This window comes from Bombina bombina, chromosome 9, assembly GCF_027579735.1.
Source record: "Bombina bombina isolate aBomBom1 chromosome 9, aBomBom1.pri, whole genome shotgun sequence".
Taxonomy (NCBI): Eukaryota; Metazoa; Chordata; class Amphibia; order Anura; family Bombinatoridae; genus Bombina; species Bombina bombina.
In genome coordinates, this window is record NC_069507.1 from 263,077,058 (window position 1) to 263,149,146 (window position 72,089).

At 38.7% G+C, this 72,089-nt stretch overlaps 2 protein-coding genes across 2 annotated transcripts in view; both read left to right on the top strand.

Annotated features, from left to right (window-relative positions):
* The window catches only part of LOC128640556 (olfactory receptor 1019-like), a 24,123-nt gene extending 16,067 nt beyond the window's left edge, over window positions 1–8,056 (top strand). Inside the window, exon 4 of the mRNA XM_053693026.1 lies at window positions 7,125–8,056. Coding sequence (XP_053549001.1) covers window positions 7,125–8,056 — 932 coding nt within the window. The remainder of the gene's footprint in view (window positions 1–7,124) is intronic.
* Window positions 8,057–31,099: 23,043 nt separating this feature from the next.
* Window positions 31,100–47,030, top strand: LOC128640557 (olfactory receptor 1019-like). Its single transcript, XM_053693027.1, has 3 exons — window positions 31,100–31,192; window positions 32,018–32,025; window positions 45,977–47,030. The coding sequence occupies exons 1-3, from the start codon at window positions 31,100–31,102 to the stop codon at window positions 47,028–47,030; spliced, it is 1,155 nt and encodes a 384-aa protein (XP_053549002.1).
* Window positions 47,031–72,089: the final 25,059 nt, after the last annotated feature.

The window sequence follows — 72,089 nt, forward strand, 5'->3', positions numbered from 1 at the left end:
AGACCCCCAAAATAAAAAAATGCCCTACCCTATTCTAAATTACTAATGTTCAAAGCTCTTTTACCTTACCAGCCTGAACAGGGCCCTTTGCGGGGCATGCCCCCAAGAAGTTCAGCTCTTTTGCCTGTAAAAAAACCCATACAATACCCCCCTCCAACATTACAACCACCACCCCACATACCCCTAATCTAACCCAAACCCCCCCTTAAATAAACCTAACACTAAGCCCCTGAAGATCTCCCTACCTTGAGTCGTCTTCACCCAGCCGAGCCAAATTCTTCATCCAAGCGGAGCAAGAAGAGGTCCTCCATCCGGTAGAAGTCTTCATCAAAGCGGGGCAGAAGAGGTCTTCCATCCGATTGAAGTCTTCATCCAAGCGGCATCTTCTATCGTCATCCATCCGGAGCGGAGCGGCAGCATCCTGAAGACCTCCGACGCGGAACATCCATCCTGGCCGACGACTGAACGACGAATGACGGTTCCTTTAAATGACGTCATCCAAGATGGCGTCCCTCGAATTCCGATTGGCTGATAGGTTCTATCAGCCAATCGGAATTAAGGTAGGAATATTCTGTTTGGCTGATGGAATCAGCCAATCAGAATCAAGTTCAATCCGATTGGCTGATCCAATCAGCCAATCGGATTGAACTTGATTCTGATTGGCTGATTCCATCAGCCAATCAGAATATTCCTACCTTAATTCCGATTGGCTGATAGAATCCTGATCAGCCAATCGGAATTCGAGGGACGCCATCTTGGATGACGTCATTTAAAGAACCGTCATTCGTCGTCTAGTCGTCGGTTGAAGAGGATGTTCCGCGTGGAGGTCTTCAAGATGGAGCCGGTCCTCATCGGATGAAGATAGAAGATGCCGCTTGGAAGATGATGGTTGCCGGTCCGGATCTATTCTTCTTCCCGGATAGGATGAAGACTTTGGAGCCTCTTCTGGACTTCTTCAGCCGTCGGATGATGGATGTCTAGCCCCCGCTTGGGCTTAGATGAAGATTTTGGAGCCAGGACCGATCGGTGATACCTGGTGAGGTGAAGATAAGGTAGGAAGATCTTCAGGGCTTAGTGTTAGGTTTATTTAAGGGGGGTTTGGGTTAGATTAGGGGTATGTGGGTGGTGGGTTGTAATGTTGGGGGGGGGGTAGTGTATGTTTTTTTTACAGGCAAAAGAGCTGAATTCTTTGGGGCATGCCCCGCAAAGGGCCCTGTTCAGGGCTGGTAAGGTAAAAGAGCTTTGAACTTTAGTAATTTAGAATAGGGTAGGGCATTTTTTTATTTTGGGGGTCTTTGTTGATTTTATTAGGGGGCTTAGAGTAGGTGTAATTAGTTTAAAATTGTTGTAATATATTTCTAATGTTTGTAAATATTTTTTTATTTTTTGTAACTTAGTTCTTTTTTATTTTTTGTACTTTAGTTAGTTTATTTCATTGTATTATTTGTAGATATTGTATTTAATTAATGTATTGATAGTGTAGTGTTAGGTTTAATTGTAGGTAATTGTAGGTATTTTATTTAATTAATTTATTGATAGTGTAGTGTTAGGTTTAATTGTAACTTAGGTTAGGATTTATTTTACAGGTAATTTTGTAATTATTTTAACTATTTTAGCTATTGTACCTGGTTAAAATAAATACAAAGTTGCCTGTAAAATAAATATAAATCCTAAAATAGCTATAATATAATTATAATTTATATTGTAGCTATATTAGGATTTATTTTACAGGTAAGTATTTAGCTTTAAATAGGAATAATTTATTTAATAAGAGTTAATTTATTTCGTTAGATTTAAATTATATTTAATTTAGGGGGATGTTAGTGTTATGGTTAGACTTAGCTTTAGGGGTTAATAAATTTATTAGAATAGTGGTGAGCTCCGGTCAGCAGATTAGGGGTTAATGTTTGAAGTTAGGTGTCGGCGATGTTAGGGAGGGCAGATTAGGGGTTAATACTATTTATTATAGGGTTAGTGAGGCGGATTAGGGGTTAATAACTTTATTATAATAGCGGTGCGGTCCGGTCGGCAGATTAGGGGTTAATAAGTGTAGGCAGGTGGAGGCGACGTTGTGGGGGGGCAGATTAGGGGATAATAAATTATAATATAGGGGTCGGCGGTTTTCGGGGCAGCAGATTAGGGGTACATAGCTATAATGTAGCTGGCGGCGGCGTGCGGACGGCAGATTAGGGGTTAATAAGTGTAGGTAGCTGGCGGCGACATTGTGGGGGGCATATTAGGGGTTAATAATATAATATAGGGGTCGGCGGTGTTTAGGGCAGCAGATTAGGGGTACATAAGGATAACGTAGGTGGCGGTCGGCAGATTAGGGGTTTAAAAAAAATTAATCGAGTGTCGGCGATGTGGGGGGGCCTCGGTTTAGGGGTACATAGGTAGTTTATGTGTGTTAGTGTACTTTAGGGCACAGTAGTTAAGAGCTTTATGAACCGGCGTTAGCCCAGAAAGCTCTTAACTCCTGACTTTTTTCTGCGGCTGGAGTTTGGTCGTTAGATTTCTAACGCTCACTTCAGCCACGACTCTAAATACCGGAGTTACAAAGATCCCATTGAAAAGATAGGATACGCAATTGACGTAAGGGGATCTGCGGTATGGAAAAGTCGCGGCTGAAAAGTGAGCGTTAGACCCTTTTTTGAATGACTCCAAATACCGGCGGTAGCCTTAAAACCAGCGTTAGGAGCCTCTAACGCTGGTTTTTCACGGCTACCGCCAAACTCCAAATCTAGGCCCAGGTATTTAATTTTAATAGGAATAATTTATTTAATTGTAGTAATTTTATTTTGTTTTATTTAAATAATATTTAAGTTAGGGGGGGTTAGGTTTAGGGTTAGACTTATGTTTAGGGGTTAATATATTTAATATAGTGTCAGCGATGTTGGGGGCGGCAGATTAGGGGTTAATAAATGTAGGTAGGTGTCAGCGATGTTAGGGACGGCAGATTAGGGGTTAATACAATTTAACTAGTGTTTGCGAGGCGGGAGTGTGGCGGTTTAGGGGTTAATATATTTATTTAAGTGGCGGCGATGTCCGGTCGGCAGATTAGGGGTTAACAATTTTATTGAAGTGTTTGCAATGTGGAGGGGCCTCGGTTTAGGGGTTAATAGGTAGTTTATGGGTGTTAGTGTACTTTTTTAGCACTTTAGTTAAGAGTTTTAGGAGTTGTTAGGTAAGAGGTAGGAGTCTGACAGGAGAGGGTGTACCCGCTCACTTTTTCCAAGACTCGTAATACCGGCGTTAGGAAAATCCTGTTGAAAAGATAGGATACGCAATTGACGTAAGGGGATTTGCGGTATGTTAAAATCGCAGAATTACTCGTAATACCAGCGGGTGTTAAAAAGCAACGTTGGGACCCCTCAACGCTGCTTTTTAAGGCTAACGCAAAACTCGTAATCTAACCGAAAGTATTTAATTAAAAAATAAAAAGAATATTTTCTTCTAAGTGAAGAACATAGGAATTAAAAAATACTTACACACCTTCGGTTTAGCGCAGTTAGTCTAGCGCAGTTCCAGGTTAGCGCACAACTGATAAAATGAAAAGACTTCTTAAGCGTGCCACATAGAAGTCTATGGAGAGAGGGAGCTAGCAGTCTCATGATATCTCATGATATCTGAAGTCCTGAAGTTAGTGTGTCTGAGTCTTTTGCTCGCTCTCTAACTTTTTACTTTTTTTTTTTTTAATACCAGCGCTAACCGAGAGCAATAATTTTTTACCTTGAGAGCAGTTAGTTCTCATGAGCAACAAAAAATTCTACACTTGTAATCTAGGCCATTGGGTCTAAACAAAAAATGCCTTTAAGGGACTGGAAACTTTTCCTAATTAATGACAAAAATAATTCACCACACAGTTTAAATATTAGTAGGTAGTAAAGCTGTTTTTTTGCCTTCAGAAAAATAGAATTGCTTCCAGGCTAGCTGCAAGGAACTAAGCAATAAAGAGGGAGAGAATGAGAGTTGGATTAAGAACTGAAACCAGAACTGAGTGCAGTTTACAAACTAAATTGACATAACTGAGATGCTGATGGATTGTGTGAAATACTTTTAAGATTGATAAAACCTTTATGCAAATTAAACTTGATCAAGGACTTTAACTGAGCAGCTGTTGACAGGAGTCTTTGCTGAAACATTTTCCACATTTTGTGATTTGATGAGATGATGCCCCATTATGTGATTACAGTGACCTGTCTTCCTGCCAGTGAATTAAATCTATAACAATTAACTACTCAAAGCTGTGACATCTAATGTATACTCATTGCTTTGATTCAGTATAAGATTTCAATAAAAAGAAATCTGATTCCAAAATATGTTAATTTAAAGCTGTTGAATTGGGTAAATTATATGTGCTCGAACAGTTATCTGATAGACTGGAATAATATGATCTCTTTCAGCTGTAAAGAGAATAAGGTTTATGTAGCGCAAATCTACTGAAAATCCATTAGGGACATGAAAAGTGTGTAAATGATGACTGTGTGGAATATATCAATGTTTAAGAGACTTTACTTAACTTGAATGTGTCCATTACTTTATAGAAACATTCGCCTAGATTACGAGTCTTGCGTTAGCCTTAAAAAGCAGCGTTGAGGGGTCCCAACGCTGCTTTTTAACGGCCGCTGGTATTACGAGTCTGACAAGTACAGGTGTACCGCTTACTTTTTTTCCGCGACTCGAGCATACCGCAAATCCCCTTATGTCAATTGCGTATCCTATCTTTTCAATTGAATTTTCCTAATGCCGGTACGAGTCTTGGAAAAAGTGAGTGGTACAGCCTCTCCTGTCAAGACTCCTACCGCATTTAAAAGTCAGTAGTTAACAGTTTTATGGGCTAACGCCGTAACATAAAACTCTTAACTAAAGTGCTAAAAAGTACACTAACACCCATAAACTACCTATTAACCCCTAAACCGAGCCCCCCCCTCACATCGCAAACACTTCAATAAAATTTTTAACCCTTAATCTGCCGACCGGACATCAGATTCTATCAGCCAATTGGAATTAAGGTAGGAAAAATCCTATTGGCTGATGCAATTAGCCAATAGGATTGAGCCCGCATTCTATCGGCTGTTCCAATCAGCCAATAGAATGCAAGCTCAATTCTATTGGCTGATTGCATCAGCCAATAGGATTTTTCCTACCTTAATTCCGATTAGCTGATAGAGGTCTGGATGGATGCTCCACGTCGGCTGGCTTGAAGATGGACCCGCTCCGCTCTGGATGGATGAAGATAGAAGATGCCGCCTGGATAAAGACTTCTGCCCGTATGGAGGTCCTCTTCTGCCTGGATAGGATGAAGACTTCGGACCGTCTGGAGGACCACTTGTGCTCGACTGGGTGAAGACATCTCAAGGTAGGGTGATCTTCAAGGGGTTAGTGTTAGGTTTTATTAAGGGGGGATTGGGTGGGTTTTAGAGTAGGGTTGGGTGTGTGGGTGGTGGGTTTTAATGTTAGGGGGGTATTGTACATTTTTTTTTACAGGTAAAAGAGCTGATTACTTTGGGGCAATGCCTCGCAAAAGGCCCTTTTAAGGGCTATTTGTAATTTAGTATAGGGTAGGGATTTTTATTATTTTGGGTGGCTTTTTTATTTTATTAGGGGGATTAGATTAGGTGTAATTAGTTTAAAATTCGTGTAATTATTTTATTTTTTTCTGTAATTTAGTGCGTTTTTTTTTTCGTACTTTAGTTTATTTAATTTAATTGTAATTAATTGTAGTTAGTTTAGGTAATTAATTTAATTATAGTGTAGTGTTAGGTGTAATTGTAACTTAGGTTAGGGTTTATTTTACAGGTAAATTTGTACTCATTTTAGCTAGGTAGTTATTAAATAGTTAATTACTATTTAATAACTATTGTACTTAGTTAAAATAAATACAAAGTTGCCTGTAAAATAAAAATAAACCCTAAGATAGATACAAATGTAACTATTAGTTATATTGTAGCTATCTTAGGGTTTATTTTATAGGTAAGTATTTAGTTTTAAATAGGAATAATTTATTTAATTGTAGTTATTTTATTTATATTATTTTAAATTATATTTAAATTAGGGGGGTGTTATGGTTAGGGTTAGACTTAGGTTTAGGGGTTAATAACTTTATTATAGTGGCGGCGACGTTGGGGGCGGCAGATTAGGGGTTAATAATTGTAGGTAGGTTGCGGCGACATTGGGGCGGCAGATTAGGGGTTATTAATGTAATGTAGGGTTCAGCGATGTTGGGGGCAGCAGATTAGGGGTTCATTAGTATAATGTATGTGGCGGTGGTGTCCGGAGTGGCAGATTAGGGGTTAATAATATAATGCAGGTGTCGGCGATGTCGGGGGCGGAAGATTAGGGGTTAATAAGTGTAATATTAGGGGTGTTTAGACTCGGGGTTCATGTTAGGGTGTTAGGTGTAGACATAAAATGTATTTCCCCATAGGAAACAATAGGGCTGCGTTAAGAGCTGAACGCTGCTTTTTTGCAGGTGTTTTTTTTTTTTCAGCCGTCTCAGCCCCATTGTTTCCTATGGGGAAATCGTGCATAAGCACGTTTAGCCAGCTTGCCGCTACTATAAGCAACGCTGGTATTGAGGTGAGATGTGGAGCTAAATTTTACTCAACGCTCGCTTTTTAAAGGCTAACGCCGGGTTGAAAAAAACCTGTAATACCAGCGTTGTTTGTAGGTGAGCGGTGAGCTGAAACTAAGCGTTAGCAATGCACGGCTTTACGACAAAATTCGTAATCTAGCCGTAAGGTACTTCATAGAAATATAAACTTTCACCTTATTTTTTTCAATATAGAAGCAGTTAATAAAAAATGTAAAATACATCTACATATTCTAAGACTAAACTTTGTTTTTAATAAGTCATTATAACTCGTGTTTATTTACTGTTTAATGTCCCCTTTAATACATTTTTAGAGAAATTATTTGTATTGTTTGTTAAATATTTAATTTAGAATTGAAAAAACAAAGACTATTTTATATGTTTGGTTGTACAATGTTCTCACTATAGACAAATCTGGATACTCTTTTGTTTTTTACTTCACAATTTGACACTTTTACAGTCATCAATTGTATATTTAATTGTTTTATTCCATTAAAATGTTATATTTAATTGTTTTATTCCATTCTTTCAGTTGCCATGAGAAAACCTTTCCTTAATGAGACCAGCATGTCTGAGTTCCTGATCTTAGGATTCTCTATCACTGATGAGCTTAGAGTTCACCTTTTCCTGTTTTTTCTGCTAATTTATCTTCTGACCATGTTGAACAACCTTTTGATCATAACCCTTGTCCTGTATGACTCTCGCTTGCAGACCCCTATGTATTTCTTCCTATGTAATTTGTCATTCCTTGATATCTTCTACACGTCTGTCACTGCTCCAAAACTTCTGTATATAACCCTCACAAGCAACAAAATTATTTCTTTTAGAGCATGCATGACTCAACTGTTTTTCTTCAACTCTTTTGGAAGCACAGAATACCTTTTACTAACATCTATGTCATATGATCGTTATGTAGCTATCTGCAAACCACTGTTCTACAATTTGCTTATGAACAGACATGTTTGCCAGATATTAGTGGGTGCTGCATGGGTCGCTGGATTGTTAGCCGCTATGCCCATTAGTGTGTTCATTTCTGATCTTCAATACTGTTCTTCAAACCATATAAATCATTTCTTTTGTGATCTCACACCTTTATTGTCACTTGCTTGTAATGACACATTTCCTGTACAGATTATAATATTTTCAGAGGGTGTATTAATCGTTATGAACTGTTTTTTACTCACAATAACATCATATATCCATATTATCTCTGCTATTCTCAAGATACCTTCCAGGGAAGGAAGACACAAAACGTTCTCCACTTGTGCTTCTCATCTCACTGTAGTGAGTCTGTTCTACATCATGATCACCTGTATGTACATGAAACCAGCATCTTCATACTCACTGAATGACGGGAAAGTCATATCAGTCCTTTATGTCAACATAATTCCTTTGTTAAACCCCCTTATATATAGTTTAAGGAACAAAGATGTGAAAGCTGCAATAAATAAACTATTTGCCTGATGACTGCACAATTTAATATATTATGTTAAAAATGATTTCATAGTTAAGTTAGTATTCTGTATTATGATGTATTTTTGCAGCATTCTTATCACTACACAAAATCATTTAAAAGAAAATCAAATGTTTTATTAATCTTGATAAACTCACCAAATTTATTATGATTTGCATTTATTTTGTTTTAGTACCTTGATTTTTGGGATCAAAAACTGAAATTGAGAGTATAACTAAATCATATACGGCTAGATTACGAGTTTTTCGTTAGAGGCTATGCGGTGCTAACGAGCAGTATTTTCTCACCTCTCACTTAAATACAGCGCTGGTATTACAGGTTTTTACAAACCCGGCGTCAAAAGACAAAAAGTGAGCGTATAGCAAAATTTTGCTCCATATCTCACTCCAATACCAGCACTGCTTAAGTCAGCGGTGAGCTGGTCGTACGTGCTTGTGCACGATTTCCCCATAGGAATTAACGGGGAGAGCCGGCTGAGAAAAAGTCTAACACCTGCAAAAAAGCAGCGTCAAACTCAGTAACGCAGCCCCATTGATTCCTATAGGGAAATAACATTTATATTTACACCTAACACCCTAACATGAACCCTGAGTCTAAACACCCCTAATCTTACACTTATTAACCCCTAATCTGCTGTCCCCGACATCGCAGACACCTACATTATATTTTTTAAACCCCAATCTGCCGCTCCGGACATCGCCGCAACTATAATAAACATATTAACCCCTAAACCGTCGCACTCCCGCCTTGCAAACATTAGTTAAATATTATTAACCCCAATCTGCCGTCCCTAACATCGCCGCCACCTACCTACATTTATTAACCCCTAATCTAACACCCCCAACGTCGCTGCCACTATACTAAATGTATTAACCCCTAAACCTAAGTCTAACCCTAACACCCCCTAACTTAAATATAATTACAATATATCTAAATAAAAATTTATATTATTACCTAAATTATTCCTATTTAAAACTAAATACTTACCTGTAAAATAAATCCTAAGCTAGCTACAATATAACTAATAGTTACATTGTAGCTAGCTTAGGGTTTATTTTTATTTTACAGGCAAGTTTGTATTTATTTAAACTAGGTAGAATAGTTATTAAATAGTTATTAACTATTTAATAACTACCTAGCTAAAATAAATACAAAAGTACCTGTAAAATAAAACCTAACCTAAGTTACAATAACACCTAACACTACACTATAATTAAATAAATTAACTAAATTAACAACAATTAAATAAATTAAATAAAATTAGCTAAAGTACAAAAAAAACACTAAATCACTAAATTACAGAAAATAATAAACAAATTACAAGATATTTAAACTAATTACACCTAATCTAATAGCCCTATCAAAATAAAAAAGCCCCCCAAAATAAAAAAACCCTAGCAAAAACTAAACTATCAATAGCCCTTAAAAGGGCCTTTTGCGGGGCATTGCCCCAAAGTAATCAGCTCTTTTACCTGTAAAAAAAAATACAAACAACCCCCCCAACAGTAAAACCCACCACCCACACAACCAACCCCCCAAATAAAAATCTATCTAAAAAAACCTAAGCTCCCCATTGCCCTGAAAATGATAGCATTCTATCAGCCAATCAGAATCTAAGGGACACCATCTTGGATGACATCGCTTAAAGGGACCGTCATTCAGTAAGAAGCCGTCGTTTGAAGAGGATGCTCCGCGCCGAATGTCTTGAAGATGGACACGCTCCGCCTCGGATGGATGAAGATGGAAGATGCCCTCTGGAAGAAGACTTCTGCCCGTATGGAGGACCACTTCACCCGGCTTGGATGAAGACTTCTCCCGGCTTCGTTAAGGATTTCGGCCCAGTTGGATGAAGACTTCTGCCGCTTCCTTGAGGATGGATGTCCGGTCTTCATAACAGTAAGACGATCTTCAGGGGTTAGTGTTAGGTTTTTTTAAGAGTGTATTGGGTGGGTTTATTTTTTAGATTAGGGTTTGGGCCGCAAAAGAGCTAACTGCCCTTTTAAGGGCAATGCCCATCCAAATGCCCTTTTCAGGGCAATGGGGAGCTTAGGTTTTTTTAGATAGTATTTTATTTGGGGGGTTGGTTGTGTGGGTGGTTGGTTTTACTGTTGGGGGGTTGTTTGTATTTTTTTTTTTACAGGTAAAAGAGCTGATTACTTTGGGGCAATGCCCCGCAAAAGGCCCTTTTAAGGGCTATTGATAGTTTAGTTTAGGCTAGGGTTTTTTTATTTTGGGGGGGCTTTTTTATTTTGATAGGGCTATTAGATTAGGTGTAATTAGTTTCAATATCTTGTAATTTGTTTATTATTTCTGTAATTTAGTGGGGGGGGGTTTTGTACTTTACCCCTAAACCTGCAAGACTCGTAATACCAGCGGTAGGGAAAAAGCAGCGTTAGGACCTGTTCACGTCGGTTTTTCAGCCTAACGCAAAACTCATAATCTAGCCAATAGTAATTATTTTGATAATGATGTTTAGCATCTTTACAGAGGGGATTTTAATCTTATATTGTGGGATAATTGACCTACTACTAGGTAAAGACTAAGCACTCTATTTATTAAGCTGCAGATGCTACTTTGTAGCTCTTGCAATGCAGACCCTCTTAGGCAATTATACATTATAAAGTAAGTTAAGACCTCTGCAAAATATCAGACCGACTAGTTGTTAAATATGGACAAGGATTCAGTTATGAATGTTTCTTAAGAAAGACACAAAGACAGTGCTATGGAGGTTCTATGTGCCCACGTTCATTCCTGTTGAAACCTCAAAACCTGAACCCCAAAAAACCCAGCTGTAATGAATCTGCAAGCTATTATGTAAAGTAGATATCAAGCGTTAAATGCATGGTACAGAGGGAGTAAAAAGAGAAAGACAGGGGGGTAAAAAATAAAATGCTAGGATTGTGTTGTAGAAAATAAGGCTCCACGTGTATACTGTCAGGCAACTTAATATTTATATTGTTTATTGATGTTTTTACTCCTACATTTTATGGAGAAGGACCACCTATAAATCTTAGTAAAGAGGAAAACAGACCAGAGAAAGGGTGCAAGGTGGATATAACTAGTCTAGGCTTTGATTCCAATCTTTCTGAAATTCTTGTTCATAATTGTAAAAAAGTAATAAACCAATTATTTTTATCAAAATGATCACAGTCTTGCTAAGTCAAGCACAGATGATCTTGAAAATTACCACAATATTCAATTTTAATTTCTCTGTAACTGCATCATTAACAACCAATAATGGCTGTTGATCCATGAAAACTGGATAGGAAGAAAATTACAACTGCAAGATCACCTATTGCCTAAGGATCTCTGGGCAAGGCTCCTGGTGCACTGCCTACACTCACAGTCACAGCCAGGTAGATGAGCTAGTAAAGCTGTGATAGCTGAGCTGATTTAGTGGTTATGCATGTGAGTGATTGGGCAGAATCTGGCAGGCAAATTTTAGTATTGGACCACATGCAGTGAGTGCCTACAGCCCTTCAACAGTTCAAAGATTAGGGCTAGTGGTTGTCAGCAAGGGCAGTGGGCAGATGATCAGGAACTAGTGAAGATGAGGGATCTCTAGCTATATATATATATATATATATATATATATATATATATATATATATATATATATATATATATACACACACACAAACACATACACACAGTACTGTGCAAGGCAGGTGTGGAAAATGCTGTAAAGCAAGAATGCATTGAAAAATGGAAATGTTAATAGTTTATTTGTATCAATTAACAAGATGCAAAGTGAACGAACAGACTTCAAATTTGCCTTCAAAATAGTATCAATTATTCTAGGTACACTTACAAACAGTTTTTTAAGGAACTTGTAAGGGTAGTTTTTTCTAAACTCCTTGGATAACCAACCACGTCTTCTGCGCATTAAGGCAGCCTCAGTTGCTTCTTTCTCTTCATGTAGTCACAGAAGACTCAAAGATGTTGAAAAGAAAGATGTGAGGACTGCAAGATTGAGAAAGATTTTAATGCAGAGTTAGATGAGGGAAATGTTGTTAGGTAAGTGAAATTAATTTATTATTGAGTTGGGTGGTAGGCTTCCCTGAACAGAAAATTCTTCAGAGAGCATTTAAAGGAAGAAAGATTAGAGCAAAGCCTGACAGCACGAGGGAGAGTGTTCAGAGGGTAGGTGCTACACGACAGAAGTCCTGCAGTCTAGCTTGAGAAGAGGTGATAGTCGCGGATGCAAGGAGCAGGTCATTGTTGGATCTTAGTGGGCAGGCTGGAGTATACTTGTTTATTAGAGAGGCTAGGTAGAGGGGAGCGGCGTTGGTGAGAGCTTTGTATGTAAGGGTGAGAATTTTGAATTGAATTCTGCTGTGAATGAGGAGCCAATGAAGGGACTCACAGAGAGGTGCAGCAGATACAGATACAGTCCTTCTCATGTTTATTTCTTTTGTTTGTATTGGTATGACACAAAAAAGTGGAGAAAAAAAAGCCAAATCTAAATTTAATATTTGGTAGCACACCCCTTGGAAAAAATAACTGAAAGCAATCACTTCCTGTAACCATCAATGAGTTTTTTACACCTCTCTATTGGAATTTTGGAACGCTTTTGGAACTCTTCTTTCGCTAACTGCTCCAGATCGCTCAGATTGGAAGGTTGCCTTTTCCCAAATGCTGTTTTGAGATATCTCCACATGGGCCCTATGGGATTGAGATCTGGACTCATTGCTGGCCAGTTCAGTGCTCTCTTTTTTTTTTTTTTTTTTTTTTTATAAATTATTTTATTGATGAAACAGCAGAATAAAAATACAAAAATAGGATACTCACATGTATCCAGTTCAATATAACAATGTTTAAATATACATTATGGGTTTCGAAAGAGCGTACGAAAAAAGAGAAAAAGAAAAAAAGAAAAGGGAGGGGAATTAATTTTACTCGACAAGGTAACATGGGTGACCGTTATTTTACTTATTAATATGGATTAATAGTTTCAAAAGAAAACCAGTTGACAAAAAAAAGGAGGGGGTTTCCATACATCTCCTCCTCTCCACCCCCCATCCACTCCGAGCTGGTGAAATCTCCCATTCAGGGCCCTTCACTATAACTGAATGTTAATAATTTGTTCTATATTTACAATAAAGTCTTTACCCTGACTTAAGACAAGATCTTTCCATTCCTTTAAATATGAATTGTCTTTCTTCCTTTCTAGCCTATAATCATGGGCTGCTATTATTGCCGTATCAATAAGAAGCTTTTTTGCTTCCTTAATCGTAGGTACCCGGGGTTTAGACCAATTGATAAAAAGAAGCTTTCTGAGATTCAGTATCGCTAATAGAATAAATCTCTTCTTATTCCCCCATAAGGGACAGGGAGACAGTAAAATTATAGAGTTTATTGAAAACGCTATTTTAATACTTGTCATTTGTGAAAGAAAATATGCTACCTTGTGCCAAAACTGATTAACCTTCGGGCAGTCCCACAATAAATGTCCCAAATCTGGATCATTTAAATGGCATTTAGTGCATAAGTTTTTAACCTTACTATTCCACTTGGCTACCCGCCGCGGGATAAGGTAATCTCTATTAAAGATCCTGAATTGCGTTTCTCTCAAATAAGTTGAGTTGGAAATGGAAAACGTTGTCCTTAGACTATTAATTAATTGCTCTGGGAGGTCCGGTAGACTTAATATTCTCGCCCAGTGGGACCTTGCTCGTTCTATATATTTATCTGTTTTTGCAGACTTTAAGATCTTGTATATGGAGGACAAAGAACTTTTATCCCGTTTTAAATAATCCATTAATGGATGATCTTGAAAGATCTGAGGAAATAAGTAAGATAGTTTACGAATATAATCTTTGGCTTGAAAAAAATAAAACATTTGTTTTTTCTGTACTGTAGGGAAAATATTTTGGAATTCTGAAAAATTATAAAGTTTTCTAGACTTGAAATCATAAAAATCTGCAACCACAAGGGTTTTAATAGGTGACCATAAACTGAAAATATTGGCTAAGTTACCTAATGGAAAGTAGCAGTTACCTTGAATAGGTAGCCATTTAGAGACTGCAGTAGAGTAACCGCATAACTTCATGGTATTTCTCCATGCTCCTAAGATATCTTTGAGTAAAGGGTGGTTGGCGATTGTCTTACCCAAGATCTTATTTGATGCATGTAGTATAAAACTCATGGAGTGGGGGGCACAAATCTGTTCTTCTAGGTACTTATCTGATAATTTGAATGAATGGAAGAGCCAGTCTACTGGAAGTTTTAATAAGGTTGATAAATTGTACCATTCCAAATTGGGTAGTGCTAACCCTCCTCCCAAATATGGTTGGTATAGTGAATCTAGTTTTATTCTTGGTTTCCTCCCACTCCACAGGAAATATCTCAATGCCTGATTAAAACGCCATAGATCTATTTTTTTTATGAGGAGAGGAAGCATTCTACATGGATACAGAATTTTAGGAATTATAAACATTTTATAAAGATTAACTTTCCCCGATATTGAGACCGGCAAGGCTGCCCAACTTCTCAATTTTATCATAGTTTCTTGAAGAACCGTGGAAATATTATCTCGGTACCAGTCGTCAGGATTGACAGACAGTTTCAAACCCAGGTATTCCAATACCTTGGATTCAATAAATTCATAAGTCTGATGTTTGTGACGTTTATTCAACCAGATTACCTTTGATTTTGCCAGGTTAGTTTTATAACCAGATACATTACCATAGCCCTTCAAAAGATCTAGGACTGAATTAATCGTATCTTTCGGATTGCTAACATACAAAGTAAATCATCAGCAAATAAAGATACCTTTAGTACTTCTTTACCAATATTAATTCCTATAGGAAGTTCCCTCAACTTAATTGCCAATGGCTCCAAGACTAGGTTAAATAACAGGGGAGAAAGTGGGCACCCCTGTCGCGTGCCTCTTGAAAGTGTGAAGGGTTGGGTTAATTCATTATTGATCATAATCGATGCCTTAGCATCCGAATAGATATTTCTGATAAAGGTACAGAACTTTTCCCCAAAACCATATCTGGCCATAACTTTAAACATAAATGGCCATTCCACTCTGTCGAAGGCCTTCTCTGCATCCAAAGATAGCAGGAAGGCCTCCGGCAGAGCAGACCCGCCACTACTGTACTGAGAGATAACATGAAGTATTTTCCTCACATTTTTCTCGGATGATCTTCCGCTCACAAATCCCACCTGATCCTCATGTATGATTTTAGGTGCGATAAGCTTCAGTCTTTCTGCCAAGGTTTTCATTAAAATCTTGTAATCAAGATTAAGCAGGGATATCGGTCTATAAGCTGTAAAATCCAAAGGATCTTTATTAGGTTTGGGGATTAATACAATATTTGCCCTTTTGAAGTCTTCCGAAATCTTGATATTTTCTTCCAAGTAACCTTTATATAGGTCTCTTAAAACTGGAGTAATTTTTTCTAACAGTATTATATAAAACTCTAAGGGTAAATTGTCTGGGCCTGGTGTCTTACCTCTAGCTAAAGATTTAATAACCCCTACTATCTCTTGATCAAGTATAGGCTTTTCCATAGCTTCCAGATCTGGTCCCGATACCTTTGGCACCTTTGAAGACTCTAAAAATCGATCAATCTCCTCAACTTGAGGTTGTTGTGATGCATAAAGGTCTGTAAAGAAATTACGAAATAGTGAAGCGATTTGCTCCTGATCAGAAGAGATACCATTATACTTTTTAATCGCCACAATAGATTTTCTTTGAGTTTGTGTCTTGAAAATAGAGGCTAAAAGCTTTCCTGCTTTATTACCATATCTTTTAAATTTAGCTGCTTTGATATGTATTGTTTCCTGGGCTTGCTCTAATAAAAAATGATCTCTTTGCTTTTTATTAGATAAATAAATTTCTCTATTTACTAAGGTCGGATTCTTTATATAAATAGCATAGGCCTCTTTAAGTCTATTTGATAAATCCTGTTGTTTAGCGATTTGTTTTTTTTTTAATCTGGCCATATATGATATTATTTCTGCTTTTAAATATACTTTAGCCGTTTCCCAAAAGATAGGAGTGTTGTCTCTGCAATGAGCATTAAAAGAACAATAATCTTCCCAGGCATTTACCAAGAAAGACCTAAATTTATCTGAGTTGACTAAGTGAACTGGAAAGAAGAAAGAATTAAACGTATATGATTTCTTAATTTGAATTTGTAATATTACGGGGGCATGATCAGAAAGAGTAATTTCCAGAATCTCACATTTGGAGACTCTAGGAGCCATGGCCTCTGATATTAAATATAAATCTAATCTAGACATGGTACTATGGGACTTAGAATGGCATGTAAACTCCCGAAGATTGGGATTAATGTTCCTCCAGATGTCTATAAGATTAAGTGATTGAGAAAGTAAGCTAAAGATTTTTTCTTCATACTTAAGTTGAGACTTTGTGTAGTTCTTTGTTTTTTTACTTAAACCCAGTCTGATTCTATCAATATTTGAATTCGGGGTTATGTTGAAATCCCCTGTTATAATTATCTTATCTTTTGCGAATTTCAAGATATTTTTGAGTAGCCGAGTCCAGAATGCTGGGCTATTAGGACCATACAGGTTGACTATTAGATAACTCTGGTTTTGAATCTTTATTCTAACCATTATGTACCTTGCCTCTCTATCTTTCACTACCTTAATAATCTCATGACCAAGATTTTTATGGATCAAAATTATAACCCCTCTAGCTGCTTTCCTATATGAGGAAAAGAAGGTTTGTGAAAACCCACGTACCTTAAATTTATTATGTTCAGCCTCGGAGAGGTGAGTCTCCTGTAGGCAGATTATGTCAAGAGCCTTTTTGCTTAAGAAATTTACCACCGCTTTCCTTTTAATGGGGGAGTGGATCCCTCCCACATTCCAAGAAATCAATTTTATCTTCTAACTATTTTTTGGAGCAAGATTCAAAATGGTCTTTACCCCTAAATATAGAAATAGTGAATAGCTCGGAAGGGGACATCGGAGGGGTGGGGAAGGGACGCGAGGAGGGAGAAGGAAAAAAAAAAAAAAAAAAAGAGAATATATACTTTTTAATTATCCGAATATCAATAAGATTCAATAGGGACCAGATATATACAATTATTAAAAAAAACACCTTTACCTATTAAAAATAAACACAAAAAATAGTGATATGAAACAGAAAAAAAATGGTGTTTGGACCTTAAGCCATTTCTATCATGAAACGTAAATCTTTTAAATTCAGAGAAATGCAGCAATGTGCCTATACTTTCATCAATTAAACCTGTGATATATATTTCAATTTCTAAATTGTAATTCTCTTCGTGCGTATAAAAATCAATTATAAATATAAACATAAAATGAAAAAATAATGTTTAAAACTTAACCCATTCCTATCAATAAAAAAAATTTGAATCAACTTCACAGAAGTGTAAGAATGCACCCATCTAACTAAAAAATACATACTCCTATCTATAATAGACACAACAATCAAGTGACAAGTACATAAAAATATTATAAAGGAAAAATAATATTCAATTTTTAAACTATTCCTGTCAGTGTGGATCCTAATTGAATCAGATTCATAAAACTGGAATAGTGCATACATATTCTTCTCCATTAAAATTATACTACAATCTTCAATTTCTAACGTATGTAGATCTTGAGGAAAAAAAATAAAAAAGAGGGGGAAGACAAAAAGAGAAGAGAGAGAAAAAAAAATTTTGTAAAACTTAGAAAAAAAAATGTCAACAAATCAAGAACTCTCATTAATCTAAACTTATTATTTTGATTCATTATCTAAGAATCGTTGTGCATCTTCAGGGGTTTCAAACACAAAAAAATTTGGCCCAGACTTAATTCTAAGTTTAGCCGGGTAAAGTAAAGAAAAAAATCTCTTTTCTTGCACTAATTGAGAGAAGATTGAAGAGAATTTTCTCCTTTTAAATGATGTCTCTGTTGAAAAGACCTGGAATATTAGGATCCTAGCTCCATTAAACTGTAGGGGTTGTTGTTTCCTGAACGCTTGAATGAGTTCATTCTTTCCTTGGTAATTGAGGAACTTAGCAATTACTGGGCGCGGTTTCTTCATACCCTGATCCGTACCTCTTGCTCTCTGCCCAATCTATGCACTCTTTCCACAGTAAACAATGCTTTTTGTTGTTGTATAGCCATAAGATTTGGAAGTTTTCCTCTACAAACTTCTTTAGTTCCTGAGATTTCACTGTTTCAGACAAACCAATTATTCGCAGGTTGTTACGCCTCGCTCTATTCTCAATTTCTTCCATTTTGTTAGTAAGTATTTTATTTTGCGAGAGTACAGCTTCCAATTTTACACTCATTATAGTTTGGGTGTCCTCTAAATCTGAGATCCTTTGCTCTAGATGATTCATTCTCTCGTTTTGAGCTCTTATCTCCCCCATGATAGTATCCAGCCGTATATTTAGTCCTTCAATCTTAGGTATAATCAATGCAGATACCTGCATAGCAATTGTTGCGGCATCCAGGACTTCAGGTATTTTCTCTTCCGCAGAAGATTTATTAGGAGAGATTATAGATTTATTAATTTTCTTATCTGCGGTTTTTAACTTGGGTGACATTTTTTGATGTAAGAGATATTTATCCATTAAATGGGATTGAGAAAGTTAAAAATGTCTCCAGCCACAGTTATACACTTTGGACCCAAGACTTTTACTTCTTTAATTTAGGCAAATTAAAGCACCTGCCTTTAGGCGTCCTGTTATTCTATCATTTGTTTTATAGCGCTTTAAAGTTAGCATATACAGCCAGTGCAAGGTATAATAAGGAAACAGTTGGCCTTATAATTCCATTTTCCCCCTCCTCCTCCTTCTTAATAAAGTCAAATAAGATCTTGTGTGAGAGAAGGATTTTATATGAAGCAGGTTTTCAAATAATACGTATGTGTTTCAACAGTTGTAAGAAACCACTATAACGTTAATACCCAATACTGGGGCCAATTACCTCACTCCTTGTGTCCATATCCTATGTAAACCTGCCATCCGGGGGTGAAAACCTCTTTGTGAGGTTAAACTGCAGTCCAGGTTCCACCTTCCACTCCGGCTCCTGGTCCCTGCACTTTAGGTCGGGGCTCCTCTTCCCAGCACACCCCTAGACCCTTTGCGTGTTTGGTGATTGCAGCTTCTCTAAGGTGTACCACCTCCACTTTCTGCCTGGTGTTCTCAGGGGCACCTTTTGCTGGACCGGGCTAGTATTCCCGGTATCTAGGCACCAGTGCGCCTTCCTAGTTCAGGACTGGAGACACGGCCTGATATCCGCCGCTATTTCGTCTCCTTACTTCTTTAGGAACCTCGCCGGCATCCTACCTCCGTGCAGCTCTGCGCTTCACTTCGCCGCGCTGCGTGCTGACGTCACCTCACACGTCTTTCCCCCGAGTAGCAGCCACTGATCAGTTCAGTGCTCTCTAGAGCTTTTTCTTAAACAGTTTCTGGGTGCTTTTTGACATGTGCTTTGGGTCATTGCCCTGCTGTAAGACCCATGACCTCTGATGGAAACCCAACTTTCTGACACTGGGCCCTACATTGCACCACAGAATTCTTTGGTAGTCTTCAGTTTTTGTAATGCCATGCACACAATCAAGACATCCAGTGCCTGAAGCAGCAAAGCAATCCAAAAATATCAGTGAACCTCCACCATGTTTGACTGTATGGACTGTATTCTTTTCTTTAAAAGCCTCATTTCTTTTTTTGAAAACAGTAGAATGATGGGCTTAACCAAAAAGTTGTTATTTTGTTTCGTCTGTCTGCACATTCTCCCAAAAGGATTTTGGCTTCCTTAGGTAAGTTTTGGCAAACTCCAATCTGGCTTTTTATGTTTCTGTGTAAGCAGTGGGTCTCCTACCAAAGAGTTCCTTTTCATTCAGATGGCGACGTATAGTGCGAGCTGACACATGTGTACCCTGTGCCTGAAGGTCAGTTGATCACCGCTCTGTGATTATATAGTGTTTAAACAGTCACGGATCATTTTATTCTCTGATCACCTCTGAATGTATAATCTGAGGTTACAATGAAACAGTATAAAGTTAACAAAAATCCGAATAATAGTCACTGGCAAACAACTAGTGCCAGTAATTAATCTTGCAATCTCGTGTTAAATATAATGGGCTCCATGTACTAAGAGGCGGGCGGACAGCTTCTTAACTCGCGAAGCTGTCCGCCCGCCTCCGCTACACACGGGCAGCGGATCTATTGATCCGCTTGCCCGTATGTATCATTACACACTCAGCGGAGTGTGTAATGCCCGCCCCTTCAGTCGCGCGACCAATCACGCGACTGAAGGGGCTGTCAATCACCGAGAGCGAGCGAGCTCTCGGTGATTTTGCTTCGCCACCTAAGAGGTGGCGTAGGGTGTAGGAAGCAGCGGTCTAATGACCGCTGCTTCTTACATTGCGGGAAGCAGGCTCGCATATGCGAACCTGCCCCGCAAAGGCTCCGGAGCAGCTTTCGCTGCTTCGTACATGGAGCCCAATGTCTTTATTATAAAAATGCGTCATGAAACGCTTAACTATGATGGAACATCTATAAGTATTATGATCTAAAGGACATGGACATTAGATCCCATATAAGATGGGCTTTACTAAAAGAATTTTCAATTCATGACAAAATAGCAACACTTTTAAAGCAAATGTGAATTTAAGAATATAACCCCATAAAGCTCACTGTGCATACGTTCTCATTTGAGAAAGACTTTTCAAAAGAAACCATATTTCATCACTCAAATGTGAGTTAATGACTAAAGTTAATATATTTTTGGTGTTGTTTATATACAATATTTTCAGTCCATGTAGGACTCATGGTTTTGTATTGTCAAAAATTAATAAAAATAATAAGTAAAAAGAAAAAAAGAAACGCTGGGGTGCCAATATGTTTGGCCATGACTGTATGTATATATATATATATATATATATATATATATATATATATACTTTTTTCTGAGTTAAGAACAATGCTATTTAAACTATTTATTAATGCACCTACAGCTTTATTGAACTTGACTGAGCACAGCTTTGGTTTAGTGCTTGAGTGAAATACAGGGTTTTGTACCATGGCCTCTAGAAGTCTATGGGGAGAAGGAGATAGCCTGGCCCCGCTATCCAAATTCCACTCAATATTGATTTAACTTTAGCAGTATATGCTTCATGGACATATTTCAGATCCAGTGTCATTTCGTTTTAAACAAAACAAGTACCGAATAGTGCAGCCAATGAATATTCTGAAAAACAATTTTTTTTAGAATATTCGTTTTGAATGATTCATCCAAAACAAATTGTTAAGTGCTGCACATGTCTAGTTTTAATATAAAATGTTTAGTTGTGCATAGTAAAACTAGTTTTCAAAATAGTTAATTACTTCCCCCTTTTCATGTAATTTAGCTCTGAAACTTGAGGGGTTTTTTAATTTTCAGAACTTAAAATGCCCACTGCAGACATATCAAGGCTAACTCTGCTTCATATGTGTCATTTATTGGCTACCTGACAACAACTGAAAAATAATTAAATTCATGCTAACATTTTGACCATGGCTAGCCCTGCTTTCTGCAGACTCAAACTCAAATTGGTTCCTCTAGATAAGGTAAAAGGTAGATGGAGATTGGCTTTTGAAAAATAATTGCACCAATCAAAGGGTTAATTTGTTTTAAAAATGTTCATGCGTGGCTGATATTTTATTTTGTAGCAACACAGTAATTCTTGTAATTACAAGGTGTTACTGTCCCTTTAAGCTTCCAAAATAATATATAAGTCAAATACATTGATTTGAGTGGAATAAAAATAATTACTACTAAGTTTTACCAGGCATCTTCTAAATTAAACTTTATTACTACAGACTGAGTGGGCTAGAAAGCAAAGAGGATACTTATAAGCTCAACTAAGTATAGGAGTGACATCAGGGTTAAGGCCTGGAAGTTAGTGAAAGGGTAAGGATATACAACATTGTTGCAGTGTGAGGTCTTACTTGAGTTTGTAGGCAAGTTTCAACAGATCCCTGGCCTCTTCTGCTCTGGTGAAGATCATTTGTCCCATCCTGCCTCCCTTTATACTATCATGATGGCGTGAGTTGAATGGCATCTTTAGGGTTGCTATTAGTTGGCTGTAGCTGGTTTTTGGTTGGTCAAACCAAAGGCAACCCACAGTAGTTAATTTATGCTCACCTCTGTCCCAGCCAGTGTGTGCAGCCTGGCAAGTTTGGGCTCTCCCTTATTGGGGATAAGTTTTTTGTATCCTCTACAGGTGGGAGGTTGCGGTCTATTATGGGCCTGATTTGAGGAAATGGCAGATTGAGGTTCCAGGCTGAAGGGGGAGAAGTTGATACTTCAGGTTGGTATCTGTGGTGCTTCTCCTCAGACAGATGGGTCAAAAGAGCTCCAAAAATCTTAGTACAATGCCAGATGCAGAGCTTGCTTTGCTGTATCCTCCAGCTGACCTCTCATGGTTTGAGTAGAATAGGCATTCATTTCCACCATGTTTCTCAGAATAAGTTTAGTTGGTTATTTATTTGTGATTATTTAATAAATTGGACCAGTGATAGCTTTTACCTCCATTTCTTATCTCTGTGAGTTATTGATAGCTATAAGGTGGCTGGACGACCTGTGAACTTTCTTGGCATTTAATTCTTTAGGGCACTGGTTTAAACCAGCTGTGAAATATCATTCCCAATGAAACTCCATCCTAGATTGAAAACAACTTCTATAAACAAAACAAATGAAGCAAATAATTATAAAACTCATATAATATTTAGCAGCTGCTCTAGAGCTAGTGAAGCCTTAGGCGAAGCAAACAATGAGGTCTATCTTGAAACACAGACAAAACTTGCCAAAAAATAACCCAATACAATTTTATGCATAGTCTACTTTAATCATGGACAAACTAAAGAAAAGTGTGCCACTGTAAAGAGAAACTTCCAATATTCACATTTCGAAGTTTCCACCAGTCAGTATAAATAGTAGGTCAAAACAAACATTGCTTGCTGTGATAAACTGCAAGTCCCTGGTAGGGAGACTTACATGTATGGATTTAGTGGAATCCCCTCTGGGGCTAACATAAAAAACTAGACCACTTTGTGGGAGGCGCAGACAAACTGTCCTTCTACCACTCCCGATACTATGCAAATGTAAAGGAATCGTCCATGTAGCAAATATCCATAACAGGACTACTTCGTTGTTGACATTTGGATAATAGGCAAGGGTCAGCAACATTCAGGTGGATAACAGACAGGGGTCAGCAACATTCAGGTGGATAACAGACAGGGGTCAGCAACGTTTAGGTGGATATCAGGCAGGGGTCAGCAACATTCAGGTGGATAACAGGAAGAGGTCAGCAATGTTCAGGCAGATCCCAGATAGGGGTCAGCAACATTCAAGTGGATAAAAGACAGAGGTCAGCAACGTTCAGGTGGATAACAGGTAGAAGTCTGCAATGTTCATGTGGATAACAGGCCGTGGTCAGCAATGTTCAGGTAGGTAATAGGCAGGTGTCAGTAACATTCAGGTGGATAACAGGTAGGGGTCAGTAATGTTCAGGGGGATAACAGGCAGGGGTCAGTAACATCCAGGTGGATAACAGGTAGGGGTCAGCAATGTTCAGGTGGATAACAGGTAGGGGTCAGCAACATTCATGTAGATAACAGGCAGGGATCAGTAAGATTCATGTAGATAACAGGCAGGGATCAGTAACATTCATCTGGATAACATGTATGGTTCAGCAACTTTCAGGTGGATAACAGGTAGGGGTCAGCAATGTTCAGGTGGATAACAGGTAGGGGTCAGCAAACCATATATCAGGCTGATAAAGACATTAGAATACCCAAGAAGTAACTCTATCAAGGGCCAAAGAGGGCAACAACTAAACAAGGAAGTTTTAATTTTGAGATTTCCAACTAGTAGCCAATAGTTTTTGCAGCCCCCAGTAAAAAGCAGAACTAAGAATGTGTGCAATAGTTTTTTGGCTCCAGAAAAAAAAGAACTATACATGTTTGCTTTGGGACTTCTTATAGAATAGTAAACAACGTGGCCATAGCTCAAAATAACCCTCCAGGGAAGAACCGAACAGTAACCTATAACCTCACCCACATTTGTTCCTGTGCTACTGGGCATATTTAACAAATATATTAATATTTGTATGTTTATGAACCATAAATATATATGTGGCCCTTAAGGCATATACATTATAAATCTGTGGCTCCAATGTGTTAGGAAGTTGGCCATCACTGGTTTAGGTGATTAGCAGAAGTTGTCCAAAGAGGGCCTTTTTTCTATGGAAATGAGCTGCTTGAGCTATAGGAGACAATTTATTATAGTGCAAGCGGACATGATACGATGTAGCGTATCATGTCTGCTGCACATCGATAAATGCAGACAGCATACGCTCTCAGCATTTATCATTGCGCCAGCAGTTATTGTAAACTGCTGGTGCAATACCGCCCCCTGCAAATTTGAGGCCAACCGGCCGCTAGCAGGGGGTGTCAATCAACTTGATCATATTCAAACCAGTTGATTTCTGTCCGCCGCTTCAGGGCAGGCGGACAGGTTATGGAGCAGCGGTCTTTAGACTGCTGCTTCATAACTTCTGTTTCCCGGAGAGCCTGAAGGCTCGCCGGAAACAAGGGGCATCAAGATCCATACGTAGCTTGATAAATATGCCCCATAATATCTTTTTTTTTTTTATCAAAGAAATTGAATGTGACATTAGGCTGCCTCTTAAGAAAAAAAGGAAAATAAAAATTCACCTCAGGCTAAAAAAATGGGGATTCAAAGTAATAGCAGACAAGCTATTAAACTACAGAGGTGGTTACTGCAGATGTATTTTGGATAGCTTTAAAGAGAGCTTAGATACATTTGTGGCTAAAACCAATGTCCATGTTCATGACAGATTAGAAAACAATGGGTAACACCAATATTTTGCTACAGTTTATTCGCTTGCTTTGTTTTTAGCGTCAGGGATCATAGAACATTTGTCACAAGGTTTTTTTTTTGTTTGTTTTTTAATCCAACGTCATCTACTATTCTTCTATTTCACACCTACTAAGAAGTAATCTGTTTACCACAGATCTACATAAAACCTCAGCCTATAACTTTGAAGCTTACTGGCTACCTTTCAGGTAGAACCCAGAGAGTTGTGCCATACATTGCAAAGATTGTTCAAACTCCTTGGAAAGATTCTGTGACGTTGATGTCAATTTAACCACATGTACAGATTGATGCATTTTCAAACTGCAGAAGATTCTTTGCCACGGGTGTTACCTTTAGAGCCAGAGTACAATTTGATGCAAGATGTCTCTGTAAGTTATGGAGGTAACATTTCCAAGGTGCTCAGTTGTGCTAATGAAAACCTTTTGGCTAGCCTTGAATTCTTTTGCCAAAATGTGTCTTTTTTCATATGAAATTGGGGATAATACGTGGAAAACTGTTTTGTCTTGTTTGTAAGATGTAGCTGAAGTTGTCCTTGCAGCAGCCAATTAAGATTAGGATTGGAGTTTTAATTGTATCTGTTTGCTTTGCAATATGTAGCCAATACCAGTAATACTTACCTGCATCCCACATGTATGTCCCTGAAAGGGTTTATTGAGTGTGGTTGAAATGAGCCCTCTCCTGCTCTTATTCCCTTGATGTGTGAAGGTGACATTATCTGATTTGGCCAAACATGGTACTAAAACCCTTTTATACATTACTTTGGTATAGAATGCACATTGTAATTATTCTCTAATTTTTCTCTCGCACTGAATGAGTCTGTTTGCCTAAAGTGTTTAGCAAATATACATTTATGCTGCTAATACCTTGTAAAGATGATATATATCTATATATTTGCAGAGTATGGGAAACAATGTCTACTACACCCCCATGTTAACAGGGCATCTGTATATATTAGTTATATGTGGCTCTAACTAGAGCACAATTATGGTGCATCACAGTCCGTCCCTTTGAATAACAATTAACACCTTCCCTAGTGTAGATTGAACAATGCATCACAATATGATTTTTTTTTATGTATGAATTATTACTGTCACAGTTATATAGATATTTAATAATTATCTGTTTATACTATTTTATTTTTCTGTTTTACCAGTAGACATAGTTCTGATTAGCGCTGCTTGGTGTATTCATTTACACTTTCCCTGTATGTCTGTTTTCGTTAATTCCTTTGGAGTAGCAGCAAATCCGGTGTAGTCATTTTAAAAAAATATTTTATCTATTATTATTATTGATTACTTTTATTACCACTATCTGACATGGAGGAAATTGCCTCAAATCATTTTTGGTACTAATACTATTCGAGCTAGTCGCCAACGATCACAAAATCTTTTAGTGGGAAACCCCAAAAGTACATCCTCTGAGGATCCTATACAAATATTTAGAGAATTAGAAAAATTACTTATGAAAGATGCCAAGGAGTGGCAGGATTTAGTGCTGTTGGACAATTATATATTACATAATGTAATACCTAGAGGTTTGAGAATCTTTAAGTTCCCTGCATTCGACTTGCAAGAGGTTGAATACAAATCAGAATGGGAGCAGATTCTATATAACTGTTCAAAAGCACTAATAAAATTACTTATTAAATATAGAGAACATAAGCTTGATTGTCTGAAAATAGAAATAGATACTATAGTTGCCAAAGTCCAACCATTTGAACATATACAACAATGGAAAGATTTAAATGTAAATATTCAAAAAAGGGTTGACATTTTTTTCGAAAGAATTGGAAACAACTAAGATTAAAAACTTCAGAGAGATTTAGAGAACAGATCAGGTCTATTCCTATAAAAAGAATACAGCACAAAAACATATATCCTTTATGGATCAAGTATCTACATCTGATCCAGTGACTGATACTGATATTGAACAGTTGAAACCTTCCTTTTGTACACAAAAGGTTAATCAATACAACGGTAAGAAGGATTCTTATATAAATATAAATAAGAATAAAAATGATAAGAGATTTTTAAATAAAAACACAAACAAAAATAAATCCTATAACCATTTCTAATGATCATAATAGATCATATGACAATATGAAACCAAGTGAATACACTAACTCCAAGGAATCTAGAACTGCCCCATATCAGGGCCTCCCTCTTGAAAATAGATTCTCTAATTTAGAACATCAACCCCAATCCCCTTGTTGGCACAAACAAGGTGCTAAACCTAAATGGGGAAATTCCAATCAGAATCCTGCACCGAAACCAATCGATAAAACTAATGGGAATAATAAAAATAAAAACAAAAAAGATAACTACTCTCCTTTTTTAGGGGTTCCTCTTTGGAGACAGCAGGGAGGGGGGAATATACAAGAATTCCCTCACTACAAACCATTAAATCAAAGAAACCCCAAAAGACCTCTAGAAGAGGAAAATATAGAGGAAGTAGAGGGGGGAGAAAACAAAGAAAAAAGAAACAGACAAAGATGGAATTAGAACAAGGAATTAAAATGATATTTAACCTATCAGATAGAACCTTTTCAAATTTTGAACTAGGATTGTTAGCAAAAGGTTTAAGTTTTGCACCTACCAGTCCACCTAATTATTTTGATCTGTACATAGACATACAACGCTTTATTAGAAACATTACACTTAAACGATACTTTTTAAAAAATCAAATATCTGAGAGTACTGCTAAGGATACAGAACTTTAACACTTTTAGAGAACTTAGATTGTAATATAGATTCCCAGATGATTACAGAATATTTGGATCTATCTGGGTTGTCCACATATGAGGAGGATGAGGACTTTCCTATCAAACATTGTACACTAAAAAGAAAATCTATCTTCTATCCCACACAAACCCAAACTGAATATATAAAAAAATTCAATAAATTAGTGTGTCAAGATATGGAATCCCTATCCAAAATCCCTTCTTCTCAACTTCCATTTGTAGAGATAATTTATCTAGAGAGGAGAGATTAGCCCTCAAAAATCTAAGCAAATGCACGGATATCGTTTTCCGTGCAGCAGATAAGGGTGGGGGCATTGTAGTCCAAAATAGGAAAGACTAATTTAATGAAGCCTACAGTTTATTGGCAGATACTAAAACTTATCAACCTCCCACCAATAAATATAAAAAAGACCTGCTTGTATTTTTGTCAGAAGCAAAATCAAATAAGATTCTAAATATGGATGAATATAATTATCTCTATGAGGCTGCCCCCAAAATAATATGTTTCTATCATCTGCCAAAAGTCCATAAGGACTCTTGTAACCCTCCGGGTAGGCCTATTGGGGCCTATCTATCAAGCTCCGAAAGGAGCTTGACGGCCCGTGTTTCTGGCGAGTCTTCAGACTCGCCAGAAACACCAGTTATGAAGCAGTGGTCACAAAGACCGCTGCTCCATAACCTGTCTGCCTGCTCTGAGCAGGCGGACAGACATCGCCGCAATTCAACCCGATCGAGTACAATCGGGTTGATTGACACCCCCTGCTGGCGGCCGATTGGCCGCGAGTCTGCAGGGGGTGGCGTTGCACCAGCAGCTCTTGTGAGCTGCTGGTGCAATGCTGAATACGGAGAGCGTATTGCTCTCCGTATTCAGCGAGGTGTGGAGGACCTGATCCGCACTGGCGGATCAGGTCCGCCAGACTTTGATAAATGGGGGCCATTGTCTCTGGGATAGGCTCCCTTTGTGACAATTTGTCTAAATACATTGACTACTATTTGCAACCTATTGTCACTATTACTAGAGCCTACCTCAGAGACACTATTGATGTTATTAACAAATTCGAGGGCACTCCATGGCTATCTAACTATGCATGGATAACTTGTGACGTATCTGCACTTTATACTAGTATACCCCATGATAAGGGTGTCTCTGCCATTAACCCCTTAAGGACAAGGCCATTTTTTAATTTCTTTCCCTTAAGGACCAGGGCTATTTTTACATATCTGCGGTGTTTGTGTTTAGCTGTAATTTTCCTTACTCATTTACTGTACCCACATATATTATATACCATTTTTCTCACCATTAAACGTACTTTCTAAATATATCATTATTTTCATCATATCTTATAATTTACAAAAAAAAATAAAAAATATGAGGAAAAAATGGAAAGAAACAAACTTTTTCTAACTTTGACCCCCAAAATCTGTTACACATCTACAACCACCAAAAAACACCCATGCTAAATAGTTTCTAAATTTTGTCCTGAGTTTCGAAATACCCAATGTTTACATGTTCCTTGCTTTTTTTGCAAGTTATAGGGCAATAAATACAAGTAGCACTTTGCTATTTCATAACCACTTTTTTCAAAATTAGCGCTAGTTACATTGGGACACTGATATCTTCCAGGAATTCCTAAATATCCCTTGACATGTATATATTTTTTTTAGAAGACATCCCAAAGTATTGATCAAGGCCCATTTTGGTATATTTCATGCCACCATTTCACCGCCAAATGCGATCAAATAAAAAAAAATGTTAAATTTTTCACGATTTTAGGTTTCTCACTGAAACTATTTACAAACAACTTGTGCAATTATGGCATAAATGGTTTTAAATGCTTCTCTGGGATCCCCTTTGTTCAGAAATAACAGAAATATATGGCTTTGGCATTGCTTTTTGGTAATTAAAAGGGCGCTAAATGCTACTGTGCATCACACGTGTATTATGCCCAGCAGTGCAGGGGTTAATTAGGTAGCTTGTAGGGAGCTTGCAGGGTTAATTTTAGCTTTAGTGTAGAGATCAGCCTCACATCTGACACATCACACCCCCTGATCCCTACCAAACAGCTTTCTTCCCTCCCCCACCCCACAATTGTCCCCACCATCTTAAGTACTGGCAGAAAGTCTGCCAGTACTAAAATAAAAAGGTATCTCTTTTTTTTAAAAAAAAAGCATATTTACATATTCTGCTGTGTAGGGTCCCCCCCTTAGCCCCCAACCTCCCTGATACCCCCCCAAACAGCTCTCTAACCCTCTCCCTCTACCTTATTTGGTGCCATATTGGGTACTGGCAGCTGTCTGCCAGTACCCAGTTTATACAAAAATATATATATTTTTGTATTTTATTTTTTATTTTCTGTAGTGTAGCTTCCCCCCCCCCAAAAGACCATCCTCCCAGATCCCTTCGCAATTTATTAACCCATTCCCTCCCCCCTTTCTCCCACTTAGAAGTTTTTTTTTTCTGTAGTGCAGCGGTTCCCACCCGCTCCCTCCCCGTGCACGCGTGCATGTCCGTGCGCACCCCCGGTGGCCATGCCCCCGATCCCGCCTCCCTCTTAATCATAAGAGCCATCGATGGCCGCCCACCCGCCTCCCACTTTGGCTCCCACCCACCAAACGATTTTCAGTCATCAATGTCCGGTGCAGAGAGGGCCACAGAGTGTCTCTCTCTGCACCGGAGGGGTAAGAAGTGTTATTGCAGGATGCCTCAATATCGAGGCATCACTGCAATAATCGGAAAGCAGCTGGAAGCGATCAGGATAGCTTCCAGCCGCTTTAAACCCCAATGTCGTACAGGGTACGTCGCTGGTCTTTAATGACCAGTTTGTGCAAGATGTACCCTGTACGACATGAGTCGTTAAGGGATTAAAGACATTCTTAACATGAGTAAATTATCTAAAGTCAAATAGACTTTATAATTGAACGCATTCAGTTTATTCTGAGCCATAATTATTTTCTTTTTGAAGGCATATATTACAAACAAAATCAAGGTACAGCGATGGGGACCACTTTCACCCCATCGTATGCGAACCTGTATATGTCCCATTTTGAAGATAATATGATTTGGAATAATAATCCTTTTACACATAATATTATCAAGTATCATTGATTCATTGATGACATTATAATCATCTGGCAGGGACCTTCAGAAAATATTCATGGTTTTTTAACTAATTTAAATAGGAATACATATAATCTAAAATTTACCCATGATAGTTCACCAACATCTATTTTCTTTCTAGATCTTACTCTGTATTATAATCTCAATTCTAACACTAAAGTGGTAAGAAATTATCATAAATCTACAGATAGAAATAGCCTTTTGAATGCCAAATGTGGCCATCTAAGACAATGGAAGCGGAGTATTCCAGTAGCACAGTATCAAAGAATCAAACAAAACTGCACGAATATGGATGACTTTAATGAGGAATCCAAAATCCTTACCAATAAATTCTTGGAAAAAGGTTATAGTGTAGATTTGTTGGAGAACAGTAAAAACAAGGTAGCCAATATGAATAGGGCATCCCTTATTAATAATCAACCCAAAAGTATTAAACAAAGGATACATCAAATTAAGAAGGAAGGTCATCCCAAATTTGTAACTAGATTCAACAATCAACACTATAAGATTAAAAATATTTTGAAGAAACATTGATATTAAAAATTACATTGCACCAACTAAATTAAGACAACAAAATCAAGTAGGTTCTCTCACTAGTTGGTGTGGCGAAGCTAATGGTCTGTATCCGTGTAAAATATCAGAATGTATTATGTGCCCCCTTATAGGAAATAATAGTGCATCATTTAGTAATTATGATGGCAGTAAAACATACACATGTAACAGTAGGTGTACTTGTCATTCTACATATGTTGTATACCAGTTAATCTGTAAATGTGGGCATATTTAGATAGGTCGCACAAAACGTAAAATTAAATATAGACAGAGAACATATTAGGAATATTGAGTCTGGTTTTGAAAACCACAGTGTATCTTACCATTTTAAATTACATCACAATTGGAATCCACAAGATTTGAGTATTAAAATTGTTGAATGGGTTGCACCAGATATCTGGGATACTAATAGGCTACTACGACTTAGGAAAAGAGAGACCTTTTGGATATAAACTCTTAACTGTATGGAACCTCATGGGTTAAATATCGAATTAGATATACAGGCTTTTCTATGACATATTTTTAAATTTATTTATTGATATATTTGTTTGTACGAGGATTTGATTCACTTTGTCTAGTTTTTTAAAAAAAACATAACTATTTGTAATGACATATTTGTAGGATTTTATAACAGTTGCTCCTTATTGTTTTTAGGATTTTCAGTAAGAACATACACTGTAGTAATTTGTTTTTAACAATTCATATTTTATGCTGGCAGAAACACTGTATCACCTTGAATATTTATTTGTATATCCAATGTGACTTTTTCAAGTGATATAGATTATTAATTGTATTTTATTTATCAATATGCCCCTTATGAATGTTTGTAATTGTTCCCGGTTATGATCTGATGGCATTGGTCTAATATGTGGGAGTGTGCTTGCCACACCATTCATATGGAGCACACACTACCTTGACGCTTCACTCTTGAGAAAGTTCAGCTGTGTCGGGACGAAACGCGTAGAGAACCGCCACTTATTGTCTAGTTTTGACCCTGTGAGGCCACCGTAGTTTCCAATCTGCAGTTAGGAAACTACTAGCTTGTGGGCCGAGGGTTTTTGTGAAATTCTCCCACTACGTCTGGCATTTGTTAGCTGAAAGAGATATCATCAGCTCAAACAGTTCTTCTAATGGAATCCAAACGGACTTTGTGGCTACAGCTCATCTGTCTTAATCGGGTTATTTTGACAACTACCCAGGACTGCTGGAGTATGTTAATGAGTTGGAAACCGCTGACCGCTGAACCACTGCTGTTAGGATAAGTTTTAACAACACTTTTAACACATTGTGTGCTGTGCTGATTTTTACTGTTGTTCTTGTGAGTTGCCTTATTCCCTGTGTGCGCAAGTATTAAAGAACTTATTACCCTACACTTGAGTCTGCACTCTTCTCCTCTCTTTCAGAAATGCATAACAATAACAATAACAAATCATTTTTGCTGACTTACAGTTGTGAGTCCATAGTGTACACTTATGTCCTTGCTGTCAGTACCGCCCCTTCCAAGTGAACCTTTGTTATCCCAGTAGTCGGGGAAGAGCTCCCAGACACTCACCTCAGTGTAGCCGCTGTTCACACACTGTAATCCCTTGGTTGCATATCTCTCCAGAGATCGACAGACTGCACGCTTAATCCCCTGCAGGTCTTTATATGTACCCGTGCTCACTGTGGCCAATAGAATGCAAGGAGAGAAAGTTCCAGGAGCACCGGGTTTCAATAAAAAATCACCTTTATTTGAATTTTATAAAATAATGAGGTATAACATGACCCCCAGGGTAAAACTGAGATAGTTAACAGTAGAGAAATTAGTGGGCTAACGCGTTTCAGCTTAACACCGTATTCTTAGCCTCCTAATAAAAAAGTGATATCAAACATACTTTAAAAGCAATCACCTTCGACACAGACTGACCAATTACAAGGACCATTGCCCTTACATGCCCCATTCCTGAATAACCTAACAGCTGTCTCTATACTCAGGGTGGTTAATAAAATCACTAACCGTAGTGCACAATAATCTTCTCCTAAACTGAAGAGGGTTTCAAAAAACTTTCACAAAAAATGCCTTGCTCGAAAGGACCTCCCTCTAACAAAAGTGGTACTGAAAGTGTGCACAAATATAAGATTGCCTCTGACTAAATTTGATTGCAGCATACCTGGTCTGTTTAATTTTGCCCTAGAACCAACACTCTTTCTTATGTGCTGTGACCTTGCCCCTGACAATAGATATAAATATCAAATCTATTTCCAACTAGAATTAGAGTCGTATTATATTCCTATATATGATAGAAAGAGAACAGAGACCTCGGGATAATATGTAATATTTGAACAAATTACCTATACTGGAGTGGATTTAAGGAGTGTATATAACAAGAACAGTCTGGGTGCAGGTGTGATAAAGCTTATATATAAAAATAAATATTAATAAGCAAAAAATGGATTGGCCAGTCAATTCAAGTCCATACAATACCCCCTGAGAGACTAGATCCCAGAACGGAGTTTACGCAGTGTGTATCCTGAAACGTTTTCCTTTCTGACACTGTTAATTATAGGCAGGATAGCTGGATAACAAGATATTCGAGACAACCAATCCCTGAAACATGAATGTATAAACTGTAATTCAAAAGTGCTCACAAGTCATTTGTGGCAGAGCACATACCCCCGTATGGATCCCCTGAGCCTCCGGTACACTATTCTGCAGTTTGGCCTCAAGGTTCTGGATACAGCTCCTCCCTTTTGGTATCCACAGTGTTCGGTCTCAATAGACCTTTTTTTTTTTCTCCATCTATGAATTGGGTTAAACGAGCTGCCTGATGACCAGGATCCCACTGCTGTTACTTCGGCGTCTGACGTCACTGGGGGGGGGGTGAATACAGGTACAATCCGGTAGTCAGCCAGCAGAGCACGAAACATAGAGTGAGTCACCGGTCAGAAGATACTTCAGAAAAAAGGTAGCAGACTCGTTCTATAGTAAAAGTTAGCTTTTATTTCCAATTTCTTTTTAAGGCTTTACAAACAGTTTACTTACAGGGTGGCTGTTGTCATTCTTTTTAATTTGGAAATAAAAGCTAACTTTTACTGTAGAACGAGTCTTCTACCTTTTTTCTGTAGTGTATATAACAAAACGCTAGAACCAACACTCTTTCTTATGTACTGTGACCTTGCCCCTGACAATAGATATTAATATTAAATCTATTTCCAACTAGAATTAGAGTCTTCATATATTCCTATATAGAAAGAGAACAAAGACCTCGGGATAATATGTAATATTTGAGCAATTTACCTATACTGGAGTGGATTTAAGGAGTGTATATAACAAAACATAGTCGCCTAGATTTAGAGTTCTGCGGCCAAAGGGGTGCGTTAGCTATGCGTGCTTTTTTCTGGCCGCACCTTTTAAATACCGCTGGTATTGAGAGTTCACAGAATGGCTGCGTTAGGCTCCAAAAAAGGAGCGTATAGCATATTTACCGCAACTTCAACTCTAGATACCAGCGGTGCTTACGGACGCGGCCAGCTTAAAAAACGTGCTCGTGCACGATTCCCCCATAGAAAACAATGGGGCTGTTTGAGCTGAAAAAAAACCTAACACCTGCAAAAAAGCCGCGTTCAGCTCCTAACGCAGCCCCATTGTTTTCTATGTGGAAACACTTCCTACGTCTGCAACTAACACTCTAACATGTACCCCGAGTCTAAACACCCCTAACCTTACACTTATTAACCCCTAATCTGCCGCCCCCGCTATCGCTGACCCCTGCATATTATTTTTAACCCCTAATCTGCCGCTCCGTACACCCCCGCCACCTACATTATCCCTATGTACCCCTAATCTGCTGCCCCTAACATCGCCGACCCCTATATTATATTTATTAACCCCTAATCTGCCGCCCCCAACGTCGCCTCCACCTAACTACACTTATTAACCCCTAATCTGCCGAGCGGACCGCACCGCTACTATAATAAAGTTATTAACCCCTAATCCGCCTCACTCCCGCCTCAATAACCCTATAATAAATAGTATTAACCCCTAATCTGCCCTCCCTAACATCGCCGACACCTAACTTCAATTATTAACCCCTAATCTGCCGACCGAAATAAATTAACGAAATAAATTAACTCTTATTAAATAAATTATTCCTATTTAAAGATAAATACTTACCTGTAAAATAAACCCTAATATAGCTACAATATAAATTATAATTATATTATAGCTATTTTAGGATTTATATTTATTTTACAGGTAACTTTGTATTTATTTTAACCAGGTACAATAGCTATTAAATAGTTATTAACTATTTAATAGCTACCTAGTTAAAATAATTACAAAATTACCTGTAAAATAAATCCTAACCTAAGTTACAATTAAACCTAACACTACACTATCAATAAATTAATTAAATAAAATACCTACAATTACCTACAATTAAACCTAACACTACACTATCAATACATTAATTAAATACAATATCTACAAATAAATACAATGAAATAAACTAACTAAAGTACAAAAAATAAAAAAGAACTAAGTTACAAAAAATAAAAAAATATTTACAAACATCAGAAAAATATTACAACAATTTTAAACTAATTACACCTACTCTAAGCCCCCTAATAAAATAACAAAGACCCCCAAAATAAAAAAATGCCCTACCCTATTCTAAATTACTAAAGTTCAAAGCTCTTTTACCTTACCAGCCCTGAACAGGGCTCTTTGCGGGGCATGCCCCAAGAAATTCAGCTCTTTTGCCTGTAAAAAAACACATACAATACCCCCCCCCCCCAACATTACAACCCACCACCCACATACCCCTAATCTAACCCAAACCCCCCTTAAATAAACCTAACACTAAGCCCCTGAAGATCTTCCTACCTTATCTTCACCTCACCGGGTATCACCGATCGGTCCTGGCTCCAAAATCTTCATCCAACCCAAGCGGGGGCTGGCGATCCATAATCCTGTGGCTGAAGAGGTCCAGAAGAGGCTCCAAAGTCTTCATCCTATCCGGGAAGAAGAGGCGATCAAGACCGGCAACCATCTTGATCCAAGCGGCATCTTCTATCTTCATCCGATGAGGAACGGTTCCATCGTGAAGACCTCCAGCGCGGATCAATCTTCTTCCTCCGACGTCCAACTGAAGAATGACGGTTCCTTTAAGGGACATCATCCAAGATGGCGTCCCTCGAATTCCGATTGGCTGATAGGATTCTATCAGCCAATCGGAATTAAGGTAGGAAAATTCTGATTGGCTGATGGAATCAGCCAATCAGAATCACGTTCAATCCGATTGGCTGATCCGATCAGCCAATCAGATTGAGCTCGCATTCTATTGGCTGATCGGAACAGCCAATAGAATGCCAATCGGAATTCGAGGGACGCCATCTTGGATGATGTCCCTTAAAGGAACCGTCATTCTTCAGTTGGACGTCGTCGGAAGAAGATTGATCCGCGCTGGAGGTCTTCACAATGGAGCCGTTTCTCATCAGATGAAGATAGAAGATGCCGGTTTGTTCAAGATGGTTGCCGGTCTGGATCGCCTCTTCTTCCCGGATAGGATGAAGACTTTGGAGCCTCTTCTGGACCTCTTCAGCCGCAGGATTATGGATCGCCAGCCCCCGCTTGGGTTGGATGAAGATTTTGGAGCCAGGACCGATCGGTGATACCCGGTGAGGTGAAGATAAGGTAGGAAGATCTTCAGGGGCTTAGTGTTAGGTTTATTTAAGGTGGGTTTGGGTTAGATTAGGGGTATGTGGGTGGTGAGTTGTAATGTTGGGGGGGGGGGTATTGTATGTGTTTTTTTACAGGCAAAAGAGCTGAATTTCTTGGGGCATGCCCCGCAAAGGGCCCTGTTCAGGGCTGGTAAGGTAAAAGAGCTTTGAACTTTTTTAATTTAGAATAGGGTAGGGCATTTTTTTATTTTGGGGGGCTTTGTAATTTCATTAGGGGGCTTAGAGTAGGTGTAATTAGTTTAAAATTGTTGTAATATTTTTCTAATGTTTGTAAATATTTTTTTATTTTTTGTAACTTAGTTCTTTTTTATTTTTTGTACTTTAGTTAGTTTATTTAATTGTAGTTATTTGTAGGTATTGTATTTAATTAATGTATTGATAGTGTAGTGTTAGGTTTAATTGTAGGTAATTGTAGGTATTTTATTTAATTAATTTATTGATAGTGTACTGTTAGGTTTAATTGTAACTTAGGTTAGGATTTATTTTACAGGTAATTTTGTAATTATTTTAACTATTTTAGCTATTAAATAGTTCTTAACTATTTAATAGCTATTGTACCTGGTTAAAATAAATACAAAGTTACCTGTAAAATAAATATAAATCCTAAAATAGCTATAATATAATTATAATTTATATTGTAGCTATATTAGGGTTTATTTTACAGGTAAGTATTTAGCTTTAAATAGGAATAATTTATTTAATAAGAGTTAATTTATTTCGTTAGGTTTAAATTATATTTAACTTAGGGGGGTGTTAGGGTTAGGGTTAGACTTAGCTTTAGGGGTTAATCCATTTATTACAGTAGCGGCGAGATTCGGTCGGCAGATTAGGGGTTAATAATTGAAGTTAGGTGTCGGCGATGTTAGGGAGGGCAGATTAGGGGTTAATACTATTTATTATAGGGTTATTGAGGCGGGAGTGAGGCGGATTAGGGGTTAATAACTTTATTATAGTAGCGGTGCGGTCCGCTCGGCAGATTAGGGGTTAATAAGTGTAGGCAGGTGGAGGCGACATTGAGGGGGGCAGATTAGGGGTTAATAAATATAATATAGGGGTCAGCGGTGTTAGGGGCAGCAGATTAGGGGTACATAAGTATAACGTAGGTGGCGGTCGGCAGATTAGGGGTTACAAAAATGTAATAGAGTGGCGGCGATGTGGTGGGACCTCGGTTTAGGGGTGTATAGGTAGTTTATGGGTGTTAGTGTACTTTAGAGCACAGTAGTTAAGAGCTTTATAAACCGGCGTTAGCCCAGAAAGCTCTTAACTACTGACTTTTTTCTGCTGCTGGAGTTTTGTCGTTAGATTTCTAACGCTCACTTCAGCCACGACTCTAAATACCGGAGTTAGAAAGATCCCATTGAAAAGATAGGATACGCAATTGACGTAAGGGGATCTGCGGTATGGAAAAGTCGCGGCTGGAAAGTGAGCGTTAGACCCTTTCCTGACTGACTCCAAATACCGGCGGTAGCCTAAAACCAGTGTTAGGAGCCTCAAACGCTGGTTTTCACGGCTACTGCCAAACTCTAAATCTAGGCCAGTGTGATTTGGTTGCCTATCAGCGAGTTCGAAAGCAACAGAAGGCTGTCTGTAAGTTATTTAGAAACATTATACTAATGTACATACTTATTTTGAACATGTTGTACTCTTAGATCACATATAGACTTGCCCTGGGGAAAGCTCACAGAGAGCCTAATATTTTATATTCATTGTTTCTGGGATAGTTTGATTCACCAGAAGTTGATGAGATCAAACTCGAAATTTAGTCCCCCTTGCATTCTGATTTAAGCCTGAATATCCAGAAGGCCTCCCTCTCTGCTAAACTTCTGGCTCTATCTCCCCTTTTTAACAGGTAAAACCCTCTCTATGATGGTCCAACTGAAGCTACTCACATCCTTGCCATGAAAATGAGAAAAATCTTTAATTAGGAACGTAGTGAGTGTACCTGCCCTAATATCTGAAAAGGTGTTCTTTAATACATACTCTAGCCTCCCTAGTACTGAGTCCCACATATTGTAGTGCACATTGTGTGCAAGTGATCAAATACACAATATATGTTGAATGAAAATGCAGACAGAGGCTTATTTTAAACCTCTCTCCTGTAACCATAGAGCTAAAGCTATCTCCCATCATTGCTTTTGCACATGCTACACAGGCTGTATAATTACAGTGATACATTCCATTAAATCTCAGCCAGGAAGAGTGGTTGATAGCCCTTGTCTTAAGCCTTGTGGTGACCGCTATGTTTCCTACTGTTCTGCCCTTCTTGTATGCAAATCTTATCCCTTTCTCTACTGTAGTTTGCAGCCCATCATCGGCTAGGAGTAATGGATAGTGTTTCCTAATGATTCAACATGTTTTGAAATACTGTTGTGAGTACTCTGTAATGAGTATGACCTTTTTGTCGGTATTCCCTTCCTGGGCTGTAGGATGTCCCTTGGCACAATCAAGATATTAATTCTGTCAATTGATTTACCTGTTCTTCTAGCTTTAGATATAATAGCTGATTTATATTCCCTCTCTTTGAGTCTTTCCATGAAGCCGTCAGCTTGTTTTTCATAAATTGCCTCATTGGTACAGTTTCTTTTGAGGCATATAAATTCACCTCTTACTACACCCTTAAATACTCTTTGCAGGTGACAGCTGGAGGCATGAAGGAGAGAGTTCCCGAAATAGGTTTTCGGTAGACCTCTGTCTCAATGCCCTTATCTGGGACCCCCCCTCAGGGTTATATATATAAGGTGTGTACCAACCGACCAATGGAAATGCAGTGAATGCTTTTAAAGTATATTCAATATCACTTTTTTATTAGGAGGCTAAGGGGTCTATTTATATATGTGCGAGCGGACATAATCCGCTATAGCGAACCATGTCCGCCGCACATCGATAAATGCAGACAGCATATGCTGTCGGCATTTATCATTGCACCAGCAGTTCTTGTGAACTGCTGGTGCAATACCACCCCCTGCAGATTCACGGCAGATAATCGGCCGCTAGCAGGGGGTGTCAATCAGCCTATGAGTTTAGAAACAGTGGTCTTAAGACCACTGCTTCTTAACTCCTATTTCCGGCGAGCCTTAAGGCTCGCGTGAAAACAAGGGGAACAGGGGCCATTCGGCCCTTGTTAAATAGACCCCTAAGAGTACGGCGTTAAGCCGAAACATGTCGGCACCACTAATTTCTCTACTGTTAACTACCTCAGTTTTATCCAGGGGGTCATGTTATACCATATTGTTTTATAAAATTCAAATAAAGGTGATTTTTATTGAAACCCGGTGCTCCTGGAACTTTCTCTCGGAGCTCACTATATACCTCTATTTGAAGATGTGGACATACAGTGAGAAATGGTTTACACATAGCACAACAACCACGTGGTCTGTACTGGAGACTGATTGTCAAAAACTAAACCAATGGTCTGTAATACGTGGCAGTTATCTGGGGAATAATAGTAGTCAATTAATGGGAATGATACAATAAGTTATTCCAAGTCCCAATCACAGTTCAAAAATGGTGCAAGATTTAAAAACATAACAACAGATAGTAGTGGAAAGTAATATTATCACCCAATATTAGAAGAAAGACACGAGTCCTCTCTGGGGTTTGTACTCACAATGTTTCACCTCAATCATATAAGGTAAGTGGGGTGCAGTATGGGAGAGCCCTCCTCAGACACAGTTGGTGTCTACTACAAAGTGTCTCATTCTGTGCAGCTATATTCTCAGATGGTAGCTTTATTGTGTCTCTTAGTATAGTAGAATGCAATCCTACTCCAGCAAGTGTAGAAAAAGAGACAAAGAACACCAAATAGTGTAATGCATTAATTTTAATTGATGTTAATAACTATTCTGCTCACATGTGACAACCTCATGCAAATATGTGGTAATGATTAAGCACAGTGGTGAACTCTATGGGTACCTCTATGGTTCCTGTTGCACTTAGTGCAATCAATCTCATGTGGGCTGACATTCAGGTATGCTAACAGTATATGGCATGCAACAAAAGTCACCATAAAGTCTGCTGGGTGTATTAAAAGTCCTTTTCTGCTTCTTTGTCTGCTGGGTGTTGCGTAACTAGTTAGCATGGAGGAGTCTTGTTTGTTATAGGAATTAACCAGACAAATCTCTCCACCGGCAACTGAGAACGGCCATGCACCGAGAACTAACGAGACTCCTAGATGCTTGTTTTTTATTTGGAAAGGCAAATCTCTGTGTTTTATTTTTTGTAAATATATATTGCTTGGTACAGTGTATATAGGGTTTGCTTATCATGGAACAGTTAGATTGTAATTTTAGCATAAAGGGAAATACAATATTTGGGCAATTTTCACTCTTTTTCGTCTTGCTCTGCTTCAACTAACATTTGTGAGTTCATATTCACAACAGCATATTAGATTTTATATTTATAGAAACATTTCTTAGAGGAGAGAATAATTTCCTCAGAGGTAATAAGAAGATTAAACTTGTATCCAATTACTTATACCAGAGGGAATCAGCATGCACATAAAAAGGAAGGAAAATAACAGCGTGACCACTTGCTGTGTCCGATGACTGATTTATCTTTCGCCTTTTAACTAGAACACATAGCTCATAGCTGATTACTTTGCGTTAGTTTCTATTTTTAAGCTATAAATCTTCATTTCTTATTCAAATAGTATTGAGACTAAATAACATTGTGGTTTTGATGTATTCTCTATCAGGACTAAGGTAACTATAATAATATTATGATATTATTATTATTATTATTACTATTAGTAATAGTGGGGTCCATCACAATTATCAACTTATTTTCAACAGAAAATCACAATAAAAGTCTATAGGGATTTTTGTTGAAAAATCAAATTATATTTTTGTCTTAAGGATTTTGATCAACTCCATAGATATAGGGGTCGATTTATGAAGTAGTGGATGCTGCTTCCGACCCACTACACATTCCGACCCACTACACATTCCGACCCACTACACATTCCGATCCACTGCACATTCTGACCCACTGCACATTCCGACCCACTGCATATTCTGACCCACTGCACTTTCCAACCCACTGCACATTCCGACCCCCTGCACATTCCGACCCACTGCACATTCCGACCCACTGCACATTCCGACCCCCTGCACATTCTGACCCACTGCACATTCCGACCCCCTGCACATTCCGACCCCCTGCACATTCCGACCCCCTGCACATTCCGACCCACTGCACATTCCAACCCACTGCACATTCCGACCCCCTGCACATTCCGACCCCCTGCACATTCCGACACACTGCACATTCCGACCCCCTGCACATTCGACCCACTGCACATTCCGACCCACTGCACATTCCGACCCCCTGCACATTCCAACCCCCTGCACATTCTGACCCACTGCACATTCTGACCCACTGCACATTCCAACCCCCTGCACATTCCGACCCCCTGCACATTCTGACCCACTGCACATTCCGACCCACTGCACATTCCGACCCCCTGCACATTCCGAACCACTGTACATTCCAACCCCCTGCACATTCTGACCCACTGCACATTCTGACCCACTGCACATTCTGACCCACTGCACATTGCAACCCACTGCACATTCACAGGGACCTGAAGCGGAAGTTAAGAAGCAGCGGTCGTAAGGCTGCTGCTCCTTAACTCGTTTGCCACCTCTGAGGTGGCGGACAGCAATCAGCCCGATTGAATACGATCGGGTTAAATGACACCCCCTGCTAGTGGCCGATTGGCCGCGAATATGCAGGGGGCGGCATTGCACAAGCATTTCACTAGAAATGCTGGTGCAATGATAAATGCCGACAGCGTATGATGTCGGCATTTATCGATGTGCAGCGGACAAGATCCGCTACAACGGATCATGTCCGCACACACATTAGTAAATTACCCCATAGAATGTAAAGAGGAAGGGTGCTGTGTATAGAAGGTATCATGTGCAATGCTCACCAGCTTTGCAATGCTCACCAGCTTTGAATATGGAGTTGATTTCAATCTTTTATAAAGGTTTATCTAATGATTTTACTTGTTATCCAGATATAAACTGGGAATTCAACTGACTCTGACATTTGCAGTGCTCCTTTCACAACTCGTAAGGTTACAATACAGTTCTTTTAAATGAGCACCTGTGTATAGTGTGTAAGATAAATCATCATTTACATTAGATGAACTGAGATGAACTGAGTCTGATCAGTATCCATCCTTATCACTGTTAAACAAAGTGAATGCCATTTGTATACAGGCATGATATGAATACTGAGCATGTTTGCTCTATATTAAAATTGACACTTTTTATATTTTCAACGTATAGTTTTAATTTTTAATATAAATCAAGGATAAGGTTGTAGGTTTCTTTCAGAAGGAAAGGGCTGCAACATATCTCCCCATTCTCCTCTTCTAAAAAATGATTTTAATATTTCTCAGACTATAAACCGTGAAACTGCTTCATTGTAATATTGAAGCCAGAAAAATGTTGTAAATGTAAATCTATTTAAGTTGGGGTATACAGTGCATGTGTGTATGATGTGTTGTTTATAGGCATTATAGTTTAAAACTATTCGCTATACATTCTTTTCTAACCTTACTTATTTAAAAAAAACATGTTTTTTAATTTGGTGAGGTTTGGTCTAGAAACAAGATTAATATGGCACAATTTCTACCAATGAAACTAATGAGACACTTTATTCTCAGAAAATATTAAAATATATGTAGTGTTAGTTATATTTTTTAATGTCCGACTTGTAACTAATGCAAAAAATACTGCAACCTCATGATCATGTTTACACTTCTCGCACTAAAAAGTGTGCTGCCCAATCTAGTCCTGTATGTTTTTTTCAGAACTAAACTAAAGATTAACACATAGGGCTCCATTTACTAAGTATTGATTGCTGTTTGGAGGCCCGTCGTATCAGGCTCTCTGGAACGATAGCTAAGTAGCAGTGATCTTGATTGAAATCTGATCAGGGTGATTGACAGCCCCTGCTAGAGGCCAATTGGCCGTCAGTGAGTAGAAGGCGGCTGGTGCAATGCTTGTGAAATGTTAAATGCGGAGATTGTATGCGAATCATGTCTGCACGACCAATAGTAAATGGAGCCCAAAGCCTTAATAGAAGTGGTAAACAAATATTTAGTTGTATCTTCTTAAGATGGACAAACTTTATTTATGTATTTATTTCTTTATTCTATGTAGCTCTCTATTTTGGCCTTTATTACTACAGTTTTTTATATTATTCTTATAATCAGGGTCTATATTAAGACATTTTCTCATCCCATATTAGAGAGACATCATTTTATTTAATTTAAAAGGGATTAAAGGGTTAGCTTTCTATCATAGTTTATCAAGTTTAAAAAAAAAACAAAACAACATAATATTAAATATGAAAAATAAAAAAATAAATAAATAAAATAGGCATCAGGAAAAGTTAGAAGTGAATTTTTAATACATTGATTCAAGCCTTGGATACAGTTGTAGGAAAGTGTTATAGAAGGTGAAGCAGAATTTATGCCAAAAGAATATTATGCTTCCTCAAGCAATTAGAATAAACTCCAAAAAAATCTATTGTTTTCTAACAAAACACCTCCTGTTTGTATACTCATCACTTCCCCCAACTTAAAGCTGTACAAATGATTAATAAGCATAATGATGCAAATGATTAATAAGCATAATGACATTTCTAAATAATCCCTTTTTATATAAACTTTTTATCAACAACACCTCTTCTTCCCATAAACCAAAATCTCCATGACCTCTAATAGACTTTCAACTTGATGTACTGTCTGCATTTTGTTAGCTTACATCTTTCTTTTCCTGTAAATTAAGTTATGAACGTATAAAAGGAGAATGCACATTAAACTCATTTTGACAACAGCCAAATATATTCACTTTTGTAATCTCTTGTGTGGAGTTTGAGTTACTTTCTCACTTTTGTACAAGTTGCTAATTCAGATTTCTATACTGCTAAAAATATGACTTGTTTGTCACTACCCATATACCTACCTAATCCATCTGCTACCTTCCCCGACCATGGATTATATAACACTATATTTTCCTGCCTATTTTCTTTGTCCATGCTATCATTTTTTTTACTTGACAGCCAACCTGCATTTTACACAAAATACATCTTACCCCAAGATTATACTATAGTTGCACCATGATACCTAACAGTCATAATCAAGACATAGTTTGATCATGCTGGAATATTCATCCTCTGCCAAACTTCTGGAGACTGGAAGTCATCTTGTCAGCCAGTATTTTGGTATTTTGCAGGCATTCATGGTGCCATCTATAAATGTCATCTCCCCAACACCTTTTGCAGTCATGCAGCCCCATAACATCACTACCACCTCCATGATTCACTGTTGGGACTATGCATTCACTGTAATAATCATGACCAGGTTCACACCAAACATGATGCACCCCATCTGAGCCGAAAAATTGTATCTTGGTCTTGGCCATCTTTACCAAATAATGTGCTCCCAGTATTCATAAGGCTTTTTATGTTGTTTAGCAAAGTTTAATCTCACAGTTTTGTGCCGAAGAGCAAGCAAGGGTTTTTAGGTGTTCTCAATTTTCTTTCAGTAATCTAACTTGTGTGTCAGAGGTGTATTCACTTTTGTTGCATTAAGTTTCTACTTTGAAGCCTGTATTTTCAATCTAAAGTATTTGTTTTTGATTGTTTATAATATGAAATACTCCACTTGTCAAGTTAGAAATAAAATAATTATTGAAAGGTGATACAATTTTGAATAATTTAAGTGATTTTGCCCAGGGGTGTACTCACTTCTGTTGTATACTGTATTTAGGAGGCTGATGCATATTTGACAATGAATCCATTAGTTTCTCAGCTGTGTTATTTTTTATTTGTATGTATTTAGTTGACTAAACATAATTATTACGATATCTCCTATAGGTTAAATGATTTATCATCATCTTCATGGGCTGCAGTGTTGGACGTTCTATTGAAGAGCAACAAAAGTGCAACTGAATTTCTTATTGTGGGTTTCTCTGATGCTCCTGACTTGCAAATCCCCCTGTTTAGTCTCTTTTTCCTCATCTACTCTCTTACAGTGCTGGGTAATCTTATTATCATCCTATTAATCAGCTCTGACATAAATTTGCAAAAGCCCATGTACTTTTTCCTTTGCAGCATGTCATGTTTGGATATTTCCTATAGTTCTGTAACGGCACCAAATCTGTTGCACATGTTCATCACAGCTAATAAAATGACTTCTTTTAACCGGTGCATGGTGCAGCTTTATTTCTTCAACTCCTTTGCTAGTATGGAATATTTGCTGCTCACCACTATGGCATACGATCGGTATATGGCTATTTGTAACCCGCTAATTTATCCTCAAATAATGAACAAAAAGAATTGTCTAATATTAGTGGCCATGGCTTGGCTATCTGGGTTCTTAGCAGGACTTCCTGTAACAGTGTTGTCCTCTGCTCTAGCATTCTGTACATCAAACATTATTAACCATTTCTTTTGTGATGTAACTCCGTTATTGAAGCTAGCTTGTGGCGATACATCTACTATCAAGTTTGTAATGTTTGCACAAGGTGTCTGCCTGCTTTTTAGCTGTTTTTTACTCACTGTGATGTCTTATATCTATATTATCAATGCCATTCTAAAAATCAGCTCCGCAGAAGGCCGGCTCAAAACCTTCTCAACCTGTGGTTCCCACCTGACGGTTGTCGTACTATTTTATGTTTTAGTTGTAGGTGTCTACATGAAGCCAACATCTTCTTATTCACTGGACGAGGGAAAATTTCTGTCTGTACTTTATGTTAATGTTATACCCATGTTGAATCCTATAATATACACTCTGAGAAACAAAGATGTGAAAGAATCATTCAGAAAAGCATGTAGGAACAGTATGGCGACATTTCACATATTAGGATCAACTATTCATTTTAAACCTTCAACAAAGTCTACAAAATCAAAGTTAACAAGTTTACATTAATGCATTTGGGGAAAAATTATCTTAAGAAAAACTACAGATGTGTCTTAATTTTAAAGGGACATTAAACACTAAGGGCCAGATAACAAGTGGAGCTCTAAATAACGCTTTCACGAAAGTGATATTAGCGCTCCACTGAGTGAAACCAGAGCATGATAATGTTCACTGGTATTACAAGTTGATCACAATCGCCTAGATTTAGAGTTCTGCGTTAGCCGTCAAATCCAGCGTTAGGGGCTCCTAACGCTGGTTTTGGCCGCCTGCTGGTATTTAGAGTCAGTCAGGAAAGGGTCTAACGCTCACTTTGCAGCCGCGACTTTTCCATACCGCAGATCCCCTTACGTCAATTGCGTATCCTATCTTTTCAATGGGATCTTTCTAACGCCGGTATTTAGAGTCTTGGCTGAAGTGAGCGTTAGAAATCTAACGACAAGACCCCAGCCGCAGAGAAAAGCCAGGAGTTAAGAGCTTTCTGGGCTAACGCCAGTTCATAAAGCTCTTAACTACTGTGCTCTAAAGTACACTAACACCCATAAACTACCTATGTACCCCTAAACCGAGGCCCCCCCACATCGCCGCCACTCTAATAATTTTTTTTAACCCCTAATCTGCCGACCGCACACTGCCGCAACCTACATTTTCCCTATGTACCCCTAATCTGCTGCCCCTAACACCGCCGACCCCTATATTATATTTATTAACCCCTAATCTGCCGCCCCCAACGTCGCCGCCACCTACCTACACTTATTAACCCCTAATCTGCCGACCGGACCTCACCGCTACTATAATAAAGTTATTAACCCCTAATCCGCCTCACTCCCGCCTCAATAACCCTATAATAAATAGTATTAACCCCTAATCTGCCCTCCCTAACATCACCGACACCTAACTTCAAGTATTAACCCCTAATCTGCCGACCGGACCTCACCGCTACTCTAATAAATGTATTAACCCCTAAAGCTAATTCTAACCCTAACACTAACACCCCCCTAAGTTAAATATAATTTTTATCTAACAAAATAAATTATTTCTTATTAAATAAATTATTCCTATTTAAAGCTAAATACTTACCTGTAAAATAAACCCTAATATAGCTACAATATAAATAATAATTATATTGTAGCTATTTTAGGATTAATATTTATTTTACAGGCAACTTTGTATTTATTTTAACCAGGTACAATAGCTATTAAATAGTTAATAACTATTTAATAGCTACCTAGTTAAAATAATTACAAAATTACCTGTAAAATAAATCCTAACCTAAGTTACAATTAAACCTAACACTAAACTATCAATAAATTAATTAAATAAAATACCTACAATTATCTACAATTAAACCTAACACTACACTATCAATAAATTAATTACATACAAATACCTACAAATAAATACAATTAAATAAACTAACTAAAGTACAAAAAATAAAAAAAGAACTAAGTTACAAAAAATAAAAAAATGCCCTACCCTATTCTAAAGTAAAAATTGAAAAGCTCTTTTACCTTACCAGCCCTTAAAAGGGCCTTTTGCGGGGCATGCCCCAAAGAATTCTGCTCTTTTGCCTGTAAAAAAAAACATACAATACCCCCCCCCAACATTACAACCCACCACCCACATACCCCTAATCTAACCCAAACCCCCCTTAAATAAACCTAACACTAAGCCCCTGAAGATCTTCCTACCTTATCTTCACCACGCCGCGTATCACCGATCCGTCCAGAAGAGGCTCCGAAGTCTTCATCCGATCCGGGGCTGAAGAGGTCCATCATCCGGCTGAAGTCTTGATCCAAGCGGGGGCTGAAGAGATCCATCATCCGGCTGAAGTCTTGATCCAAGCGGGGGCTAAAGAGGTCCATCATCCGGCTGAAGTCTTCTATCAAGCGGCATCTTCAATCTTCTTTCTTCCGGATCCATCTTCATCCCGCCGACGCAGAACATCCTTCCTCCATGACGAACTCCCGATGAATGAAGGTTCCTTTAAGGGACGTCATCCAAGATGGCGTCCCTCGAATTCCGATTGGCTGATAGGATTCTATCAGCCAGTCGGAATTAAGGTAGGAATAATCTGATTGGCTGATGGAATCAGCCAATCAGATTCAAGTTCAATCCGATTGGCTGATCCAATCAGCCAATGAGATTGAGCTCGCATTCTATTGGCTGCTCCGATCAGCCAATAGAATGTGAGCTCAATCTGATTGGTTGATCCAATCAGCCAATCGGATTGAACTTGAATCTGATTGGCTGATTCAATCAGCCAATCAGAATTTTCCTACCTTAATTCCGATTGGCTGATAGAATCCTATCAGCCAATCGGAATTCGAGGGACGCCATCTTGGATGACGTCCCTTAAAGGAACCGACATTCATCGGGAGTTCGTCGTGGAGGAAGGATGTTCCGCGTCGGCGGGATGAAGATGGAGCCGGAAGAAAGAAGATTGAAGATGCCGCTTGATAGAAGACTTCAGCCGGATGATGGACCTCTTCAGCCCCCGCTTGGATGAAGACTTCAGCCGGATGATGGACCTCTTCAGCCCCCGCTTGGATGAAGACTTCAGCCGGATGATGGACCTCTTCAGCCCCCACTTGGATGAAGACATCGCCCGGATTGGATGAAGAATTCGGCTTGGCTGAGTGAAGACGACTCAAGGTAGGAAGATCTTCAGGGGGGTAGTGTTAGGTTTATTTAAGGGGGGTTTGGGTTAGATTAGGGGTATGTGGGTGGTGGGTTGTAATGTTGGGGGGGGGGTATTGTATGGGTTTTTTTACAGGCAAAAGAGCAGAAATCTTTGGGGCATGCCCCGCAAAAGGCCCTTTTAAGGGCTGGTAAGGTAAAAGAGCTTTTCAATTTTTACTTTAGAATAGGGTAGGGCATTTTTTTATTTTGGGGGGCTTTGTTATTTTATTAGGGGGCTTAAAGTAGGTGTAATTAGCTTAAAATTGTTGTAATATTTTTAGAATGTTTGTAAAAAATGTTTTATTTTTTGTAACAGTTCTTTTTTTATTTTTTGTACTTTAGTTAGTGTATTTATTTGTATTTATTTGTAGGTATTTGTATTTAATTTATTTAATGATAGTGTAGAGTTAGGTTTAATTGTAACTTAGGTTAGGATTTATTTTACTGGTAATTTTGTAATTATTTTAACTAGGTAGCTATTAAATAGTTATTAACTATTTAATAGCTATTGTACCTGGTTAAAATAAATACAAAGTTGCCTGTAAAATAAATATTAATCCTAAAATAGGTACAATATAATTATTATTTATATTGTAGCTATATTAGGGTTTATTTTACAGGTAAGTATTTAGCTTTAAATAGGAATAATTTATTTAATAAGATTTATTTTATTTCGTTGGATAAAAATTATATTTAACTTAGGGGGGTGTTAGGGTTAGACTTAGCTTTAGGGGTTAATACATTTATTATAGTAGCGGTGAGGTCCGGTCGGCAGATTAGGGGTTAATAATTGTAGGTAGGTAGCGGCGACGTTGGGGGGGCAGATTAGGGGTTAATAAATATAATATAGAGGTCGGCGGGGGTTAGGGGCAGCAGATTAGGGGTTCATAGGGATAACGTAGGTTGCGGCGGTGTACGGAGCGGCAGATTAGGGGTTAAAAATAATATGCAGGGGTCAGCGATAGCGGGGTCAGCAGATTAGGGTTTAATAAGTGTAAGGTTAGGGATGTTTAGACTCAGGGTACATGTTAGGGTGTTAGGTGCAGACTTAGGAAGTGTTTCCCCATAGGAAACAATGGGGCTGCGTTAGGAGCTGAACGCTGCTTTTTTGCAGGTGTTAGGCTTTTTTTCAGCTCGAACGGCCCCATTGTTTCCTATGGGGGAATCGTGCACGAGCACGTTTTTGAAGCTGGCCGCGTCTGTAAACACCGCTGGTATTGAGAGTTGCAGTGGCGGTAAATTATGCTCTACGCTCCCTTTTTGGAGCCTAACGCAGCCCTTCTGTGAACTCTAAATACCAGCGGTATTTAAAAGGTGCGGGGGAAAAAATACACGCGTAGCTAACGCACCCCTTTGGCCGCAGAACTCTAAATCTAGCCATATGTATATTAAATAAAAATGTTAGATATGTGTGTGTGTATTGGTTAAAAACACAAAGGAACTCGAAATTGCATTCATTCAAATACCTGTAGGTATTGGTTGCACCAATGTGGTGAAGAACAATTTAACACTGTATTAAAAATAAGAATCTAGCTGACTAAATAATCCACATTTATACAGTATTTAGGAATTTGGAGTTGTATCTGGATAATACTTCCTGAGAGTAAATTAGAAAGGTTTGCTGTGCTCAACTGATTCAAAAGCTTCTGTTTATTATTATTCATATTACCACATTGTACTTTTGTGGGGTTCTATTCCATAAGCGTGAAAAATACTGATATATGCTAGTATATGTAGGTCCTATAAGTAACACAATTCGAGAAATCTTTTAATGTGAGAAAAAGGAGGGGTTCTCACAATCTTGTGTTAGTTGGTGTGCCCAAATGGTTCAATTTACTTCCAAATGTTAAATTGTGAGCTTATAGTTTCTATTGTATTTTAGCTGTATTTAGGTGTATTTAAATTTGTAATTTTTATTTTTTATTTTTTTCGTAGCATTTTTTTTAGGTTTAGTTTATTAATTACGATGTGGAGGGGCTGGGGGTTTAGGGGTTAATAGGTTTTTTTAGAGTTGGCTATGTCGGGGGCAGCGGATTAGGGGATAATAATTTTATTTAGCGTCAGCGATGTCGGGGTGCGGCGGATTATGGGTTACTAGGGGTTAATAGGTTTATTTAATAGTCCCGATTTGGGTGGGCGGCAGATTAGGGGTTAATAGTTGTATTATAGTATTTGCAATGCTGGAGGGTGGCGGTTTAGGGGTTTATAGGTAGTTTATGGGTGCTAGTGTACTTTGTTACATTTTAGTTATGATTTTTGTGAAACATTTTTGTTTCGCAACATCCATAACTACTGGTCTCAGATTGCGGAATGGCTCGTGTCGGTATTGGCTATAACACAAGCATTTTATGTTAACATTTTTTGAGTGCGGAATAAACGTTGCATTACAGGCTAAAATGCCACGCGCAATGGCCAATTTTTCAGCGGTATAGCCATACCGCACCATAATGCCAAACTCGTAATCTAGGTGATATTTATTAAGTATCACCTAAACTACGAGTTTGTGCTATAGAGGGTGCAAAACGAACGCAACAAAAGTTGTGTTATTTCACCTCCCATAGTGCTGCCAGTACAAGTTTCTGAAAAGCTTCCTTGTGCGTGCGATATGGTTGCGATAAGCTCCATACCGCACAGAATCCAAGGGCTGAGAATACGTGCACGCTTTGCCCATAGACATCAATAGGGAGAGAGTGTTCGAAAAAAAAACTAACACCTAAAGAGCAGAATGAAAAGCCCCGTAACGCAGCCCCATTGATGTCTATGGGGAAAAAAAAGTAATGTTTAAACCAAACTCCCTAACATAAACCCCAAGTCTAAACACCCCTAAGCCACCGCTCCTGACATCGCCGACACCTCAATAGTTATTAACCCCTAATCTGCCACTCCCAACATCGCCGCCACTATGATAAAGTTATTAACCCCTATTCCGCCACTCCCCGACATCGCCGCCACTAATAAAAGTTATTAACCCCTCTTCTGCCGCTCCCCAACAGCGCCACCACTAAAATAAATGTATTAACCCCCAAACCGCCATCCTCCCACATAGCAAAAAAAATAAATTAAACTATTAACCCCTAAACCTAACAACCCCCAAACTTTATATTAACATTACAATATCCCTATCTTAAAATAAATAAAAACTTACCTATGAAATTAAAAAAAACTACGGGGGATAGTTATCAACGTGTCAACTTTACCTGCCTTCGCCGGCCCAATACGCCCGCCTAATCTCGCCTACCATCGCCGCCGCGGACCTGAAAAAATTCGCTTAAGTTATCAATAAATCTGTCAAAAAGCCGCGCACCAAGCGGACTGTGAGAGTTATCATTCATCCGATCTCGCTGCTCTTCGGCTTTTTTACAGCTTTATTGCTAGCCTGTCACTAAGCACTCACACTAAACTACACTGTTCTACCGCCTATACCGGTGCCCCCGGAGCCCCCCGCAACTAAATAAAGTTACTAACCCCTAAACCGCCGCTCTAAGACCCCGCCGCAACTCTTATAAATGTATTAACCCCTAAACTGCCGCTCCTAGACCCCGCCGCAACTCTTATAAATGTATTAACCCCTAAACCGCCGCTCCCGGACACCGCCGCAACCTACATTATACCTAGTAACCCCTATCCTGCCCCCCTATACCACCGCCCTCTATAATAAAGTTATTAACCCCTATCCTGCTGATCCCGCACCTCGCCGCAACTAAATAAATAGTTTAACCCCTAAACCGCCGCTCCCGGACCCTGCCGCAACCTATATTAAATTTATTAACCCCTAATCTGCCCCCCCTACACCGTCGCCACCTATAATAAATTTATTAACCGCTATCCTGCCCCCCACTACACCGCCACCACTGTAATAAATTTATTAACCCCTAAACCTAAGTCTAAGACTAACCCTAACACCCCCCTAACTTAAATATTAATTAAATAAATCTAAATAATATTTATTTTATTAACTAAATGAATCCTATTTAAAACTAAATACTTACCTTTAAAATAAACCCTAATATAGCTACAATATAAATAATAATTATATTGTAGCTATCTTAGGATTTATTTTTATTTTATAGGTAACTTTCAATTTATTTTAACTAGGTACAATAGCTATCAAATAGTTATTAACTATTTAATAGCTTCCTAGCTAAAATAAAGAGAAATTTACCTGTAAAATAAAAACTAACCTAAGTTACAATTACACCTAACACTACACTATACTTTAATAAATTAATCCTATTTAAAACTAAATACTTACCTGTAAAATAAACCCTAAGATAGCTACAATGTAATTAATAATTACATTGTAGCTATTTTAGGATTTATATTTATTTTACAGGTAACTTTGTATTTATTTTAGCTAGTTAGAATAGTTATTAAATAGTTATTAACTATTTAATAAATACCTAGCTAAAAGAAATACAAAATTACCTGTAAAATAAATCCTAACCTAAGTTACAATTAAACCTAACACTACACTATCATTACATTAATTAAATAAATTAAATACAAATAACTACAATTAAATACAATTACATAAACTAACTAAAGTACAAAAAATAAAAAAAGCTAAGTTACAAAAAATAAAAAAATTGGTTACAAACATTTAAAAAATATTACAACAATTTTAAGCTAATTACACCTAATCTAAGCCCCCTAATAAAATAACAAAGCCCCCCAAAATAAAAAAAATCCCTACCCTATTCTACATTAAAAAAGTTAAAAGCTCTTTTACCTTACCAGCCCTTAAAAGGGCCTTTTGTGGGGCATGCCCCAAAGAAAACTGCTCTTTTGCCTGTAAAAGAAAAATACAACCCCCCCCAACATTAAAACCCACCACCCACATACCCCTAATCTAACCCAAACCCCCCTTAAAATAACCTAACACTAATCCCCTGAAGATCATCCTACCTTGAGTCGTCTTCACTCAGCCGAGCCACCGATGGAACTAAAGAGGAGATCCAGAGCGGCAGAAGTGATCCTCCAAGGGGCGCTGAAGAAATCTTCCATCCGATGAAGTGATCCTCCAGGCGGCGCTGAAGAATTCTTCCATCCGGGCGATGTCATCTTCCAAGCGGCACTGAAGAAGTCTTCTATCCGGGCGATGTCATCTTCGGTAGTCCGTCGGGAAAGAAGGATGTTCCGCGTCGGCGGGATGAACATGCATCCTGAAGAAAGAAGATTGAAGACCCCGTTGGAAGATGACATCGCCCGGATAGAAGACTTCTTCAGCGCCGCTTGGAAGATTACATCGCCCAGATGGAAGACTTCTTCAGCGCCGCCTGGAGGATCACTTCATCGGATGGAAGATTTCTTCAGCGCCCCTTGGAGGATCACTTCTGCCGCTCCGGATCTCCTCTTCAGTTCCATCGGTGGCTCGGCTGAGTGAAGACGACTCAAGGTAGGATGATCTTCAGGGGATTAGTGTTAGGTTATTTTAAGGGGGGTTTGGGTTAGATTAGGGGTATGTGGGTGGTGGGTTTTAATGTTGGGGGGGTTGTATTTTTCTTTTACAGGCAAAAGAGCAGTTTTCTTTGGGGCATGCCCCACAAAAGGCCCTTTTAAGGGCTGGTAAGGTAAAAGAGCTTTGAACTTTTTAAATGTAGAATAGGGTAGGGAAATTTGTTATTTTGGGGGGCTTTGTTATTTTATTAGGGGGCTTAGATTAGGTGTAATTAGCTTAAAATTGTTGTAATATTTTTTAAATGTTTGTAACCTATTTTTTTATTTTTTGTAACTTAGCTTTTTTTTATTTTTTGTACTTTAGTTAGTTTATGTAATTGTATTTAATTGTAGTTATTTGTATTTCATTTATTTAATTTATTTAATGATAGTTTAGTGTAAGGTTTAATTGTAACTTAGGTTAGGATTTATTTTACAGGTAATTTTGTATTTCTTTTAGCTAGGTAGTTATTAAATAGTTAATAACTATTTAATAACTATTCTAACTAGCTAAAATAAATGCAAAGTTACCTGTAAAATAAATATAAATCCTAAAATAGCTACAATGTAATTATTAATTACATTGTAGCTATCTTAGGGTTTATTTTACAGGTAAGTATTTAGTTTTAAATAGGAATAATTTAGTTAATGATAGTGTAGTGTTAGGTGTAATTGTAACTTAGGTTAGTTTTTATTTTACAGGTAAATTTCTCTTTATTTTAGCTAGGTAAGCTATTAAATAGTTAATAACTATTTAATAGCTATTGTACCTAGTTAAAATAAATTGAAAGTTACCTATAAAATAAAAATAAATCCTAAGATAGCTACAATATAATTATTATTTATATTGTAGCTATATTAGGGTTTATTTTAAAGGTAAGTATTTAGTTTTAAATAGGATTCATTTAGTTAATAATAGAAATATTATTTAGATTTATTTAATTAATATTTAAGTTAGGGGGGAGTTAGGGTTAGTGTTAGACTTAGGTTTAGGGGTTAATAAATTTATTACAGTGGCGGCGGTGTAGGGGGGGCAGGATAGGGGTTAATAAATGTATTATAGGTGGCGACGGTGTAGGGGGGGCAGATTAGGGGTTAATAAATTTAATATAGGTTGCGGCAGGGTCCGGGAGCGGCGGTTTAGGGGTTAAACTATTTATTTAGTTGCGGCGAGGTGCGGGATCGGCAGGATAGGGGTTAATAACTTTATTATAGAGGGCGGCGGTATAGGGGGGCAGAATAGGGGTTAATAGGTATAATGTAGGTTGCGGCGGTGTCCGGGAGCGGCGGTTTAGGGGTTAATACATTTATTATAGTTGCGGCGGGGTCAGGGAGCGGCGGTTTAGGGGTTAATATGTATAGAGTAGCTTGCGGTGGGCTCCGGGAGCGGCGGTTTAGGGGGTAATAACTTTATTTAGTTGCGGCGGTGTAGGGGGGGACAGCTTAGGGGTGTTTAGACTCGGGGTACATGTTAGGGTGTTAGGTGTAGACAGCTCCCATAGAAATCAATGGGATGTCGGGCAGCAGCGAACATGTACTTTCGCTATGGTCAGACTCCCATTGATTCCTATGGGATCCGCCGCCTCCAGGGCGGCGGATTGAAAACCAGGTACGCTGGGCCGGAAAAGTGCCGAGCGTACCTGCTAGTTTTTTGATAACTAGCAAAAGTAGTCAGATTGTGCCGCACTTGTGTGCGGAACATCTGGAGTGACGTAAGAATCGATCTGTGTCGGACTGAGTCCGGCGGATCGAAGCTTACGTCACAAAATTCTACTTTTGCCGGTGTCTAGGGCTTGATAACTAAGGCGAATCAGCCTCGCCACAAATACACTGCGGAATTCCAGCGTATTTGAGGTTGACGGCTTGATAACTACCCCCCTACGTTTAAACTATAAATTAACCTAATCTAACTATTATACTAAGCTATTATGCTAAAATTAAAATAACTACCAATAAAAAAATTAAAAAAAATTAAGTTTAAAATTAAAAAAAAAAAAAAAAACTAAATTATGAAAAATAAAAAACAAAATTAGCAAAAATAAAAACAATTACACCTAATATAATAGCCCTATAAAATAAAAAAGGACATTTTAAGGGCTATTGGTAGTTTATTGTAGGCTAGGGGGTCTTTTTATTTGGGGGGGCTAAGTATTCACACCCTATTGCAAAGGACTTTAAGCAGCAAATCAGTATGTCTGTCCCGGGACCGGCAAGGGAGTGAGCCTCATGCACACTCTTGTTATTTCCCTATTCAGTTTAAGGAAGTTTACTATGAAATCCCATGAGAGTTAAGTGAAATCTTATGAGATCACAGCAAAAGAGTTCATGACCTCATCATTGTTGATGCTGATTGGCTGATTTTCATTTCTTCATTTTTTTTTTTTTTTTAACCTGCAGCTGGACAGCAGCTGAAGAATAACTTTTTACACAGCACTTACTCTGGCGAGATGAGGAAATTGTGATGTAAAATATCTTCCTTTATTACATACAGATGCTCAGGTGATATATTCTTGTCAGCTTTTTATAGTTATACTGCTTGTCAGCTTTTTATAGTTATACTGCATCAGTTTCAAGTAATTTAGAATATAAGTATTAGGTCCCTTTAAGTTTAGCATTTGTAATAAATTGTTTATATATGTTATGGGGTTGATCACAATCCTGTATAAAAATGTATATAATAGGGGGGCGGAGCCAGCCATCGGCAAGAATGGCTGTGCAAAGCTAATGCTCCGCATTTTCAAACTCTTCCCGATCACATAAAAGCACCTATACCAGCAGTATATAAACTGAAAAAGACTCTACCTGCTCAGGATGTAGTGGAGATCCAGTGGATGCCTCCTTATCAACGCTACCTGCAGATTACGGGACCCAGCGCGGCACCCCAAGCGAGTTGCGGGGCAGATCCTGAGGCCTCAGATCCCGCGCCTAACAAGTACAGCGTCGCCGCCGGAATGAGCCGCATACCGGAGTAAGTCAGCACAGAGAACACACACGAAACTGCTCAGCAGACCCTCCTAATACTTACACCAGCTCAGATTGCTGTGACAGTTTGGCGGGTCTGTGCCTCCTCCGGTTGTGTCAGGGATTTGGCTTGCTTGCTCTGTACCTTTAATTATCTGCCATGAGTCATCAAGCCCTGAATACCAAGGTGATAAATCAGCTGTGTGTACAACGATCAGTGCTTAGTATTTTGTTAGCTAAACAGTATAGCAGCAGCACCACTGAGCTTTATTACTAAACCTCTACTTGATTTATTGCCTAAATCTACTACGTGTGAACTTCCTAACTAAGTCTGTTTTTGGAAAACTTTGCAACATTGTTTCCATTGAAGGGATTCAGTTTGTTTCAACCACGCTGAGCTATTTCAGCTACTACCAGGAGACAGCTGATTGAACTGTGACTTTCTAACCTCTTTCTCTGCAATCAACCGTTACCTCCTGCTTCACAATCTCACTGTATATATTTGCACCAATGTTATTTGACCTTTGGAAGGTTATCTCAGATCCGTAGAAGCCGATTCAGCCATCTGGAGAACTCCTCCCTCAAATTCCTCTGATTTTCAGCAGCCTGTCATTTTTTCTCTGCAGCAGTGAAAAGAGCACAGAAGCATTCAGGGTAAAAGTAACATCACTCGTTCTGTCCTGAATTTCTTAGTTAACATATTTGTGCTCTGACCTCAGTCACCTGTAGCTTGTATAAAACCCTGCCGTGTGTTAATTCCTGCTTACAAGGAATTTGAATTAGCTTTACCTCTCAGCTAAACTTTGCAATTACTAATAATATCATACAAGTGAATCTTCTCAGACACTGATACCTTTACAGAGACATTCTCTCAGTAGCATACTGTCTTTTACATAATTGGTTTCTCAGAATAAATTCACTCTCACAATCCTGATTGTACTTCAACATCTCTGTGCAATCACATACTGAAGTGATACAAGTCAAACACTGTGTGTAATATCATTTTCAGTCAATATTTGCAGTTGAGCTTCGAACAGAAGTCCTATTCCATTACATAATACTAAGCCTTCAACCATGGAGCCAGCGGATATACCTCAACTTGTCTACAACCTGACACAGAGAGTTGATCAGATTGCTCAGGCAGTGAGAGATCTACAAGTGGAGAACCAATCACTTAGAGAGATTATAAAAGATTCTATCGCCGTAAAGGCTACTCATGAGACACCACCTGAGCCTCTGGTGTCATTACCTGAACCATTTACCGGGAATAGAAAATTGTATAGGCAATTTAAAAACGCTTGCCATCTACTTTTCAACTTGAAACCCCGCAGTTACCCCTCAGATAGAATCAAAGTTCTTACGGTCATCTCTTTCCTTAGAGGAGAACCTAGAGGATGGGCTGATAACCTCTGTGAACATCAGGATCCAATTATATCTTCTTTAGGGATTTTTTTTGATAATATGGATGAGTTATACCTCGATAAGGACATTCAATTATCATCAGAAGCCAAAATGAGAGACCTTAAACAAGGCAAGAGACCGGTAGAGGACTATATTACCGAGTTTAAACTCTATGCAACAGATTCATTATGGAGCCCAATTGCACTCCGAAATCAGTTCCGACTTGGCTTGGCTGAATCGTTGAAGGACGAACTAGCCAGAATCGACCTTCCTCCAACCCTAGAGGCCTTAATGAGAGTTGCCACGCAGATAGATAGAAGACTCCGAGAAAGGAGATCTGAACGTACTCATACTGAATCATTCTCAAGATCTACTAACTATAACCGGAGTCCCTCTACAACTGCTAGTCAACCTACACCTATGGAGATAGGAGTACTTAGAGGTCCTTTAATGGCAGAAGAGCGGTTCAGGAGAAAGGCAAAGAGTTTGTGTATGTACTGCGCAGATCCATCCCATACTGTCTCAGACTGTCCCATCCTCTCAAGGAATAAGAAACGTAAGTGTTCTTTTATTCATTCTACTCATCTATTTCAAGAAACAATAACTTACTGTAAACTATCTCTCTTATTGCAGTGGGATCACAAAAGGATACACACTGAAGCCATAATTGACTTAGGAGCTTTCGGGAACTTCATTGATTCTGAAATTGTATCCACCAATAAAATTCCACTTGTGTTGAAAACAAAACCCTTGGTCATTAGAGTTATTGATGGGTCTACCATATCTAACGGACCTATCACACATCATACAGTACCACTTATGGTTGTTTCAGAAAAAGGCCATACTGAGTATATATCTTTTGATGTGTTGCCTTCACCACACTTTTCAGTTGTTCTAGGCATTTCCTGGCTTCAGCAACATGAACCTTCTATTAATTGGTCTACCTCACAGGTATGTTTTAATTCAGCATATTGTCAAAGCACTTGTTTTCCACAGCAGTTTCTACTTCACTCTCTTACAGATTCATTGCCTATACCAGAAACTTATAAGGATTTCGAAGATGTCTTTAGCAAGACCGAAGCAGACTGTCTACCACCACATCGTCCATACGACTGCCCTATCCAGTTACAACCAGGTGCCACTATTCCCGTTGGACATGTTTACCCTCTCAGCCAACCTGAATTGGAACATCTCAAGACCTACTTGGAGGAGAATTTGAAAAAAGGTTTTATCAGGGTATCTACTTCTCCAGCAGGTGCGGGTATGTTCTTTGTGAAGAACAAAGATGATTCTCTCCGTCCCATAATCGACTATAGGGAGCTCAATAAAAGAACTATAAAGAACCGCTACCCTTTACCATTGATACCAGAGATGATAGAACGACTGTCTGATGCAACCATTTATACCAAACTCGATCTCAGAGGGGCGTACAATCTGGTACGTATTCGTGAGGGAGACGAATGGCTCACTGCTTTTCGGATGAGATATGGCTTATTTGAATACCTGGTAATGCCATTTGGGCTATGCAATGCCCCTGCCACCTTCCAACATTTTGTCAATGACATTTTCCGGGACTTGCTTGATATCTGTTTAGTAGTCTATCTTGATGACATCCTTATATACTCCAAAACACTAGAAGAACATGAGAAGCATGTCCGGTGGGTCCTCTCCAGACTACGAGTACATAAACTGTACGCAAAATTGGAAAAATGTCAATTTCATTGTAACCATATATCCTTTCTGGGGTATGAGATCTCTCCAACTAGTATTAGTATGCAACATAAAAAAGTAGAGACTGTTTTGGATTGGCCTGAACCGACTACTAAAAAGGAGCTACAGAGATTCCTTGGTTTCTCGAACTATTACCGGAAGTTTATCAAAGATTTCTCTAAAGTAGCTAAACCCCTTACACAACTCACCAGTGCATCAAAGCCTTTCTCCTGGACCAAGGAAGCTTCTTCAGCTTTTAACTTCCTAAAGTTCAGCTTTTCTACAGCTCCCATTTTACGTTTTCCTAATCCGGATATCCAATTTATACTTGAAGTCGATTCCTCTGATTTCGCCATCGGAGCTGTTCTTTCACAAAGACAATCCCTTACTGAACCCCTCCATCCGGTATCGTTCTATTCAAAGATTATGACTTCAGCTGAAATGAACTACAGTATAGGTGACAAGGAGCTTCTGGCCATCCGAAGAGCACTTGAGAACTGGAGACATCTTTTGGAAGGAGCAAAATACCCCATAACTATATATACAGATCATAAAAATCTCCAATACTTGCAGAACAACAAAACCTTATCAGCAAGACAGGTTCGATGGTGTCTCTTCTTTGCCAGATTCGATTTCCATATTATTTATCGTCCCGCTAGCAAAAATGGGAAGGCTGACGCTTTATCAAGGTTATATACAAAACCTCCACAGATGAACCAGTCAACTCCTATAATACCCTCTGATCGATTCATTGGATTCACCTCAAAACTCCTAACCGATATAAAAAGATCTACACTGGATGACAAAGAGATACCCCAAACCCACTTAACAGAGAAAGATGGTATTTACTACCACAACAATCAGATATATATACCGTACAGCCTAAGATCTTTACTTCTTAAATACCATCATGATTCCCCAATGTCAGGACATCCAGGGGTAAATCGCACAATAGAACTCCTACAAAGGAATTACTGGTGGCCTAAAATGAAACAAACGGTTCAGAGATACATAAAATCCTGCATAGTATGCACCACTGCAAAATCAGAAAGACACCGACCATACGGCCTCCTCATGCCACTCCCAATAGCAAACAGACCATGGGAACAAGTCTCGATGGATTTTATTGTTGAATTACCATCATCTCAAAGACATAATACTATTTTGGTTGTAGTTGATACCTTCACCAAAATGGGACATTTCATTCCCTTTCAAAAACTGCCTACTTCCTCAGAAACTGCCAAACTTTTCTTAGACAATGTCGTAAGATTACATGGAACACCAAAACGGATCATCAGTGATAGAGGTACCCAATTTACCTCTCGCTTCTGGACAAAACTTTGCATGCTATTAAAGATTGATCACCGATACAGCACCTCTTTCCACCCTCAGACCAACGGTCAAACCGAGAGGGTAAATCAGTGGTTGGAGGAATATTTACGTTGTTTTTGTAGTCAACAGCAGGATCAGTGGTTAGAATTTCTACCCATGGCAGAATATGCCTACAATAGCTTAACAAACTCTTCCATCAAAACTTCACCGTTTTATGCAAACTATGGTTATCATCCATCATTTTTTCTAAACTCAGATCTTGCAAGCGACTCTCCACCTTTGGAAGATTTCATTAGAAAGTTAACCGACAATTTCTCCAGGATCAAACAAAACATCCAAAGAGCACAAGACAACCATAAACGGTTTTATGATCTAAGGAGAAGAACTCCTCCACGTTATTCTGTGGGCGATAAGGTCTGGCTCTCTACTAAGAATCTACGGCTACAAGTACCGTCTAAAAAATTCACTCATCGATACATTGGACCTTTTCCAATCCTTAAAGTGATTAATGATACTGCAATCACTTTGGAACTACCCCCAACCTTACGGGTACATCCAACGTTCCACGTTTCTCTCGTAAAACCTTACCTGTTCACTAGGGTAACTGATCCTGTTCTTCCACCTATCTTATCTAGTGGTGATACTGAAGATTACGAAGTGGAATCAATACTGGATTCACGTTGGCGTGCATCTAATCTGGAATATCTAATCAGATGGAAAAATTACCCCCCTGAAGACGATTCATGGGAACCAGCTTCTAACATCACTGCACCCAGACTCATTTCGCTATTTCATCGCCGTAATCCTGAAAGACCTAAGCCTCGAGCTGTGGGACAGCTCGCTTGAGGAGGGGGTAATGTCAGGGATTTGGCTTGCTTGCTCTGTACCTTTAATTATCTGCCATGAGTCATCAAGCCCTGCCTACCAAGGTGATAAATCAGCTGTGTGTACAACGATCAGTGCTTAGTATTTTGTTAGCTAAACAGTATAGCAGCAGCACCACTGAGCTTTATTACTAAACCTCTACTTGATTTATTGCCTAAATCTACTACGTGTGAACTTCCTAACTAAGTCTGTTTTTGGAAAACTTTGCAACATTGTTTCCATTGAAGGGATTCAGTTTGTTTCAACCACGCTGAGCTATTTCAGCTACTACCAGGAGACAGCTGATTGAACTGTGACTTTCTAACCTCTTTCTCTGCAATCAACCGTTACCTCCTGCTTCACAATCTCACTGTATATATTTGCACCAATGTTATTTGACCTTTGGAAGGTTATCTCAGATCCGTAGAAGCCGATTCAGCCATCTGGAGAACTCCTCCCTCAAATTCCTCTGATTTTCAGCAGCCTGTCATTTTGTCTCTGCAGCAGTGAAAAGAGCACAGAAGCATTCAGGGTAAAAGTAACATCACTCGTTCTGTCCTGAATTTCTTAGTTAACATATTTGTGCTCTGACCTCAGTCACCTGTAGCTTGTATAAAACCCTGCTGTGTGTTAATTCCTGCTTACAAGGAATTTGAATTAGCTTTACCTCTCAGCTAAACTTTGCAATTACTAATAATATCATACAAGTGAATCTTCTCAGACACTGATACCTTTACAGAGACATTCTCTCAGTAGCATACTGTCTTTTACATAATTGGTTTCTCAGAATAAATTTACTCTCACAATCCTGATTGTACTTCAACATCTCTGTGCAATCACATACTGAAGTGATACAAGTCAAACACTGTGTGTAATATCATTTTCAGTCAATATCTGCAGTTGAGCTTCGAACAGAAATCCTATTCCATTACAGGTTGTGGCAATCACATGGCCTAAGGGTAACAGCCTCAATATAAGTAGTGGGCTGGAGCGCTCTGCACCCGATAAGAAACCGGATGATTTGCTGATAGCTCTGATGGCCTGCAAATAACAGGCTTAAGGCAAATTGAAAAAACCCTTAGTTTCAGGCTAATCACCTTGTAACGCTGTTCTGATAAGAAACGCCACAGGCCTGCAACTGAGTGATTAAAAATGGCGACGCCTGCACAGCTTGTAAGAGACGCTGCAATCTAGAAATAACCAACCCATATCTTACTGGTTATACACTTAAGTGTAAGCATCTTATGGAGAAAAGCTTTTATTGATCACACAATCGCTCCTGTCCACAACTAATCCCACATTGTATTTTGGCCACATTAGGGTCCCCATATCTGCACATAGCACCATAAACTGATGTTAAATAAGTTATAGCTAGATTTCAACAGAAGCTACAGCATTATCTAGCAGACAGGGAATAAAAACCGCAGTACCAGTCAGATCTGATCTTCAACCTCCAAGTCTCTGTCAGGAAGTGTTTAATCAGCACTAAATTGCATATAACTGCAGAAATAACCACGGACACTGTCCAAAGCAAATATATGTGAATGCACAACTAATAAAGTTAGTAATATTTTTAGCACGTCTCCCACCGCTATACTAAGACATACATCCAATATAAGCAAGCCAAAATGGCCTCAAAAAAACCACCTATGCATGATAGAGCTGTCAGGAAACAGACAAAGTCAGCAACTAAATTAAACAATTTCTTCAAAGTACGGGATGTCACAGAAAATACCCAGTCTCCCTCACAGGAGCCAGATAACGCACATTCCGATACTGAGTCCTCAGATGCAGGGTACTCGACTAAGGAACCTCTCACAAGAGCCGATATAGAAAATCTCCCAACTAAAGCTGACTTCGCCTCTCTTATCATGCAAGTCGGTAAAATGATTACTGATGGCCTCAAAGAGGTGAAGAAAGATATTTCTGAGCTTGGAGAGAGAATGCTTCACCTAGAAGAAGATCTAGAACACGTCCAACAAGACTCAGACCTCCACAGCAGAGCATTGGAAACTCAAGATGTATTACTTCAACAAATGCAGGTCCATCTAGAAGACCTCGACAATAGAGGACGGCGAAATAACATCAGAATTAGGGGTGTAACGGAGAAAATCACGACAATACAACTCCCGCAGTACCTGCAGAACTTATTCCAATTCCTCCTCCAAACGCATGAACCCCCCAACATTCCTGTCGAGAGAGCACACAGAGCCCTCAGGCCGAAACCCCCTGAGGATAAACCTCCTAGAGACATTATACTGAAACTCCAAGTTTTTAACGATAAAGAAAGATTAATGGAGGCCTCGAGAAAGAAAAGGCAAATATCCTACGACGGAGACAACATACAAGTATACGCTGACTTAAGTAATATCACTCTAAATAGAAGGCGTGAAGCCAGATATCTGACGCTACACTTGCAAGACCTGAAGATCCCATATAGGTGGGGGTTCCCATTCTGTTTAAAAGTAATTAAAGGCACAACCACAGCCATCTACAGAACCCCAGATGACCTAACCGAATTCTGCAAGTTACTAAATATCCCTGAACCTACACTACCCAGGCTGGAAATCCAACCATCACAGCACCAAAATAACCTCACTAGAGGTCCAAAACCGCAGAGAGACTCTTGGATTAAAGTCAACAGAAAGCGGTCTCAACCATCCCCTTGCGTCTCTGTTACAGACTTTAACCAGACCTGAAGTTGCTTCGTAGCTGTAATATTGACGAAGGCCCATACACCTTACTGGACCTTAATTGGTGGCCTACTTCTCCCTTGTTAGATTATTGTTCCCTCTTTTAACCACCTTTGTATTTAGGCTGTATCCACATCCAGAGACTTCGCCATTGTGAGTATGCCGTCTGTTGATACATGTTTAGCCAGGAAGCTGGCTCCGTTTATTTTCATCTACCTTAGCTCTTTAAAAATTGTTTAAGTTTTTTCTTGTTATAATTGCACTAATGAGTAACACTGCTGTTTTTCCACGTTGGAAGAGGCTGATACTCCCATGTTCGCAGTTTTAGGTGAACGGGGTAGTATCCCCCTAGTTAAGATATATTGTAAATGTCAATATACAATTGTTGTTGTTATGACTATTTTTTATGTTGAAGTTTCCACCATCAATTTGTTTGAATTTGCCGAATTACAGGCCCACCTGACTATCCAGTTTATCAATGTACACCTAACCCTATCCCATCTATCACTAGAGTACCCAATTTACACTAAGACCTTATTCAGACACCATGTCAGACACTAGACTTATACACATTATTTCTCAGAACGTTAGGGGTTTAAATTCACCAACAAAGAGATCTTTAGCCCTTAATTGGTTTTCTAGACATAAGGGGGGAGTAATATTCGTCCAAGAAACCCACTTCAAACGCATGGCTGAACCCAAATTTTCATCCAAACAATACCCTACAGGATACTTTTGCTCGCATGCTCATAAAAAGAAATGTGGAGTGGGAATTCTCATTAACAAACACTTACAATTGCAAAATGTCACCTCACACCTAGATACGGAAGGGAGATACATAATAATCGTAGGCGACCTCTATAATAAGCCAATTACATTGGCGAATGTATATGCCCCAAATAGAGGCCAGGAAAAATTCTTTAAAACATTTACAGGCAAACTCCTGGAGGTTTCAAGAGGTACCACAATTTTGGCAGGAGACTTCAATACATCACTAAATCCTAAATTAGATTATTCCCTAGCCAAAAGCTACTTGCCAAACTCCACAATTAAATCAATAACTCAGAGCCTAAGACTCGCCTCTATGCTTGATGTCTGGAGAATACAACACCCAACCCAAAAAACGTACTCCTTCTATTCCAACCCAAGTAAATCACACTCTCGACTTGATTACATTTGCTTAGATCAGTATAGTTTAGCACTTACGAAAGATTCTAATATCACACCGACCCCCTGGTCAGACCATTCTGCGACCTCATTAACACTAGAATGGCCAAATAAACCATTGCGTGTTCACTGCTGGAGACTAGACAACACTCTCCTTTTACAACCCGAAATACCTGACAAAATCACACGTACTCTTACAGAATACTTTAGATTTAATCAAACCCCACATTCCACCCCCTCCTTGATATGGGAAGCTCATAAAGCTGTTATAAGAGGGGAACTTATCAAACAGAAGGCCCACCTAAAAAAGCTATATAACCAGGAATACCTTCAGTTGTCACATAAACTCAAAGAAGCGGAAGCAAAACACATGGAAGACCCAGAAGCGTTAGATAACTTTAAAAATCTCACAACAGCTAGAAGGGAACTAAATAACTTATTAAGTAGAGAAACGCTTAAGAAGGCGTACTATCTGAAGAAGTTATATTTCACTGAAGGCAATAGATCAGGCCCATTATTAGCTAGAGCCCTAAAAAAACGTACCCTTACATACCATGTCCACAAAATACTAGATGAGGCAAATAAAGAAATTTACGATTGAAAGGGAATTGCCGATTCTTTTAGTAATTACTACAAAGCACTATATAATCTCCCATCTAGTGTAGACCCAAATGTTGGAGTTAAGATAAGGGAATATATCAAGGAAGCGCACCTCACGACACTTCCCGAAGCAATTGCCACTGCCATGAGTAACCCCATAACAGACCACGAAGTAGCTCTAGCCATTAAACACCTGCCGACCCAGAAAAGCCCAGGCCCCGATGGACTCACAAATATGTACTATAAAAGGTTCCAACAATCCCTAATCCCCCACTTAACAAACCTTTATAACTCACTCGACGATACAAATCATTTCTCTCCCTTGCTCTTGGAAGCCCATGTCACAGTTATCCATAAAGAGGGAAAAGCAGAAACAGACCCAGGTAGCTACAGACCTATCTCCCTTCTTAATGGGGACATAAAACTCTATGCAAAAATTCTGGCATCACGAATCAACTCAGTATTGCCCTCACTACTACACCTAGACCAGGCTGGCTTTGTTCCGCGCAGGGAGGCCAGGGATAATACAATAAGAACAACACGCTTAATTGAATATGCGACCACCCACAACATCCCAATGTCCCTGGTCTCCACTGACGCGGAAAAGGCGTTTGATAGGGTGGCTTGGCCCTTTCTTAGAGAAACTTTAAGGGGTTTCGGGTTTGGAGACACCATGATTAGTAGAATTTTCCAACTTTACATACATCCCTCAGCTAGAGTAAGAGTAAACGGAGTACTCTCACAGGGGTTTCCAATTAGCAATGGAACGAGACAGGGTTGTCCACTCTCCCCAATCCTGTTTGTACTGGTGATGGAAGTCCTGGCCTCCCACATACGTAATAACCCTCACATCACAGGGATACAAATAGGACCAAATCAATATAAATTATCTATGTTTGCAGATGATATCTTGTTGACTCTAACCTCCCCTGCACGCTCATTACCAGCCCTTCTTGCCGAATTTGACCGATTCGGCTCCCTGTCAAACTTTTTAATTAACCAGCAAAAGTCTATGATAATGAATATATCCATGCCACAAAGGGACGCCCAGATCCTCAAAACGTTATGCCCATATAATATACAGCAAATAAAGTTGAAATACCTAGGGATTTATTTAACACCTAAAGTTACACACCTGTTCGAGGCCAACTATAAAACATTGCAATCTACTATCTCACACATCCTGCAGAACTGGAAAGATAAGCCCCTATCATGGTGGGGTAGGATTCAAGCACTAAAAATGTCTATCCTTCCAAAGATTCTATACGTTCTCCAAACAATTCCCATTTCCCTCCCTAAACTATTCCTTACACACCTTCAGAGAAATATACACACCTTTATTTGGGGTAAATCCAGACCACGAATTAAAGCGACTACCATGCACAGGCCAGTGGGGGAGGGAGGTCTGGGAGTACCGAAAATAGAATCCTACTACTACGCAACAGTACTACAATATATACTAGACTGGCACCTGAAAAATGATGATAAGGCGTGGGTGTCGTTGGACTCCCAAATTATTAGAGCCCCTAAGCCAGGCTCCATATGCTGGATTAACAAAAGTCTCAGACCTACAATATGCCACACATCCTTTTTCTACAAACATATATTTGAAACATGGGATTCTCTAGTTCAGAAACACCCGCGGCTCTCTTCACCATACTCCCCTCTCACACCAATCTCACGAAATATGGAACTTATAGGAGGTTACGAACCCCTGCAAAATACAAGAGTCACATGGGAGCTACCAGATTCAGTGCCAATTATTAGTTTATTGGATAACCAAACACTTAAGCCCAAACAGAGTATGACAACCATAATGAATGGTGTCTTTACTTCATGGTTAAAATACAGTCAACTTTCACATTTCCTACACAGTGTACATTACCGTAAAGATCTGATGAGATCCCCCACCAAATTCGAGCACCTATGCCTTATGACAACACCTGTTAATGGAACTCTCTCCATTGCCAAGAAAGTGCTGGAGAGTGCCACACAGTCCTGTCTACCGACATACACATCACACTGGCAACGGGACCTAGACATTCAACTAGACGAGGAAGCTTGGAAAAAAATATTTCTTAACACCTCTAAGTCCTCAACATCCACAAAACTAATAGAAATGAATTTAAAAATTTTAACAAGATGGTATCTTACACCTCATAGACTCCATAAAATTTATCCGGTCTCCACACCATTATGCTGGAGGGGGTGCAACGGAAAAGGTACCATGGCACATATATGGTGGCATTGCCCCAAGATAGTTCCATTCTGGAATATAGTTGAACACTTGCTGTGTGAAATAGTCGGTTCAGAATGTGCATTAACACCTATCATAGCACTATTAAACTACCCCTCGAATTGTAGGTGTAAAATTAGACAAAATCTGATACAAATTTGCCTGAATAGTGCTCGGGCGCTAATAGCTTTAAATTGGAAATCAGCACATATCCCAACGAAACAGCAGTGGCTCGCGAGAATTGCTGAGACCCTACCTTTAGAACAGTATGGCTATTTTAAGAGACATCAGTTATCTATGTTCCTAGATATGAAACTCTATTGGGACTCCATACAAAAATAGATAGAATCAAGCGGTGTAACAAGCAAACCCACATACTTTTCTTCCCTGTCCGACCACTAAATGAAACTAGAGTGAATATAGCCCCTACTCTGCTTCAATACTGTATACACTACATGAATGCTCATATGTCAGGTGACCCTGGTATTGTAACCCATACTATTTACTGGAAATGAATGTTATTATAAGGTTTATTAAGTTTAATATTGTTCTTTGTTTTGTTGTGGTTCTATCTCTAAATGCGACAATGGTACAAATAAAGATACCGACTTGCGACTGCAATGTATAGGTACTTACCAATTAGAACGTAAAGATGAGTAGAACTATCAAGAGACTCTAATGCAAATACACTGGTGGTTTTATGGTTATAATTGTATAAGAGTCTTTCCTTTTCCACCAAATAGTATAACCTGTGCAATGTACGTACATAATTATGCACCATTATGTCAAAATTTTTCTATTACTGTTATCATTGTATTGAAAACCAATAAAAATTATTTGAAAAAAAAAAAAAAAATGTATATAATAATATTATAAACAAAAAAATTCCCATGGAAGTCTAGGTGGAGTTTTGTAGATAAATCCTTTGATAAAGTTTTCTGAAGACTTGTAATTGACTCCCTGGTTAGGTTTTGGAAAATAGAAAATAACGGCTAGATTACGAGTTTTGCATTATGAGGGGTGCGGTGCTAACTTGCACATTATTGTCACCACTCACTTACCTACAGCGCTGGTATTACAGGTTTTCCTAAACCCAGCATTATTAGGCAAGAAGTGAGCATAGAGCAAAATTGAGCTCCATACCGCACTCCAATACCAGCGCTGCTTAAGTCAGAGGTGAGCTGGTTTTACGTGCTCGTGCACAATTTCACCATAGACATCAATGGGGAGAGCCGGCTGAAAAAAAGCCTAACACCTGCAATAAATCAGCGTAAAGCTCCGTAACGCAGCCCCATTGATTCCTATGGGGAAACTAAATTTATGTTTACACCTAACACCCTAACATGAACCCTAGTCTAAACACCCCTAATCTTACACATATTAACCCCTAATCTGCAGCCCCCAACATCGCCGACACCTACATTATATTTATTAACCCCTAATCTGCTGCTCCGGACATCGCCACCAACTACATTATAATTATTAAACCCTAATCTGCTGCCCCCAACATCACCGATACATACATTATATTTATTAACCCCTAATCTCCCGCCCCAATGTCGTCGCAACCTACCTACACTTATTAACCCCTAATCTGCTGCCCCCAACTTCATGCCACTATAATAAACATATTAACCCCTAAACCGCCGCACTCCCGCATCGCAAACACTAGTTAAATATCATTAACCCTTAATCTGCTGCCCCTAACATCGCCTCCACCAACCTAAATTTATTAACCAATAATCTGCCGCCCCCAACGTCGCCACCACTATACTAAATTTATTAACCCCTAAACCTAAGTCTCCCCCTAAGCCTAATATCCCCTAACTTAAATATAATTAAAATAAATCTAAATAAAAATTACTATCATTACCTAAATAATTCCTATTTAAAACTAAATACTTTCCTATAAAATAAACCCTAAGATAGCTACAATATAACTAATATTTACATTGTAGCTATCTTAGGGTTTATTTTTATTTTACAGGC

Coding starts and splice junctions, on each gene's coding strand:
- LOC128640557 (XM_053693027.1), top strand. CDS start 31,100: ATGGATGACTTTAATGAGGAATCCAAAATCCTTACCAATAAATTCTTG.